Consider the following 72,089-nt stretch of genomic DNA (forward strand, 5'->3'; position numbering starts at 1 on the left):
AGGCTAACTAGCCCTCCTTTCCACCCTTGGAGGAGGGGAGGAGAGGAGAAGACTATTTTAACAAGGCTGAATGTACATTGACACGTACAGTATTTTTTAAATTGTAAAATTATGAAAAAATAACATTTTACATTTTCATGTTTGAAATTATTTTCAGAGTTACACTGAAATAGACATGGAGAATGCAAATGGAATTTTCAGAACAAGACATGCTGGAGAAATACTAAGATGAGGAAGCAGAACAACAGTGGAAAAGAAGCAGTGCATGAGACCATTATATTTTGCTATGGTTCTATTGTATTATGACTTCATTGTTGGTTCTGTTTTGGAGCTTTTACGTTATGCTGCTCAGAAGGAGTAAATAAAAGTTTATTGTATAATGCTAGCCTCCTTGTCTTTAATAAAATCTCAATTCTCGATACAGTAAACCTCTGAGAATCACCATTGCCCTGCCACCAATGTGTTTTTTCCTGTAAGTGCTCTGAGGTTGCTGAAGGGCAACACACAGTAATGTATAAACTCTCAATAAATAAATATATTAGAATCCCGCACAACTTCCCCATTCTAAAAACACCACCTCAAATCAGTCTCAATGAAGCAATCAGGATTAGATTTGGAATCATGAATACTTCAAAGGACCAGAGTGCTCCCAATAGCCATTTCCTGCCTTGTATCTCAAACTGCAACTAAATATTATTTATATTAACACCATGTTTTAAGAGTACTGGAGTGGAAATCTAAAAGGCGTATGTTTATTTAAAATATATCTTGTAATTTACTGTAAATGTTGTGCTTTAAAGAAAAATGACAAATTTTATTCTCTTTGCTAAATCGAACAATATTGTCACCTGGATTGTTGAGTTATTCAAATCCTTGAATTTCCAGGAGATGATTACAAGCGCATTATACATAATAAGAAAGACTGTATGTTAACCTTTTTTATGAAGATTCTTTAACAGGTAACAAATATTCCAATAACCCTTTCAAAACGTATTTATTCACATTTAAGTTCTGACAGTGTGATTTAATAGCTAGCACAGCTATGTGCACAGAGAAACACAAAACCCTTACATTACATATAAAATGAAAGTACCAAGGGAAAGGGAATCATAGTTCTTATTATAAATAATAATGAACTGTGAAAAATGTAAATACATAAATAATGAAACAATGAAAACTAAACTCAGTCTTTGACGTAGGGCCGCATTTTTTCAAATGAAGATGCTAAGGGAATCTAGCCATACACTTCTAGTAATCTCAGGGCACTGGTAAGAAAATGCAGCTATTAATTCAGAGATAGATTATGGAAATGTTTGTTACTTATGACACCCATCCAGAGCCATGAGAAGGCTGTACAAAACCATGCTGTGAAGCTGATCTTTAACCACTGAAGATAAGATCACATCTCAGAAGCTTGTTGTATCCTTCACTGGCTTCCTGTAAAAAAAACTGTATACATTTTAAGACCCCGTGTTCCTGCTATATGGAAAGGGACAGTTTTTATTCCAAAAGCTACGTCCTTGAAATGCTTGCACTACATTTCTTTGTTGAAATAATTGTCCCTAAAACTGATACCCCATTTTGCCAAAAAAAGAGTTGGTGATAGATGTTTTTCTTGCAAGGCTCCCATTTTATGGGTCTCTTCCTTTTTCAATTTGATTAAAGGAACATTAGTCTCCCTTTACAAAAGCTTTTAAAACGTACTTATGTTGTAAGGGATTTGTTAGGCAGTGCTCTGCTTTTGTCTTTCAGTACCTCAGCACAATGAACCCCTCTTTTTTGTATTTAATTATTTTCACAGTTTATGGTCATCCCACTAATTCATCTCCCTTCCATTTATAGAGGTTTAAACAATCCTGCTAGACACCATACCTGGTTTCACAACTGAACATCCATAATATTAAAGGGCATTAGTTGTTGCTATATAAAATGCAGTGTTTTAAATTCATCTTTCTAAAATACAAAGAGATTGGGCTACAATAAGGAGTGGGAGACAGGCACAATGATGGGGTGATGAATCTGGAGACTGTGCATCTATGGAACTGGATTAAACCATTAAGCCACTGATTGTATAATTGGTTGGACAGTAGGAGAATATTCAACAGTGGCCAATCGAGGAGAATAAAAAAAACATTCTCTCCCACAAGAAAGGGCTCAATATACCCTCAAAGGAATACAACTGGGAGAACACTGGCAGTTAGAAAGATGCTGATGGAAATAATAAAGCAATCCCCCTTCCAAAGGACCTGGGGCAATAATAGAGGCGACAGTGAGCGGGGACGGGGTGGGCTGTGACAGACAAGACTAAATTGCACCATCTGGAAAAGTCCCCTACTATACTGGAGTCCGTTTCATTGTCAGTTCCACCACCAGCTGTGAGAGATCAGATGGGCCTCAGCGAGCTGCCTACCCATGAGAGTGCAGGTGAGCAGGAATATCCTGCAGAAGGCACTGGGGCTGATCAAGTACAGACCCCAACGCTTGCCCCAGTGTCAGTCTTGGGGAAGTTCTATAACTGTTTTTGCTTCTGCCTAAATAATGATATTGTCTCGTACCTAACCAGCTTGGGGTTTCTCTCAAAGTTTAAAAACATTGAGCATGAAGGAACATCCTTCAACAGCTTTTCCATATACAAATTATCTATCACTGACACTTGGGATGTATTGTGGATTATAGTGTGCATAACCAAAAGAGTCACCAAATAATCACTTTCCAATCTGGAAGTGCCATCCCACCTTTTTCCCAGGGAAGATTTGGCTTTGATAGGTAAGCTTAAGTCAGCAAAAGTCTTTCAAGCCAAGGAGATTAAGTTAAGTAACCTGCAACTAGAAGATAAGGAAAATTGTTTACTGAGATTGAATCTGCATTTTAAGGGTAACCCTTAAAAAAAGGATCGACATCCTCACCAGTAGAAGTTATACAAAATTTAATAAGGACCCTTGTTCCCCTAGAGTTTAAAGAAAACTTTACGATTTTGGCGCCACCATACTGGCAGTGGTGGCGGCAGAGCAACCGCCGGATTACGAGCGACAAACACAAACTGCCCAAATACAGACATAAAACCAACACCGCCAGGCCAACCCACAGCAAAAGAGTGACTGATCAACAGTCTGTCCCCCCCTATGCCGACACCATTGCGACTGTTATAAGTCAACCTCCAGCACAGTGGAACATGCATGGCGGAAACCATTGGTGGTTCACACTGCAGCGTAACATAAAGGCACTGCCGAAAGTAGCCAATACCACATTGGCTAGGTCAAATATCGCACACCTGACAACCATACAAACACCACGCACACCTGACCACGCCACCATATAACAACCCCCCAACAACAGTCCCTTGTGCCAAATACGAGCAGCCACAGCCACACCTAGGATGAATACACGCCAAACACAGCAAACAAATATCACACAGCACACATTGCACAAATCAATGCCACGGCACACTTGCACACACAGCCAAACACCCCCATATCACCACACACCCCACACGCACAACACATACCCAACCCCACAACATGTCACAGCAGAAGTACCCACGGTTCACCGACAATGAGTTTGCAGGTCATGGTGGACGAGATTATCAGAGTAGAGCCACAGCACATGGATATCCAGGTACAGCAAACATCCATAGCCAAAAAGACGGAGTTATGGCAGATGATCGTCGACAGGGTCAACGCAGTCGGCACATACCCTTGCACAAGGGAGGACATCAGAAGGAGGTGGAACGACCTCAGGGGGAAGGTCCAGTCCATGGCGTCCAAGCAGAGGATAGCCAGTAACAAGACAGGTGATGTGCCCCCACCTCCTCCCCTTCAGTTGACATCCCGGGAGGAGAAGGTCCTGGACATATTGCATCCCGAGGGCCTGACTGGCATCAGTGGAGGGCTCGACTCTGGAAAGTCAGCAATACCCCCCCAAGCACCAACCACCCACGCCCAGCAGGCCTCCCCACCACTCTCCAACCCACTGCAACCCACCTCACTGCCCCCATTCCAAACACCCCATGCCCCTCCTCTACATGCCACACCACCCCACTCCTACCATCCCTACTTACACACCCCTAATGCATGGATGTCAACCACAAGGTGAAGTACCACAGCTCCCACAATCCAATCCAAATCAAATCAATGTCTGCAGTGCAGCAGCTGTCATTGCCATCACTGGGAAGCAAGTTGAACCACTTCATGCATCACAACAGGGACATAAAAACTACTGTCACACATCTAACATCTACTGTATCCATTACACAGGTACCCCTGCCACTGACACCCTGCAGAGGATGCCAGGCCCAGACAGCCCTCCCAGGGTGAAGGCCCCAACAGATGTCTGGATGAGGACGACTTGCCTGGGCCACAGGACAGTCCACCAATGGCACACCCGCCCTGGACACACCGGACGCACCTACCCATGTGGCACCAACACCATAGCAAGACCCTGAAACCCAAACCTGTGCTCCAGGGACCCATCAATCACTGGTGTGCCCCATAGTACAGGGGCCAGAGTCAAGAGCACACACCCCAGACAATGAAGGCCAGTGCTGCTACTGGGAGTGGGCACACTGTGCCAGGGGAACAGACACAGGGGGCCAGGGGTAGTGGGAGGGGAACTATGGGCTAAGGCCCAGGACAACCATACCAACTGACTGCCCAGGAGGGCCTCAACCAAGTTCTGGGTGTATACCAGCACACCCAGGACACAGTGGCCCGGATCTTCGCTACTGTGCAGGAGACCAAGTGGCTGCAGGGGTAATACCATGAGGAGGCCATGCAACAGTGGCAGGCCCACAATACCACCATGGCCTCCATTGTAGGGGTGCTCAAGGACCTGACCACTGTCATGCGTGAGTCCACCACCCACCAGCAGGTCCCTACCACTGGCCACATCCCATCACAGCCCTCCACGTCAGCGGCAGCCAGTGCCATGGAGGCACAACACATACCAATCCAATGGTCCAACCCTCACAGCACCCAGCGCCAGACATGACCCCATACCCACTCCCACCAACAACAATGTAGCAATGCCACCCAATGTCGACTCCCAGGATAGATACTGCACACACATACCTGCATCTCAGCCGAAGTAATGTTGAATCATCTCTGCCCTGAAGTCAGCTGCATCCTCATCATCCTCCTCTTCATCACTCCCTATGTCCCCTTCATCAGTCACTGGCACAGCTACCCTTTCCTATGCATTCAGCAAAGGGATGTGTCGCCACAGGGCCAGATTGTGCAGCATGCAGCAGGCCATAATGATTAGGCACACCTTCTGTGGGTTGTAGAGCAGGGCACCCCCAGAGACATGCAAACAGCAGAACCTGGCCTTCAGCAGGCCGAAGCATCTCCCAATGACTCATCTGGTATGACCTGGGCCTCATTGTAACGGTCCTCTGCAGCTGAGGTAGGATGCGTCACAGGTGTCATGAGCCACGGCAGGTTGGGATAGCCAGAGTCACCTGTGTGCATAGAGGGAAGTGTTATGTCAAGACCGGGAGGGCAATAAGGCAGGGACACAAGGGTGCAGAGAGCTGAGAGGCATACATATGCAGGGGTACATCTCGATGAGGAGTGCCCGGTCCCTCTGGAATGGTGCCATCATGTGTGGGATGCTGCTGTTCTGCAGGAAGTAGGAGTCATGCACAGAGCCTGGGTACCTGGTCGTCACCTGGGAGAGGTGTTGGTCCGCAAGACACACCACCTGCACATTGCCTGAATGAACATTTTTGCGGTTTCTGTGCACCTGTCCATTCCTCCTGGGTGGCATCAGGGCAATGTGGGTGTCATCAACGGCCCCAATCACATGTGTAACGTGAGCCATGTGGTAGAACACAGCCGTGACAGTGGGTAATTCTGCATGTCGGGGGAACCAGATGTAGCTAGACATATGTTTTATCAGGGCACACAGTACATCCCTCAGGACGTTGCTGAACTTAGGCTGCGACATCCCCACTGCGCCGCCCACTGTGACCTTGAAGGAGCCTGAGGCAAGGTAGTGGAGGACTGACAACACCTGCACTGTGGGAGGGATGGCATTGGGATGGCGAATGGCAGGCAACATATCTGGCTCCAACTGGGCCACCAGTTCAATTATGGTCACATAGACATAGGTCTGGATGATGTGATGCTCCTCCAGGGTGGCAAGGATGACTAGGGGCCTGTACGTGGGCGCATTCCTTATAGTTAACCGCCAATCATACTTGGGAACCGGAGAGAGTTGTTTAAATGTTGTGCACCATTGACTGAGCCAATGGTGTTGATGTGGCCTCAGGCTAGCACATATCATCCATGACGCATTTACTTCCACAAATCATCGATTGGTCTGATAAATACATCCATATCATCACCAGGAACTCTTTCGCTTTTTTAAACTTTTCTATAACAACGTAGTCCTCCAGCTCCTAAGGAATGCAGTAATGTTTTAAATTTTCTATCTGCGGACAAAGTTCATCCTCAAATGTAGAAATGCAGTTCAATAAAATACTCCTTCCATTCTTTGCATGGCAAGACGGTCGCCTAATGAAGATAAAAAAGGTTTAAGAGGAGTCAAATTTAAACTCTGACCACTTATACTGTTGTGTTTTCCAAAATAATAACCGTTTTTATAAAATTGTCCAAGTATCTCAGTTGCCAACTGTAGATGAAATTGGTTGTTTTCCTTGTCAAATTATATTCAAACATTGACTTTCCATTCTAGATTATATATTTAGGCACTTATTTAACAGTTAGCAACTTCTGAAATATTTTTAGAGACACCTCAAAAAGAAATTCATTTTATTTTCAATTTCCAATATAATAATATTCTTCTTTCTTTTTTTTTTTTATTAACAATGTATTATTACATTCCTAGGCACACTGTCTCCTCACAATGCGCATGCAGCTCCGTGGATTGCTGGATTGTAACATAAAAAATTGTACATTAGCTTCAATTTCAACAGTTCCAAAATGGCTGCGCGCACTCACCATGCACATTGATGTCACATTAGAATAGTGCTAAGGTCTGGCTTACGTACATGAGTCGCACTAAATTTTCGCTTTAACCTGCGTGGATGCTTGTGTTCCCCCAATTGCACATTCACAATCAGCCTGTGGTCCCTTTTAAACACAAGTTGCACAATGTGGGGTTTTGTGTCAGCAAAGAACATGACATGCATTGTGACAAGTGGATTTAGCTTCATCTTATCATCAGGTTGGGATTCGATGCTGATTCAAGACATTCCACTGCATTTATTTCTCCAGTTGGTGCTTTCCAGTACTTTAGGATGCCTTCTGGGATGGCATCCACAGCCTCTGTTTTTCTGAGAGTAACGTTTAATCTTTTCAAAACTGTTGAAGGGGTTGCAGTTTTCCAAGACAATGTTTTAATTTTTCCATTTTCTAAACAGAAACATGATCAGATTTTGGAGCAAGTTCTTTTCATCATGCAAAAGAGGGGGTGGTGTTAAAAAAAAGAAAGATGTGAATTGGGTAAAACAAGGGTGGTGTATTCGGAACATGTTGTGTCAGGAGGCAGCACTGAAACCATACCCAGTTTTATTGACGTTGTCATTAATACTCTTCCACCCACTGATAAGTGTGGTCTAAAGTCCTTTTTGGGTTTATGCGAATTTTATGCTAGTTTCATCCCTGATTATGCTACTCATGTCAATGCATTGTGGGTTTTATTTAAGGATATAACTTTTGTGTCAAGTGACAAGTGGGAGAAAGGTTTTGAGTGGACTAAAAAACAACTGTGAGTTGTAAGGCGTTGAAACCTTTTGATCCAAGATTGAATTGCTGCATCATGGCGGATGCTAGCAATGTTGGTTTGGGCTCTGTTCTTACACAAGGAAATGGGAATAATGAAGTCACAGTGAGTAATGCTTCTAGAGCACTTAGAGAACATAAAATGAATTTTTCCACTATTGAAAAGAAGTTACTGGCTTGCTAGGGGGCTATATAGAAATTTCACCCTTTCATATAGAGTAAGAAGTTTAGGATCAAGACTGATCATAAGCCCTTAACAGCCACTTTGAGTGGTGAAATAACTAAAGACTACACAGCGAGAACCTCAATATTGTCTATCAAATTGATGCAATATCATTTTGATGTTTCACATATTCAAGGCTTTAACAATGTAAGAGCTGATTACTTATCTAGACTTCCTGCGGTTGGAAAAGATGACGAGCAGGATGGTGGTGATGAGGACAATGAGAGTTGATTGATTGCATCCCTTGATCTTGAAGAGATGGGTACTATTTCCGAGTAAGACTGAAGGGAAGAAGTCAATGATTAAGAAGTGATGAAAGAAGTGCTGAAGTTTGTTGTTCTGGGTTCGCCGGTTGGGACAAATTTGCAGTGTGTGTGTATAAACCGTTTTGGAAGATTAATTCTGAGTTATCTGTAGAGGATGGCATTGTTGTTGAGGTTGAGAAATTTGGATCCTCTAGTTAGCCTGATATGTAGACTTATCAAAACTGCCCATGATATACCTTCACCAAGTGTTGACTTTGACAAATTTGTTGGTTGTCATCAATGGATAGAGAGGTTGATTTAGTGATTAATCAGTGTATGATTTGTGCAGGCACAGGGAAGAGTTTGAAGGTGTGTTCTCCACTGTTACATCCTATAGAATTTCTTGCATGGGGAAAAGTTGGTAATGACTTGGTGAGGCCCTTTAATTCTTTACCTACCCGTCTAGGTGTGTGTGTGGTTCTTGTTGATTTTTTATTCAAACTGGCCAGAGATTAGAACTGAGTCAAAACCTAGAGCTAAAAGTGTGGTGGAATTCCTCAAGGATGTTTTCTTACACAAAGGTTTCCCACAGTTTTTGGTTTCAGACAACAGGGTTCAGTTTGTTGTGTGAACAAGTACAAACATTCCTTAGGTCTGGTGATGTCAAGCATTTGAGAAGTTGACATTTATTACCTTCAAACTAATGGTCTTGTTGAACATATGAAACAGGTTTTGGTTCAATAAGGACAGTTGTCTATTGCTAACAAATGTGTAGTGAATGATGAGGTGCATGCCGTGCTATGGTTTTATCCCACCAGCCACATTCATCTACAACGTTTTCTCCCTTTTAGTTGTTGAGAGGTTGCAAACCTGCTATGAAAGTGTGTCCTGGATCGATGACAAGGTGGGTGAAATTGGGGGAAATTCTAGGTAAAACAGACAGCACAGTTAGAAAAAAAACGTGGTTAATGCTCAATGAAAACAAAAGTCGTATTTTTCAAGAAGAAAAAGGTACAAACAGGAGTTCAAAACAGGAGAAGCTGTACGCATAAAAAATTTAGGTTTTGTGGAGAAGGGTGAGGAAAGGTTTGGGGAACAGGTGATTATTGAAAAGGTATGTGGAAATGCGGTGAGAGTAGTAAGAATTGGTGGAATGTTGCTAGACAAAATATACAAGGCAATGTTAAAGTCAGAGTAACATTTTAGAACCAGCATGCTGAAGCTCAGGAATTATGTGGCTTTCATGGAAGTTGAGATTAATGTATGTTGATTTTGGGACTGATTTAGAGTTTGGCGGACTGATTACTCTGTCACAAACGTGACGGATATCCCATCCGCTGTATTACGGTGTCTACAGGACAGGATATCCTTAAGGTTTGTAATGGTGTAACCCCTCTTCCAAACTCTAAATCAGGAAATCAGGCCCTTTTTGTATATATGTATATATATATATATAGATATATATATATATATAACTATATATAGATATATAGTGCGTCTTGTTCGGCACCCCCGGCGTTCTGGTGCAGTTGAGCACGCCGGACTAGGTGTGAATATATATATATATATATATATATATATAGAGTGTGAATATATATATATCTATATATATATTCACACCTAGTCCGGCGTGCTCAACTGCACCAGAACGCCGGGGGTGCCGAACAAGACGCACGCCACTGCGTCTATAATCCACACTCGCCTCCAAAATCCCCAAGAAGGTGAACGGCACTCCGGGAGCACTGTCAAATGGTTTTATTATTGTTGATGGCGTATAGAGGGCTGCGTTTCGGCGTAAAACCACCTTTGTCAACCTCGCGGTCGCCATATTGACGTTTTACATTTGTACCTCGTATGTGATCACGTGATTCGAAATTCAATCTAAGCATAATAGAAACAGTACAATTGCCGTGCAACAGCCACAAATATTTGATTAATAGTTATCGCATATAACACAAAATTACAGGGCATATCTAATTAATCTGTTAACCACGCAGATATCTAATTAACAAATAATCGCTCAAAAGAGCGAGTCTGGCGATGGACTACTGTTGAACGTAGCATTGAATATAGGCATTCCTTTTATTTCTGAGTCATGAATTACTATAGTATCTAAACAGGACTTGTCCTATGGCAAATAACAGTAATACTCATCAGATAATCGGCACGGCTCTGGGATGTATAATCTTAATACCTTGACCGGGAGCCCTGTAATCCTATCACTCTTCACCATGAGATTGCTTGTATTTTCCACACATGTACACCAACTTTCAGCTGACTCCTATTTTTGGCTGTTGGGTCTAGGAGTTGACCATTAGTTTGTTTTCTGAGGGATAACAAGAAGAGACCACAAGAGCTGCTACTGAGAAAATGTTCATAAAGTTAATCGTACACCATAGCTGCTAGGCATCTGTTTATCTTTATTATGTTGCTATGTGCTCGACAAACCTCTTGAACTTTGATGATTGAACTTGTGCTCGCAGCCTTGGGCTGCAATCTGCTTATCGCTGCCATATTACTTTTTCCAATTACAGTTCAGAGAATTGTCATGCTTAATGAGTAACTGCCAGAACAGGTTTGTACCGGTCGTTGCCACCTCCTGCCAGCTGCATCTGTACCTTCTCCTACCACACGGGTATCCCTGAAATATTCTGAAGGCTGCAGAGGACCTTGAATACGATAGGGGTGGAGTTGTCCTCTGACTAAGCAGTTTTGTGTGTATATAAGGTTGGGTGCCCCAGATTGAAGGGGCAGCCTCCGTAGGATAGTCACTTGACTGTCCTGGGACTCTGTATTAGCTCGAGCTATAATCCATGTAATAAACTTCTCTTTATTCCTCCAGTTGGTGACTCTGTCTGATTTGTGAACTCTCTGCTAAACTGACCCTTAGGACAAGGGTGTCCCTCCACCGCTGGGAAGAAGACCCTGGGTGGGGGTCTAATCTTCCCTGGTTCCTCAGTTGGCGCCCGAACAGGGACCCGAGTCAGGCATCCAGGGGACCGACCAGGTGACGGAGGACTCACAATTGGATTTCCAAGGGAGGCGCCCCACACCAGATTCTGAGCTTCGTTCTCTGTCGTGGGTCTCTGTTTTCCGTGAACTACTGGAGTCCCCTACTGTTGGACTATAACAGAAGTGTCAGGTAAGGACGGGAATTGAAAGATTCCTGTCTAAATATAGGTCTGTGAGTATTGTACGGTTTCTATCGCTCTTTGCAAAGACCGACGTCAGTGGTAAGACTGACCTCATTTGTCATTTAAGTATATAGGAAGCAAAAGGCATATTTGCCACTTATTTGGTGTATTCAAACCACTGATGTAAGAATTTTTTTTTTTTAAATATACTGGAAGAATGCCAGCGTTCAGTTGTTTCAGGAAATTGTGTTGTTGTCTTTGCAGTAGGGACTCCCGCCTGGAGGAAACATGACAGGCTCCTCCGGCCGGGACTACAAATTATGATATATATGTTAAATATGGCATAGGTCCGATTATTTGGTCTGATATATGGAGAAAAAGAACCAAAGGTAGTTCTGATTTACAATGGCCTATTCACAGGACATTTGATAAAGATAAATTAGGCTATTTACAGGAACGTTTGTTTGTGACAAAAAGTAGACCAGGGATGTTTGATTCACTACGGACTTGGCAGAAAGAAGCAGGCCAAAGACGTAGGAAGGCAGAGAAAGAATTACAGAGACATAAGACCAGGTCGGTGACTGAAAAGGTATATGACTCTGACGTAGCTGAACATTAACAGAAAATTTTAGAACATGACCGAAGGCTTCACTTACAAACTGATAAGTGTTACCCTTCCAGGACAGTAGTGGATAAGCCACAAGAGGAAGACCCCCTTTTAAACGATATGTTAGATAAACCCCCGCTATATACTCCACCAATATATCCTACACTACATCCTCAACCTGCACCAGGTAACCCTATTGTGCCACCCCCGGTTGGATCTCAGGCGAGTGCTCTGCCACCCACCACCACCCCTCCTGTCACCAGACCTATAGAGGATACACCCCACCCGACTGTACCCACCCCTCGACTGGCCCCCGTTTGGCCCACCCCTGTCTCCTGTTTAGACACCACACATACCCCCCGCCCCATGACCCCGCGAAAGCGCACCCTGCGCGGACATTTGTTCTCTAATTCACAAGAGGAAGATGTAATTGAAGCAATGACACGGAGGTGGATGACTAATTGGAATGACTATGGGGTCAGGGACATTGTCCACACTATGAAACAATGGGATAGTTTAGTTCAGTTACATGCAGCCACCCTTATTTGCAACATTATAATACAAGAATATGAGGATGATGGTTCTTCAGCTCCTGCGGGACTGGTGGACCTCCGAAAACGCGCCTCTACTGGGCTGGTTTGGTTCTGGTCTACATGATTATGTTGTTACTCTTCTTGTATATAGGGACCGCCTGTGGACATGTAGCCCTTCTATAAGGGCATCCATTTTTCCCATGAGAGAGGTTCCGCCGGTTTGGCGAGAACCGGTGACGGATGACGCTGGCCAAGTTATTACCGCAGGGCATTTTCAACAAATGTGGGTACGCACCCCATGGAAAAGATCTGAAACATATACCCTAAAAGCCGCCTTACCTGACCCCCGTAAGAACCCTGCAGGATATTATAAAGAATTGCAACAAATTCTTGAATCATGTACTATGACGTTGTCCGATATTGACATGTTAATGGCAGCAGTAGTCCCGCAGGAAGTATGGTCAAAAATACGGAGGCACGACCATGCTGAACTAGGGAGCACGTGGGACCAATTGCAAGCAGCAGAAAGAGACAGGATTGGGGGAGCGAAACCAGACCCACTTATATTGGCTCTCCCACTGCGTATTTTGGATTTAATGAAGACCATACTTGCACCACACAGGATAAATTGGGATAAATTGGCCGCCTGTAAACAGAAAAAGGACGAGGGTGTTTCAGACTTTTATACAAGGTTTGAGGGTGTCTTTTCTGATTACAGCGGCCAAGACATGACTACTGAAGGGGGGATAAGACTCTTTGTTGACAAGTTCGTGGACAATTTATTACCAGACATAAAGGGAAAATTGAAATTGTGTGAAAGTACGTGGCCAGTCTCTACTGCCACTGGAATACTGACAATGGCCCAATATTATGAGAACAGGGAGATAGAAGAACAAGAAAAGAACAAGAAAAAAATGAAGGAGTTGAAAACGAAGGTGTTATTTCAGCAGGCCTACCCTCAGCCTCGTCAACAGCAGTCCAGATCAAGGTCACAAGGACCTCCCAATGACAGAAGGCAGTCGCAACGCCCTCCCCGTTCTTCCCTCTCCTACAATCAGTGCGCCTATTGCAAGCAGGAGGGCCACTGGAAGAGTGACTGCCCCAATAAGGACAACTCCACAGGCCGCCCCATGCCCCCACCGCAACAGGACTACAGGCCACGCGGTAGGTCTGGTCTTGCAGACAGATCCCGCCAGCAGGCCCCTTCACGGTCCCACAGTACCCCCCGCCCGAATTATTTTGATACTTCATCCCAGCGTCAATATTTTAATGACGACTATGATGCGTATGAAGGTCAGGGGTCCTCCTTTGACTAGAAAAGCCTTCGACAGAGGGGGGTGGGACCAGTTTCTATTCCTGTTAGGCAGAATGGCCCTCACGTTGAGGTACAATTAGACGGTACTCCACATGATTTTTTGGTAGATACTGGGGCCACCAAAAGTTCTGTTAAACAGGAAGAGGTCCAAGGGGTCTCTCTGTCTGGCAATATTAACGTCTCTATGGGTTTTTCTGGTGTTCCGGTGGCTAACCCCGTCTCCCAGCCGCTGCATGTTGCTATAGGTCCTTACACCATTAGCTCCCCTCTCATTCTTACTTCGGCCTGTAGTGAGAATTTATTGGGTTTGGACTTATTAAAGAAATTGTACGCCACCATTTATTGCTCTCCGGATGGAGTTCATGTCACTCTAGGTCCAAATATTTCCTGTCACAATTTTTGTCAAAACCACTTCCACCTGAACTTCGAGATTTGCCAGACGTTTTATGGGCTACACATAAGGACGATGTTGGATGTTTGGACATACCACCGTATGTCATACGCTTGAAAGCCAATGCCAAATTGCCTCGTCTTCCCCAATACAAATTATCCCAACACATTGAACAACAACTCAAAAATATTGTGACCCAATTGATTGATTTGGGTGTCATTGAAGAAACGCGTGGTAATGATTGTAACAGTCCTGTCCTTCCTGTTCATAAAAAATTATCTGATGGCACTGTGTCTCCAGGACTCCGATTTGTTATTGATTTACGGGCGGTCAATAAGATTGTAATACCCCAGTTCCCTGTTGTTCCTGACATTACGACATTATTAACAATGATACCTGCCTCCGCTACTTGGTTCTCTGTTATCGATCTTAAGAATGCATTCTTTAGCATTCCCATTCATCCAGATAGTAGACACATCTTTGGGTTTTCACTGGGTGGTCGCAGTTTCCGGTTCTGTCGCGCTCCACAAGGCTATACTGAATCACCTAGCATTTTTAGCCAGGCCCTCAAGGGTCAATTAGATGCCCTTGTTTTTCCTTGCTCCTCGACGCTGGTTCAATATGTGGATGACCTTTTAATAGCATCCACTTCAGAATAAAATTGTAAAACAGATACTGTAGCCTTATTGAAACATTTAGCACACCATCACCATAAGGTCTCCCTCTCCAAATTGCAATATTGTAGACAGGAGGTTATATACCTAGGACACCTCCTGTTTAAGGAGGGACGTACGTTAACGGCTGAGAGAATACAAGCTATACGAGACATACCGGTTCCAAGGACACAGAGAGACGTTAGGGCCTTTATAGGTATTACCTCCTTCTGTCGTCAATGGATTCCTAATTATTCTCTTTTGATAAAACCGTTATTGCATCTCACTCACAAAGATTGTCCTGAAAAAATTGAATGGAATGATGATTTTCAGTCTGGTTTTGATGAATTGAAAAAACACTCTGCACATCACCTGTACTGGGTACGCCTGATTATCGTAAAGATTTTCAGTTATATGTGAGTGAGTGAGAGAAATGGATGTTCACTATCAGTGTTAACCCAAGAGCACGGCGGAAAACAACGCCCTGTGCTTATTTTTCGGCCTTACTGGATCCAGTGGCCCGTGCACTCATGAGCTGTCTACGGGCAGTAGCCACTGCAGCGGTCGCAGTGCGCCAGTCGGCCGGGATAGTCATGGATTCACCCCTCACCCTGTTGGTCCCACACACTGTTGACACACTATTAAACAAAACAAAAACACAGCATCTTACTAATGCACGATTAACTACTTATGAACTGACACTTTTAGCTAGTCATATAACATTAAAAAGGTGCAACACGCTCAATCCTGCCACTTTATTGCCAATTACTGAAAAAACTGAAGATTCTTATGATGACATACATGATTGCATTCTCCGGACGGAGGATGAAACAAAAGGGAGAGTGGACTTACAGGACACTCCACTGAGAGACCCTGATGGCATATTATACGTAGATGGCTCATGCATCAAGCTACCCGATGGCACGACCTCTGCAGCCTATGCAGTTACAACAGCTACCACTGTAGTTGAAACAGCTAGAATACCACATAACTCTGCTCAGGCCGCAGAATTAATAGCTCTAACACGAGCCTGTGAGTTAAGTAAAGGACTTAATGTGAATGTTTACACGGACAGTCAGTATGCATTTGGCGTAGCACACAATTTTGGTCGTTTGTGGGTAGAACGAGGATTCCTCACTTCACATGGGACACGTATTCAGCATGGGACCCTTATAACTAACTTACTTTCTGCCCTGGCGTTGCCCAAAACAATGGCTATCATGAAGTGTAGTGCACACAAAAAGGTGACAGATGAAACTGGACAGGGCAACGCCCTTGCCGATCAGACAGCAAAAGATACAGCGTATGCAAAGACAGGACACATGTATGTGGTAGATAGTACAGAGAAGGTTCGTCCCCATGAAATATTTGGGAACACGGTAGAGAGTGTCAGGAAGATACAGGATGAGGCAACTGAACAGGAGAGAAAGGAATGGGAAGAAGGGAAGGCCAAGTTAGATGAAAATACACTGTGCTGGACAGATCTGTCACAGAGGGAAAGATGGATGTTACCCGATGCATTCGTGCTGCCAGTAGTGACTATGGCCCATGGTCCTGCACACGTTAGTGAGAAAAGCATCTGTGATTTGCTTGATCCGGTTTGGTCTAATAAAAATATCAGAAGAGTAGCTGACCAACTGGTTCAATCCTGCATGATTTGTTTACAACATAACATAGGGAAGAGTGCCTCAGTCCCCGCTGGGCATTTTTCCCCACCAACGTATCCCTTTGAAGTACTACAAATGGATTATATTGAGATGGAAAGGTGTAACAACTTGAAATATGTCCTAGTTGTGGTCTGTATGTTTAGTAAGTGGGTAGAAGCTTACCCTACTAAAGATAATACTGCCCTTACCACCGCAAAGGTACTTCTGAAGGAGTTCTTCCCACGGTTTGGGGTCCCAAGGTGTGTCTGGTCAGATAATGGGAGTCATTTTGTAGGGCAGGTGATGAAAAGGGTGTGTGAAGGGTTGGGCCTCCGCCAGAAGTTTCATGCAGCTAACCACCCCCAGTCAGCAGGACTAGTTGAAAAATATAATGGCACACTTAAATTGAAGATGTCAAAAATATGCGCAGAATGTGGAATACGGTGGACGGACGCGTTGCCCCTGGCTTTAATGTCTGTCAGGATGACGCCTCACTCTAGATCAGGGTTGTCACCCCATGAGATAGTGATGGGTAGGCCAGCAAATGTCTGGGGGGTCCCTCGACCTCACAAGTACTCAGAGCCAGAACATCCTGTTTTGATGGACTATTTAAATGAACTCACTAATTCTTTGCGTTCTATTCACCAACAGGTGCGTGAAGCACTTCCATCTGTATCCACTGATCCAGGCCACAAGATACTACCTGAAGACTGGGTCCTCACAAAGAATTTCCAGCGGAAAAAGAGTCTCGAACCTCGATGGAAAGGTCCGCGACAGGTCCTCCTTGCTACTCGAACAGCAGTTAAACTCGAAGGAGCTAAGAATTGGATACATGCATCCCACTGTAAGAAAGTACCCCTACTCGTACCCTCTGATGAAATAAAAAGTGGTGATCACCCGACGACTGAGGACCATTTCAGCAACACTACGCGGAGTGATAAAAAACAGAACGACAGTGTGCTGCAGGAGGTTCCCTCAGATTTTGGTCACACTGAACAAATGTTTCCTGACCATACCATAGTCCACAAGATACGATTTCCGCCCACAAAAATAAGAAAATGAACAATGAACTGATTGCTTGTCCCCTGTATTAAGTCTGACGATAGCTGCAGGGCCGTGATTTTGACTGTCGGGGCAGACCAGAGTGTGTCAATAGGACTGCTGGAATCACCCCACAGTGAAGCAACCACCAGTCACGGGCAGCACCTAGGATGGACTGAACTGCTAGTCGGACAAGCAATAAAGAGAAATGGGTGTTATAGAAGAAGACAAGAGGAAAAAGAAGAAAATAAGTAATTTAAAAAGACTATTAGGCCCATGTATCGCTTGTCTCACCATAACAATACTATTTTTGGTTCTTCTGTCCTGCATTGGGTGGGTAATACATGATTCTGACTCAGAGGTCTCACCAACTACGCCACTGCCTCCAGAACACAGCCATGTTTCCTTACCACCCCATGAGGAGGGACAACGTAAGGAATATGAAAACAATCCCTTCATATCTATGTTACATCAACATCAGCTGGCTGTAAATAGAACAAATTGTTGGATATGTGGCTTGCTACCGAGTTCCGTGCAAAGAAGGTTGCCATATATTGCATTCCCTTTTTCTTTTGATGGCTCCTGCAGCGCCTGGTATGAACTATCAGCCATTTGGGCTACCTCAATGGATGCTACTAATTCCGGACTATTGGTCACCCACCTATACCGGTCATGCTGGCCCACTGGAACGAGACTTTATGGAACAAAGGAAGAAAAGTCAGAATATGCTGACCGACGAAATAGGTCTACTGACATATATTTTTTATCCTTTAATACCACACCCCGGATTGGCCGAAGATTTTTTGTAACACAAGTCAAGGCTCCACTTTGTTTTCAGAAAAGTGGTAATAGAAGTGTAGGTGCCAGTAACTGTAATGCTACAGTAATATTGAATGGAACTAATTGGCCTACCATGATACCATCACGAAACTCGTATTTTGTTTGTGGTAATAATGCCTACACCTCCTTGGTACCCACCTGGACCGGCACGTGTTACATTGCTTGGTTACTACCACCAACTTACACAGCTGGCCCTCAATACCACAGGACTCGGAGAGGGGTAATATCTGCAGAAGATACCTCAGCATTGTTACTCTTCAAAACAGAATGGTTCTTGACATTATCTTGGCAGACCGTGGTGGAGTGTGTACTTTGATCGGATGGAGCTGCTGCATTTATATACCAGGCAATGCCCCTTCAGTGTATAAAGCTATTCAAAGGTTGCATATGATAGCTTCCACAATACACCAAGACAAAGGAACATGGTCCTTGACCGACTGGTTTTGGGGCTTGATTTCCCAATGGGGCTGGAAGATACTAATATTCCTTTTTGTGCTTGCTGCTGTATTCCTCACCTGTTGTCTTTGTGTACAGTGCCTACCTGCTTTGTGCAGTTTCTGTATGGCATCCTTTTCCCCCTGGCCTGTTCGCCCTCCTCAACACACGGCTATGCTGTCCCTTGAGCAGGAGATAAAAGACCTTATGTCCATTAACATAGACACTGAATGACGTTCAAACTTGCCTCACAATGGCAAAAGGAGGGATTGAGAAAATTTACATAAAGTTAATCATACACCATAGCTGCTAGGCATCTGTTTATCTTTATTATGTTGCCATATGCTCGACAAACCTCTTGAACTTTGATGATTGACCTTGTGCTCGCAGCCTTGGGCTGCAATCTGCTTATCGCTGCCATATTACTTCTTCCAATTACAGTTCAGAGTATTGTCGTGCTTAATGAGTAACTGCCAGAACAGGTTTGTACAGGTCGTTGCCACCTCCTGCCAGCTGCATCTGTACCTTCTCCCACCACACGTGTATCCCTGAAATACTCTGAAGGCCGCAGAGGACCTTGAATACGATAGGGGTGGAGTTGTCCTCTGACTAAGCAGTTTTGTGTGTATATAAGGTTGGGTGCCCCAGAGTGAAGGGGCAGCCTCTGTAGGATAGTCACTTGACTGCCCTGGGACTCTGTATTAGCTCGAGCTATAATCCATGTAATAAACTTCTCTTTATTCCTCCAGTTGGTGACTCCATCTGATTTGTGAACTCTCTGCTAAACTGACCCTGAGGACAAGGGTGTCCCTCCACCGCTGGGAAGGAGACCCTGGGTGGGGGTCTAATCTTTCCTGGTTCCTCACTACTTGAATCTTTAATCACCAATAACTCATAATAGGATTACATATACAGAAGAACAAAGTACCTTGTCTTTGCCATTCTGACCCACACTCCAGACCTCCCTGCATATTCTTTCCCAGGCATTCCAATATTACCTAACAGGGCCACCCTACATTCTATAGCTTCTATATCTACAGCACTACAGTGAAACAAACATATTCTGAAACACTAGAGGACATTGATGCGCAGGATAAGCAAGAGCCAAATATATCACCAGAGCATGGAAACTAGTTAAAAGTATATCCTGCTAATGTTACCTAGTCATACCCTTATACATTTAACAGTTCTTGGAGAAAATTTATAGAGCGGGTCATTGTTATTCGTGTCTTATGCATGAACAACACTGAAAATCATTTGGAAGTAGACACTGGATGTTCTACAGGAGATACTAGACTACCCAGCAACCAATAACCTGTAAGCGTTCCAACTCAGGTTGAGATTGACAGATACCATGGAAGCATCAAAGGGAGGCAGAATCCTGATTACTGAAATGTCAATAGCATGGAGGAGAATGATCCACCATTTATGAACTTTTATTTGTTTATGAGTTTAATAAAGACAGAGGAAACATTGTAATTACTTCAGGATGCTAGAGGAAAACACAATCCAGCTCGTTTATTTTCTTTGATGCCGACCCAAATATTAAAATGCTGATCAGAAACATTTTGAGGTCAATGTCTGTAGGTTTGACAGGATTTCATCCCAAAAGGACTTTAGACAATGAATATCTGTTGTGACACATTCAGTTTGTATCAACGATACATGTTACACCTAAACTCTTCTAAAATGTATACAGTATTATCTCAATCTAGTTTTAATTTGTTATATTACTGTCCTTAAACTCTGTTGCCTCTTTACATGTTTTTATTGACAAAGTTACAACCTTGAGGCATTTTATCATCTATAATGCGAACTGAGCTGACACAAACCATATGATCGGACATCCATTTTTGTTAATTACATATTATATGCTGAGCAGTGAATGATCAGATTCTATTTTAATATATAGGTGAAGTTTCATGCTTTTCGGGGGAGCAAGGGGAGATTGGTTTTCTCATATGAAATGATCTGGCCATGCGAGTTCAAACCTATAAGAGCCTGAGTTTTCTCCCTTGAATCGGTGTAGATATTACCTGTCTGTGGGCAGTAATTATTCCTGTGAGTCTTTCTCGTACCTCTATTGCTGATTGTGGTAGTGATGAACATCTTAGAGGCAGACCTTAAAGATTTCAGAAGTAAAATCTCTTTAGCTTTTTCAGAGGATGATCTCTGTGCCAGTAGCCGCATAGACTAATAGGAGTACATTAGTAATGGGCCCTCTGTGCTGTGGATGGTTTCTCTGCCCAAGGGGATGTGTTTGCTTTTGATGTCCCCTTTGCTTACTGGCGCGGTATGCAGTCTAGTATTGGTAAAATGTTAAGACTATCTTGAGTTGCTTTATCTGTTAATGTAGTATCTTATTGTCCAGTTTGTTACTGTGAAGCAGGCCTAAGGCCTTAAGTTCTTCTCTGTGTCTTATAGTTATCTGATCTTATGAGTGGTTCCGCTTTTGTGAGGGATGAATGTGTGAGGATTGCTGCCATTGAGTGCTTCACCGTCTTGTGCTGAGTTGTTAGGGTTTAATTATAAGAGATCAGACATACTTGTTAGGTTTTGCCTCAACAGTGCACATGAGCTGGCCACGAAATCTATTGTTAACAAAGAAAAAAAGCTTAAAACAGGCTAACCAGTGGTTGGCCGCCACATTACTCTTGCTTTCTTGCTTTTGAGTGGTCTGAGCCTCCTGCTCTTTTCTGCTTCCTCCAGGCACTTCCAGTGTGTGTCTCTGCCCTGGAGTTTGGACCTAGTATAGCTTCCTATCTGCGGCCAGTGTCCTTTCACTGGCTGAGCGGTCCTGCAGGTATTTTTCTTTTCTTTTTACATGCACTCTGGAAGAGTGTATGTGTCTGCAGTCTGTCTCCCTTCCCTGTCCCCTCCCTCATGTTGTTTGACAACCCACACGCTCCTCGCTCTGTTTGTTATTTCCCGCGTTATTTCTCGTTTTCGCGTTATTCCCCCTTCCAGCTGTTGCTGCTCTCACCCTCCTCACCAAGCCTTCCTCATGTTGCTTTCCCCTACCCGCTGTTGTCTGTTGTTGCTGCTACCGCTCTCATAGCCCACACCTCCCTCGTGTGGTTTGCCTCTCCCCCATGCTTTTTCAGCATGCAACAAAACAGCAGAGGCTATCGTGCAACATGACTTTAAAAAAGTGCTATGACAGGGTCAACGCTGGTTGTGTCATAGAATTTTTTTTCCTTTAATTTATGTTATCTCTGCTTTATGAGGTTCCATAAAAACTTAAAAACATGGCTTTTCCCTCATTAATGTGGCTGCTTGATTGATCTGACTGAGGGATTGCTGTGATGATGTAGCACTGGGGCAACCGTCTGGGTAGCTGTTCATGTTTACTAAAACTACTCATCTTCATCTGCCCACTCATCTGAGGCTATTTGGTAGCAGGCACACTTGGTGCCAATCATTACTAGCGTGTATTCAAGAGAAAATGGCTGCTGCTTCTCTTCAGATAGAGGTACATCCGGTCCCGATAACTGAGGATCCTTGCCTCATTGTTTAGCATGCGTAGAAGCTATGTATGGTGAGTGTTTTACAACTTTCAAGTGATTGGTGCGGTCCATTAGGATCTTGTACACAAAGTGCACAAGATGGTGGTCCTCCCTCAAGCAGAATGCCTTTGTCCTTTCTGGACAGGCCAGAACGCATCTGCTCCTGCTTAGTTTGCTGTCCCCGAAACCTAGTCTACCTTGTGGAGGGGGCAGGCTGCAAGCTCATTCAATCAATCAATCAATCTGGATTTGTAAAGCATGGCTAATCACCTGTGAGGGTATTCCCTCCGTAAGTATGAATTTACCCTTACTCGAGTGAAACACTCCCACCCCCATCTGCTTGTCTTACTTTTAGTCACCTAGCAATGGTGAATGACTTTGAATGCACATAAGTCTCTTGACTAGTGCAATCTACTTTGACTTGTGATTAATTTGTCCAGAAACCCATACAACTGAATACCAAAGGCAGGTGTGCTTCTCAAGGACATGAAGAAGTGATTGAACAGTGTGAAAGCCAGTCTTCCAGTTAGCGCTAACTTGTCACCATTTCCATCAGAGTAAGATAAATACTGGCACTACCGAATCAGTATTTGGGGTATCGGCTGAAATTAGGTGTTGACACTTTCATCACTTTCTCTCCCTCCATACTGGGTACTAGTTTGGATTTCTATATGAAGCCTGGATTTTGTGGCTTTTGAAGAATACTGCTTCCCCACCTGTAATACAAACTGGATTATGCACACTAGTAGAAGAGTCGGCCAGCTCCCTTGAAATATGTGTATTGTCCAACTGACCGGAGAATCTACGTCACGGATACCTCAATGGGTTGAGAATATATAGGAGTCATGAAACACCTGCAGCCCAACTGGGCAAATGAAACAAAGACCACAGACCAACACCATCTGGGCTATAGAGATGCAGTTGCACCATTGCAACATCAAATGTGTGAGCCTGTACTGTCCCTGATTTGCCTGGTACTCTTCGGACAACTGTACTGGTTCTAGCTAGTGCCAGAGGGGCCAGGATGTTTCACACCTTGGCAAAGTATTTGATTACATGCGTAGTGCGGTATCACACTGATTCTTGAATCATTTTAATCATTGTTCTAAAGGTAAATTGTTTCTCTGGGCTCTCCTTGGCCCATCAGTTGCATTTGATAACGTTGACTATCAGAGTTTGCTTCAACCTGTCTGTTCACAGAAGGGCATTATTCCCAATGTATCTCTGGCTTACCTCATACCTCTGTCGCAGAACACAGTTTGTACAGAAAAAATGTTTTATCTTTCCTCAAATTCTGTTTTCCTAAGAAGCAGGATAGGGGTCAGTTCCCACTCTTATGATGTTTAGACTGTACATCAAGCCATGGGGAGTAGTACTTGGAGAAACAAGGCAGTGCTATCCTCAAATAGGGAACAATACCTTAAAGTGCTGTGGGCTAACTATACCTTACAACTCATTTTCTGCCATAGATGATTATGACTACAAATGTTTCTATGTATCTGAAACCTACACTAACAGAGAATGAGTATTTCTACATAAACACAGTGACCGTCAAGGCAATCCTGAAGAAATTGCTCACTGATATGAACTTAGTTGGGTTCTTCCAAATCTTTGGGCCTCAACTAAATACCTTGATGTTCTAATTGACCCCACTATAACCCCTAAGAATTATGCTAGGAAATAACACAAATAGCCGGTTTCCAGCTTATAGTAGGGCATGAAATCTATTTCTTCCTCCCGCATACAAACCTCTAGACCAAGATCCAGGCCTTTGCCTTTTGAAACACTTCAAGCAACGTATTGTTCACTTGCGTCCTCAATTACATCAATGAAAGCTGTTCTTTACACAGTGGCTAAACTATTCACCAATCAAAGAATGTTACAGCACACCTCCTCTAACTTGAAAAAACCTGGATTGAATCTCTCTTGCTGACGAAATCTGCTTCAAAGTTTGCTGTGTGCTCTAAAAGTCACTCCTCTTCAGTAAACCCAACAATCTTTACTCTAAACTCAATAAGCCCAGTGGTGGATATTCTAATAAGAAAACACACACACCAACAGGCTTTCTCTGCCTATGGGCTGAGATTCTGGAACTACATCCCTTTTCACATCAGAGTTGCTCCTTCTCTAATACAATACAGGAAATGGCACAGAACGCATCTCTCCTCTCTAGCCATTCCCTTTCTAACCTCAGTACAAGTCTGTGTTCCTTAGCTCTTCTTTATTTGCAATCACTTATTACCCTGAGTTCTCATTGTAGGCCTTTAGACCGTCATACATTGGCTATTTATCATGGGGCTATGCACAAATCAAATCAGGATTTACAGGGAGTGCAGAATTATTAGGCAAATGAGTATTTTGACCACATCATCCTCTTTATGCATGTTGTCTTACTCCAAGCTGTATAGGCTCGAAAGCCTACTACCAATTAAGCATATTAGGTGATGTGCATCTCTGTAATGAGAAGGGGTGTGGTCTAATGACATCAACACCCTATATCAGGTGTGCATAATTATTAGGCAACTTCCTTTCCTTTGGCAAAATGGGTCAAAAGAAGGACTTGACAGGCTCAGAAAAGTCAAAAATAGTGAGATATCTTGCAGAGGGATGCAGCACTCTTAAAATTGCAAAGCTTCTGAAGCGTGATCATCGAACAATCAAGCGTTTCATTCAAAATAGTCAACAGGGTCGCAAGAAGCGTGTGGAAAAACCAAGGCGCAAAATAACTGCCCATGAACTGAGAAAAGTCAAGCGTGCAGCTGCCACAATGCCACTTGCCACCAGTTTGGCCATATTTCAGAGCTGCAACATCACAGGAGTGCCCAAAAGCACAAGGTGTGCAATACTCAGAGACATGGCCAAGGTAAGAAAGGCTGAAAGACGACCACCACTGAACAAGACACACAAGCTGAAACGTCAAGACTGGGCCAAGAAATATCTCAAGACTGATTTTTCTAAGGTTTTATGGACTGATGAAATGAGAGTGAGTCTTGATGGGCTAGATGGATGGGCCCGTGGCTGGATTGGTAAAGGGCAGAGAGCTCCAGTCCGACTCAGACGCCAGCAAGGTGGAGGTGGAGTACTGGTTTGGGCTGGTATCATCAAAGATGAGCTTGTGGGGCCTTTTCGGGTTGAGGATGGAGTCAAGCTCAACTCCCAGTCACACGCGTCCAAGTACTCCACAGCGTGGCTGGCAAGAAAGGGTATAAAAGAAGGAAATCTAATGACATGGCCTCCTTGTTCACCTGATCTGAACCCCATTGAGAACCTGTGGTCCATCATCAAATGTGAGATTTACAAGGAGGGAAAACAGTACACCTCTCTGAACAGTGTCTGGGAGGCTGTGGTTGCTGCTGCACGCAATGTTGATGGTGAACAGATCAAAACACTGACAGAATCCATGGATGGCAGGCTTTTGAGTGTCCTTGCAAAGAAAGGTGGCTATATTGGTCACTGATTTGTTTTTGAATGTCAGAAATGTATATTTGTGAATGTTGAGATGTTATATTGGTTTCACTGGTAATAATAAATAATTGAAATGGGTATATATTTTTTTTTGTTAATTTGCCTAATAATTATGCACAGTGATAGTCACCTGCACACACAGATATCCCCCTAACATAGCTAAAACTAAAAACAAACTAAAAACTACTTCAAAAAATATTCAGCTTTGATATTAATGAGTTTTTTGGGTTCATTGAGAACATGGTTGTTGTTCAATAATAAAATTAATCCTCAAAAATACAACTTGCCTAATAATTCTGCACTCCCTGTATAGAGCGCAACTACTCACCTGTAAGGGTCTCAAGGCGCTAGGGGGGTTTGTCCTCTGAGCTTCAGTTGAAGAGCCAGGTTTTAAGGTCCTTCCTGAATTGAGGTAGTGCTTGGGATTGCCTGAGGTGCAGGGGCAGGGTGTTCCAGCTCTTTGCCGTGAGATAGGCAAAGGATCCCCCAGCCAAGGTCTTCTGTATGTGAGGTATGGTGGCTAGTGTTTTGTTGAGTTGAGTGGAGAGGTCTGGTGGGGAAGTAGAAGGGGATGCGGTGGTTGAGGTAGGTGGGTCCTAAGTCGTGGAGGGCCTTGTATGCGTGGACGAGGAGTTTGAAGGTAATTCTTTTCTCGATAGGAAGCCAGTGGAATTCTCTGAGGTGGTTGGAGATGTGTTTGCGGCGTGGAATGTCCAGGATGAGTCTGGTGGAGGTATTTTGGATATGCTGTAATTTCTTCAGGTTCTTCTGGGTGGTGCCGGCATAGAGGGTGTTGCCATAGTTTAGGCTGCTGGTGACCAGGGCATGGGTTATGGTTCTGCAGCAGTCCTTTGGGATCCATTTGTAGATCTTCCGGAGAAGTCAGAGTATGTGAAAACAGGAGTATGCAACAGAGTTGACCTGATGGGTCATGATGAGCGATGAGTCTAAGATGAAGCCAAGGTTGTGTGCGCGGTTTTAGGGGGGGAAGGAGGTGCAGAGGGTGGATGGCCAACAGGAGTCGTCCCAAGCTGATATGATGGGTCCCATGATGAGGATCTTGGTCTTGGCAGAGTTGAGCTTGAGGCAGCTGCCCTTCATCCAGGCGATGACGGCTTCCATCCCATTGTGAAAATTCTTCTTGGTGGTTGTGGGGTTTTCGGTCAGTGAGATGATCAGCTGGGTATTGTCGATGTAGGAGACTATGTTCAACCCGTGGTTCCCTACGATGGATGTCAGCGGGCCATGCAGATGTTGAAGAGTGTGGGGCTCAGGGAGGAGCCCTGTGGAACTTCACAGCTGATCTCCGTAGGTTCTGACAGGTAAGGCGGGAGTCTGACTCTCTGTGTTCTGTCAGACAGGAAGGAGTGTATCCATTGTAAGGCCTTCCTGTGGATGCCAGCGGGTGTGAGACTGCGTCAAAGGCAGCCGATAGGTCCAGTAGGATGAGGGCTGCTGTATGACTGCGGTCGAGGAGCGGGCGGATGTCATCTGTGGCAGCGAGGAGGGCAGTCTCTGTGCTGTGGTTGCTCCTGAAACCTGATTGGGAGATGTCCAGGATGTTGTTGTCCTTGAAGTGCTTACGGAGCAGAGCGTTGATGGCCTTTTTGATGACCTTGACTGGAAAAGGCAGAAGAGAGATGGGGCAGTAATTCTTGAGGTCCAGGGGGGTCGGCCGTGGGTTACTTCAGGAGCGGGCAGATCTCAGCATTCTTCCAGTCCTCTCGGAAGGTGATCTCTCTATGGAACAGTTGAGGGTGTGGCAGAGCTCGGTGTGATGGAGGTGTTGGCTTTGTTGAAAATGTGGTGAGGACAGGGGTCTGTAGCGTCTTTGAAGTGGATGCTGCTCATGATGGTGCAGGTCTCGTCCGTGGTGAGGGTGGTCCAGCAGTGCAGGATCTGTGACGTTTGGTGGGTCAGAGCTGGGGTTTGTTGGATGGCTCAGAGGGTCTTGGGGTCTGAAACTGTTGCATATGTCTTTAATTTTCTGATGGAAGATGTTGGCTAGTCTGTCGCAGAGGTCTTGAGATGGAGGTATGTTGCCCTTTCCAATTGGGGGTTGGCAAACTCTCTGACCACGGCGATAAGTCCTTTGGTGTTGTGAGAGGTGGCCCTGACACGGTCCTGAAGGCTGCTTTCCTGGTGACTCTGATGAGGTGGCGGTGGGATTGGGTGGCAGCTTTGAAGGCCTCAAAGTCTTCCGGGGACTTGCTGTTTCTCCATCAAAGCCCCACTGCCCTTTGGGGCTAATTTAGCACTTTATAAAAATCCCCAATACAATAAATAGAAATATCATTCATTAATTGTCATGATTAGACTCTACCCCTACAATGAATTTCCCAAGAGTAACTGATGATGCCTTTAAGTGCAGTGGGTTGGGTGCCCTGTACCTCATATGTGCCCCAGCCACTGAAAAATCCTGACCAAAACAACTCATTCACATAATAAAATCTAAGGTTTGGGCACCCCTGACTGCGGGGACACACACACTCTGTCCACAGCAGGAACTTAGAATTTGTATTCTTTTGAATTCTGAATTGAGAAAGATTTGGCTCCATCCAGTACTATTTTCTAAGCAGAGTCTTGGGCTCTGTCCAGTGAGCACCAGAACCCTCTTCAGAAACCCTTGAGAGCTAGATTCCCATTGGTCACATTAGTTGTAGTTACCCCACCATCATTTTATTTCACTCAGATACATGTTTTGTTGTTGCCACCCATTTACTCTTCTATAGAAAGATCACAAGATGGAAAGTGTTGCCTTGCCTCTGTACAGCTAGACAGAATACTTAACAGGAACAAAGTGTTCTCTGAATAATTATTGCAAATTGAACTCTGAAATAGGGTCGTGCAAAGTTACAAAGATTTTCCTCCTCAAACTTCTAAACGCTTTTCAAAACTGTTCATGCTTCTCGAGGTCTTAATATCACAATTTTGAGATGGGAATCACCCCTGCATGGCAAATGGGTGTTTCTCCCTACCCAACTGCTTGTTAAACTGGTATTGTGACTTTCATTTTTGCTCAGAAATTACACTAATCTAGCCGAGGCCTATGCTTGTTCCTAGTAATACAAGGTCCAGAAACTGTTCTGTGACTTAAAGTCCAAAGTGAAACTGCTGCAAAGATGCTACTGAGGCCCATATTTATACTTTTTGACGCTAAACTGCGCTAACGCAGTTTAGCGTCAAAAATTTTTGCGCCGTCTAACGCCATTCTGAAGCGCCATGCGGGCGCCGTATTTATGGAATGGCGTTAGCCGGCGCAAGCAGACCGGCGCTGCCTGGTTTGCGTGGAAAAAAACCACGTACACCAGACAGCGCCGGCGTAGGGGGAAAATGGCGTATGGGTGTCTTAAAATGGGGCAAGTCAGGTTACGTCGAAAAAATCGTCGTAACTCGACTTGCGCCATTTTTTTTCGACGCCCATCCCCCATCAACATGACTCCTATCATTGTAAAGATAGGAGTCATGCCCCCTTGCCCAATGACCATGCCCAGGGGACTTATGTCCCCTGGGCATGGTCATTGGGCATAGTGGCATGTAGGGGGGCACAAATAAGGCCCCCCTATGCCACAAAAAAAAATTGAAAAATAACAAAAATTATACTTACCTGAACTTACCTGTACTTCACTGGGATGGGTCCCTCCATCCTTGGGTGTCCTCCTGGGGTGGGCAGGGGTGGCAGGGGGGGTCCCTGGGGGCAGGGGAGGGCACTGTGGGCTCATTTTGAGCCCACTTGTCCCTTAACGCCATCCCTGACCCAGGCGTTAAAAAGCGGCGCAAATGCGCCGTTTTTGGCCACGCCCACTCCCGGGCGTCATTTTTGCCCGGGAGTATAAATACCACGTAAAGGCCTGGGAGTCATTTTTTTAGACGGGAACGCCTCCCTTGCATCTCATTAACGCAAGGAAGGGGTTCACGCTAAAAAATGACGCTCACTCCGGGCACTTTGGCGCCCGAAGCGTCTAACGCCATAGTATAAATATGGCGTTAGTTGGCGTTAGTTTAGCGTCGAATTTGCGTCGAAAAAAACGACGCAAATTCGGCGCAACCAGAGTATAAATACGGCCCTGAGAGCGCCAGCCTGAGCAGCACCCAACAGTCCCATATGACAATGTCACCTGGTAAAGGGCCTCACATGAGAGAGTGAAGCAGACATGCAAACCATGTCCTGCAGTGGTAAAAGGGACAGGTTGATTAAACAATCCATTTACTTTGGCTACTGTGCCTACGACTGGAATCAAAGAGCTGTAGGCACTATATGAATGCCTAGAAAGGTGAGAGGGCACATTTTAAAATCACTTAACTTGGTATTGTAGTTGCAATTGCAATCTTACCTCTGAGCCTCATTGAATTTGGTTATAGTACACTTTGCTGTGATACTGAAGTGCTTTGCTTTTACTAAGACAATCACTGGACTGGAAAATATGATGATTCTGTCAATTGGTTGACTTCTGAGGTCTGAGCTCTTGGCTCTCACACTACCTTCCTGGGAAGTGTTTACCTTCTAGCACTAATTACCCTGAGAGCCTAATGTGTAAAGGGTTATACTTAGTCCAATTTGCAGAACCACATTAGGTTGGACACCAGTCACCTCAACCTCCTATGGTTGAGACTCTTGTAGACCCTTTCACCACTGCCACCCTCCCCCCGAACAAGGTTTGACACACAATTTCTTGTGGGGGGAAGAGGTGTCACAAAAGTAGGTTTGTAAAAACAGTCCGAACGAAACCCCACTACTTGTATCTGGAAAATTCTCTTTTCAGACAAATGTTTACAGGAAAATTATTTCAAAAGAATTTTGCCCACAGGTGAACTTTGGGGAAGTTGACAACTTTGCACACCCTGTGCTTAATTTGAAATAGTGGTTTCCAATGCTCAGGACCAGCACTTAATTTCAACTTGCGCACTTATGACAGTCCGCCACATGGTGGCATTGTTTAATTTAGAGATGAGCACAACAGATGTTTATTATTTCAACTTGCTTTTGAAATGCTTGATAACTGCTACCGAAGCCATTTTTTTAAAACGTTGGGGGCCTGGAATAGTCTGAACTGTAGCACTTACAGGAGTGGGACGGCTAGTAGTTAAGGTGGTACTGGTATTGACCAGGGGAGAAGGAGCAATGGGTGGTGCAAGCTGCAGTGGCCTCCTAGCCAGGGCCCTGGCACCTATTTTTTCATACACTTTGTCAGAAGCATTATATACCGGTTGAAAAATGTAGATAGTGAGGCTAAGCCCTGGGGCAGACCAAAGGTCATCACAGGGGGCGAGGACTGAGAGAATAGACCACAGCCTAGTATCTTCCAAACAAGAAAAATACATCTTCCTGTAAAGCAAACGTTTAGAGCCCACTCTTGTGAGCCTTTTATAGAACATGCTGGGTCGTGGGTAGTGATTATGTGAAACAGAGCATGTGTTATGAAACCTATGCCAGTGCTACCATCCTCCTCAATCAAAAATTATCTAGATTGGCCATGAAAAGTGACTGCTAGCTCTGTACCACGTGTGAGGCGTAACCAGGAATGGTGACTGCTGTTTAGTGCCCTATAGAATATATTTTGCCTCCGTTGGCACTCATCGTAGGAAGAAAAAAGGTTTGTAGCCATTTTGCAGTGATTTACCATCACCAATAGGTGACGCCCTGTGGTTGTTTTTTTTCACCAATAGAAGTATCGGACCCACCGGGTGCTGCTCAGGGATGGGGCCAGGAGAGTGTTGCCTTTTACACACATTTGCAGATAATTCGCTTCATTGTGGCAGAACAGGGTAAACCTGAAATTGGTCCGTAGTTTTCGATATCCCTCTGATATTCCTTCATTCTTTTTAAGAAATTGGGCAATGCAGGTTTTTTAAAAAGCCGTACAAATGGCTATGGGTGATTGATAGCTATGTTCCGCGTCTACGGTCGTAGTAAGAGCAATGTCCATTTAGCCGCTTGGCGAAAGTCATTGGGTGTAAATGCAACTAAATTTGTCCCCAAATATTCCTTCCCGCGCATACCCGCTGCCCTACGCGTCAAAGAAGAAGAATGGGACTTTCTACTTCGTTGCCCCCCTCTGTCCCTTGTGTTGCGCTGCTGGCTACACCCCTAAATGCGTCTTTTAAAATATCCAGAGCACCCTCTCCACACCTGCGCTCCCTCTACGGGTGAAGTGCCTCGCGGCCTGCCTGTCACTCAGTGGGCACCGAGGGGCGCGCGCTGTGTGCAGGATGGAACACGAGCCACGCTCGAGTCGATAATGAGGTTGAATATTTCTTGGTTGTGTCTCACCAGGGACCTCGCGTTAATCAGGCCGCGTGACAAGGGCAACTTCATCTGTCGCTCAGTAATCAGATGTATGGTTGCACCGGTCTGGATCATTCAAGTGAACGAGGTCTTGGGAGATAGTGCAGTGGGTTGAGTAGCCTGTAGGGGACACGTTTGAATCTCCGCAAGGCCGACTCGGATGTTAGTACTTTAAAAAGGGCGTGTGATAAATAACAAGAGTTTGTGGTGTGCGCTATGTTTTATGCAAGTACAGTTGAATTCAGTTCGAATGCGAGTAGTGTTTCTATGATTTCCTCCAAAAAAGGCATCCTAATCTGAGGTCCCTGGTGAGGAAAAAAACGAAGGACTGGGATGCGATCTCGAATAATTCCAGTGGCAGAGATTCATTTTAGCATTCCACCCATCACTTTTTTTGCTTACTTCAGTTCAATGCCGTAACTGTGACGGGTATGCACTGTGCCACTGCAACTAAGTTGCACTGGACCGAAGACCCAAACTAAGGTAAAACCCGACTTAAATTTGTGTTCTGGATCAAAGAGAACCTGGCTTGGCTGTTCGGGCAGGACTGTTCCTAATGGTGCAAAGTCAAGACTGATTTGTATAGGGCTGGGTCAAGTCTGAGGTGGTATAGTTGGGAAAAAAATGCACGGACTGGGATGCGGCCCCCAATAATTAGCAGTGCCTGGGATTAATCAAAGCAATCAACCCATCACTTTTTGTGTGTACTTACATCCTAGTTTCCCAGGCAATCAAGAGTCTTTGCTTTGTGCACAGGAGTAGGACAGATCAGTAGGTTAATGTACTACTCTATAGATTTATAGGTCAAGGTTGAATCACATCTCAGCTGGTCCAGCTTGGTCCTTAGCTGTAGGCAAAGGTTCAATCACACCCCAACAGGTCCAAATAGATCCTCACCTTTCCAAGGTCAATAAAAGCAATCCAATGAGCTTGGTGGTAACAGCACTGCTACACACATATAGTGACAATTTAGTAAATATTATTATTAACTACAAATAATGGTTCCTGTGCCTATCCTGTTCATTCTACTTGTGTCTATCAATTAAGTTCCAGGTTCTCTAGGTCCTTGAATTCACAACACACTGTCGCAGCCTTGCAGAGGTGCGTAAAGCAGACGTCTGCCCTCATGTGGAAGTAGAAATTGCGCTTTCTAATTGGTGTGGGTGATTTGGCCTCCTGCATGTGGGTGTGGGTCTTCTCGATGGATGCAGCTAGCACTCATACTTATGCCTCCTACATGAGTAGTGACCTCCAGTTGCACCCGAACTTACCTTCTTTCACTTACTCAGCCTTGGGGTATTTACTGACCTTTGTTGTTCTCATGTGCAGTGCCTGCCGTCTGTCCCTCTTCCATCAGAGTCCACCATTCTAATGGGCACTTCTACTTCTAGCCCAGTACAGGGATGGAAGTACAGGAAGCAGCCATACTCTGCTTCAGGCCACTTCCTGTACTTCACTAGTAGCCATGGCATCAGGGTGCCGCTTGGCATCAATCCTCCTCAGCCTTAATTCGACTCCACTGCACCCACCCACAAGCATGAGGAACTTGTGGCACAATGTTCACATCCAGGTGGCATAACTATTAGTCAACAGACAATGACACCCATCTCATCTCCCTTTGCAGTACATTCAAAAGTGGACACAGGTGTATGCTTCCATTGAGAAGGTATGGATGGAAGTGTGGTTGCTCCCAACTTCACCCCCTATTGGAGGACTTCTCTCTTTCTGTACTCTGCCACCTTTCCCACCCTCACACCACACACAAGCCTAGTGCAGATAATTCTCTGCAAAGGTTGAATCCCATCCAGGATTGTGCAAGAGTCAAGGGCTGGGTAGTATTGTAAACTAACACCCAAGTCTAGACTCCTAAGTATTATACAGATCTGATGAGATCCTTCATAGGCTGAAATTATTTCTTAACATCAGATGTATGTCAGACTGAGTGTTTTTGGTGTTTCGACAAAGTCTTTTTTCTGGTGCTGACTCAACACAAGTACTACTTGGTGTGGAGGCAGAACTTCATGTATCCACATATTTCTCCTCTTTGTGTGTGCCTTCCCCACTTTTCTGGACATCTCCATAGTCAGGTGAAGCTGGTCCAGCAACTCTTGACCACCTATCTAAGTCTTGGGGAGCTCTGTTGGTCGTGCACCCTGCTTACCCGGCCACCTTCTTTAAAAAAAATTTAAGGTTGTCAGACGAACAGCACTTTCTTCTAATTGTGTGAAGGGAGTTTGTCATGTCTTTGGTCAACATACGTGGCTAATCCCTCGGACTGTAACGCCGCGCTCAGACGCGGCATCTCTTTCTGTCCTCGCGGATGAAACGCGCTACCGATACTCGGAGCGACGTTCCCCACGTTTTTTGACTACACATTCTGGGAAGCATATATTTTGCTCCCGGTTGCGCTACACTTACCTGTAGCCCTTTTTTCTTCTTTTTTGTTGTTGGTGGGTTTGTCTGGTCTTTTTACCTGTCTCTGTCCATGTTGTGTCCATCTTGTCTTCTTCGTGTTTTTGTCCCAGCATGCTCTGTTTTTCTTTTATACTACTTTCTTTTTCCTATACTGGTCTATGGGCTCTTCCCAATTCAAGATGGTGTTCTTTCCTTTTCCTGTGATGTCACTTCCCTTTTCTCAGTATATAAGTCAGTCAGTCTTGTTCCACCTTGCGTTGCAAACACTTCCTTCTGGTTGTGCTGTTCGCGCCTGTTCTTTGTTCCTGATTTTTGCCTTGGGAGATTTTTGCCTGTTCTTTGTTCCTGCTTTTTGCCTTGGGAGATTTTTGCCTATTTTTGTTTCCTGTTGTTTAGTCCTGTTTTTTCCTTGTTTTTCTTCAGGAGTTCCTGTTTGAGGTTTTTTCCCCAGTGCTGGGTTTTTTTCCCTCTGGGACTCCTTCTGAATGGTACAGTCTGCTTTGGCGTAGCCTGTCAAGCGGCACCGTGGCTACTAGAAGGGGTCGCCCTTATCTGGGAGTATCCAGAACCTGTAGAAGACTTGGTGTATTCACCAACCCGGTATCCAGAGGTGAGAAGTCTAGCGCAGTACGTAACAGATTGCAACGCCAAAAGATTCTGCGTTGCGAGATCGCCATGGAAGATCCACAGGGAGAGGCGTCAGAAAATGCTCAAGCCATGTTGCAGACTGTCCAACAACAAGCCCAAGAGTTACAACAGTTACGGGCAGAGAACACTGCGCTACGACAGGTCTTGTCTTCCCGATCAATGGACATACCACCCGTATCTGCCACTACTCCTCGATATTCTGGAGATCCTCTAAAGATGAAGGAATTTTTGGACGCCCTGACGGTTTTCTTTGCCTTTCGTCCACTCCAGTTTTCTTCGGATAAAGCTAAGGTGGGCTATCTGATCAGTGCCTTGTCTGGTCCGGTGCTTGCTTGGGAGACTCCTCTGGTTTCTGCAGAAGACCCAGTCCTGGCTAACTATTCCGCTTTCCTGACTCTTTTCAAACAAATGTTTGAGAGATCTGGGGTAGAAGCAGCAGCTGAAGAAGCCTTATGTGACATTCAGCAGGGTAATCAGGATGTTCTGCAGTATAAAACCCGCTTCAAACAGCTGGCAGCTGAAACCTCCTGGCTGGAACGTACCTTCATAACCCTTTTCCGCGAGGCCTGCATGAAGAAATTAAAGATGAGCTTGTACATTCTTCTCCAGCTTGTTCTTTGAAGGAATTAATGGATCAATCTATGAACATCGAATATAGACTTCGAGAGCGCAAGATGGAGAGACGTAGAACGCGAGCTCCATACCAGTCTGGTACCTTTTGTGCTAGCAGTCGGCGAACAGAAGATATTCCATCCGAAGCCCCTCCAACTCCCCCTGAAGAACCCATGCAGATAGATCTGGTTCGTGGGCCATTAGAAAGGGAGGAACGACGACGAAAGGGACTTTGTCTGTACTGTGGTAAGGCTGGCCACCTGATCCGTAGTTGTCCAGTACGTCCCTCAAGACCTGCGGGAAATGCCAGCTCCCGTCCCCTGTAAGGAGGAAGGAGACGGGAGGAGCTGAAGTACCATCAATATGTTCCTCCAAAGAAAGCATGTCCACCCTGTTTATCCTCTCGGTCAAGTTACAAAGTTCACAAGATCAAGAAGAACACCTTCTGGCACTCCTTGATTGTGGAGCCAGTGGACTCTATCTGGATGAGACCTGGGCTACGAGTAAAGGAATTCCCCGCATTCCGAAAGAGACTCCTGAGCAGGTTCACACGGTGGATCGTTCTCCGTTAACCTCAGGACCTGTGGTGGCCTCAACTCCTAATGTTTGTTTGACATTTGGGGGGCATCAAGAACATGTTGCCTTTGATCTCATAGCCTCACCAAATCACATCATGATTTTGGGAATACCCTGGTTAGCCCGACACAACCCCTATATCAATTGGGAAACAAGAACTATATCCCTAACGTCTTCATTTTGTCAACAGAATTGTTATTCCACTACTTCTTATTGGACTCCCAAAAGGTCCTGTCAGTCAACTAAGGATAACACTAACTCTATCAATATGATCCAGGGAGTTCCAGATTGTTATCAGGAATATATCAGGATTTTTCTGAAACCTAGTAATCCTATTTTGCCGCCTCATCGCAGTTATGACTGTGCTATTCCTTTAATTCCTGAGGAAGTCGTCCCCTTTGGTCGAATGTATTCTCTGACAGACCAAGAAAAGAAGGTGCTAAAGGAATATTTAGACGATAACTTGCACAGCGGTTTGATTACTCCTTTCACGTCCCTGGCTGGGGCTCCTCTCTTCTTCGTCCCAAAGAAGACCAAGGATCTGCATCATTGTGTTGACTTTCGTGAACTCAACAGAATAACGATTAAGGATCGATATCCGCTGCCTTTAATCAGAGATATATTGGATGCCATTCAAGGAGCCAAGATGTTTACCAAATTAGACTTACGGAGTGCCTATCATCTCCTTCGGATCAAGGAAGGAGATGAATGGAAGACAGCTTTCCGTACCCCTTTTGGGCACTATGAGTACCGTGTTATGCCTTTTGGACTGACCAACGCCCCTTCTGTTTTTCAACGATTTATGGATTCGGTGTTCTCTGATGTACTCAATCAATATGTAGTCATTTATTTGGATGATATCTTGATATATTCCCGTGATCCTGAGCAACATATAAATAATGTCCTGCAAGTCCTGGAAAGACTCAAGAAAAAACAATTGTTTTGTAAACCTGAGAAGTGTGAGTTCCATAAATCTGAAGTAAAGTATTTGGGGTTCTGTATTAATCAACACGGAATATCCATGGATCCTGACAAGGTCAGTGCCATATTAGATTGGCCTTCTCCAACATCCATTAAGGAAACGCAATGTTTCCTTGGTTTATCAAACTTTTATCGTCAGTTTATTCAGAACTTTGCCCACCTACAAAGTTTCATAACACAAACAATTAAGAAAGAGAACCTGAAGAAGGGTTTCGTTTGGACCAAGGATGCTGAACGTGCGTTTCAAGAATTGAAGACAGCCTTTTCCCAAGCACCCGTGTTGCGTCATCCTGACAATACCAAGAAATTTATCGTTGAGACTGATGCCTCAGACAGAGCTATTGGGGCAGTTCTGCTACAAAAACAAGGCAACTATGGACTGGAACATCCTATCTTTTATCTGTCTCATATCCTACCAGAGGCTGAGCGCAATTATTCTGTACTGGAACGAGAACTACTCGCGCTCAAAGTAGCTTGTAAAGAATGGAGGCATTTCTTGATGGGTTCCAGAGAGCCTTTTGAAGCCAGGACTGATCATCGTAATTTCCAATGTCTTCGGAGTTTTCAGTGTCGCAATAGTCGTCAGGCTCGATGGGCTTTCTTCTTTAGCCAGTACGATTTCGTGATCACGTACATACCTGGTTCCCAGAATTCAGTGGCAGATGCCTTATCCCGCAGATATCCTGACATAGCCCAGAACTCCTCTCCACCTCTTATTGAGTCTAGCAGAATCATTGGAGCTACTCAATCTTTTCAAGAACGCGTTCAATCCGAGTACCAGTTTCTGTTTGCTTCAGAATGGGATGGAGTGACTCCTTTTTTGCAGAAGAAGGACAACTACTTCTATCATCAACATGCTCTTTTTCTACCTACCAAGAAAGTGCAGACAGAAGCTCTACAAATGTGCCATGATTCTCCTATAGCCGGTCATCGAGGTATCAGGAAGACCCAGGACCTGCTTCAGCGATCTTTTTGGAGGGCCTTCGCTTAAGACAGACACTGAAACCTATGTGTCAGCATGCCCAGTCTGCGCTCAGACTAAGACACCCCGAACTAAGGTGGCAGGTTTATTAAGACCTTTACCGGTTCCTTACGCTCCTTGGTGTACTCTATCCACGGATTTCATATGCTCTCTACCTACTTCCTCTGGTAACCAAGTAATCATGGTGACCGTAGATTCATTCACCAAGATGGCCCATTTCTCAGCCTTGAAGAAACTACTGACGGCCCCAGAAATGAGTCGCATTTTTCTGCAGGATATTTTTCACCTCCATGGTCTTCCTCAAGAGGTCATTTCAGACAGAGAACCTCAATATGTATCACGTTTCTGGAGGGCCTTTTGTTCCTTATTTAACATTGAGATTTCTTTATCCTCTGGTTTCCATCCACAAACTAATGGGCAAACTGAAAGAGTGAATCAAGAACTTCAGCAGTATCTGAGATGTTACTGCAGTGCCACACAAAGCAATTGGTCGGAGTATCTTGCTCTTGCCGAGTTCTCCTATAACAACACAATACATAGTGCGACCAAGACCACACCCTTTTATTGTACCCATGGATTTCATCTGAGAACTTTCACTACTGTTTCCCGAACATCCTCTTCTGTGCCTGCTGTCACTTCTTTTTCACAACAGATCCGTCAAATCCAGGGCCTACTTCACACAACTCTCCTAGCTTCGAAACAAGCAATGAAACGAAAGGCTGATCGTTATCGACAAGCCGCACCTTTGTATCAAGTGGGCCACAAGGTGTGGCTTTCTTCCAGATTCCTACCTTCCCGGTTTTCCACCAATAAGTTCAATCCGCGTTTTTATGGACCTTTTTGGATTTCGCAAGTCCTGAATCCTGTAGTTGTGCGTCTCCGCTTACCTCATACCTGGAGGGTTCATCCTGTTTTTCATGTGTCCCAGTTAAAACTCTTTGTTCCTGATCCATAACATCGCCAGTTCCAGCGTCCGCCTCCTCTTTCTATTAACGGACAGCCTGAGTATGAAGTCCAGGAAATCTGTGACTCCAGAATTTTTCAACGCAAACTACAGTTTTTGGTCCATTGGAAAGGATACCCTCTAAGTGACTGTTCTTGGGAGGATGCTTCCTCCGTCCATGCTCCCCGTTTGGTCCGCCTGTTTTTTGACAGTCATCCTGACAAACCTGGTGCCTCGGGGAGGGGACCTACTGTAACGCCGCGCTCAGACGCGGCGTCTCTTTCTGTCCTCGCGGATGGAACGCGCTACCAATACTCGGAGCGCCGTTCCCCGCGTTTTTTGACTTCACATTCTAGGAAGCATATATTTCGCTCCCCGTCGCGCTACACTTACCTGTAGCCCTTTTTTCTTCTTTTTTTGTTGTTGGTGGGTTTGTCTGGTCTTTTTGCCTGTCTCTGTCCATGTTGTGTCCATCTTGTCTTCTTCGTGTTTTTGTCCCAGCATGCTCTGTTTTTCTTTTATACTACTTTCTTTTTCCTATACTGGTCTATGGGCTCTTCCCAATTCAAGATGGTGTTCTTTCCTTTTCCTGTGATATCACTTCCCTTTTCTCAGTATATAAGTCAGTCAGTCTTGTTCCACCTTGCGTTGCAAACACTTCCTTCTGGTTGTGCTGTTCACTCCTGTTCTTTGTTCCTGCTTTTTGACTTGGGAGATTTTTGCCTGTTCTTTGTTCCTGCTTTTTGCCTTGGGAGATTTTTGCCTATTTTTGTTTCCTGTTGTTTAGTCCTGTTTTTTTCTTGTTTTTCTTCAGGAGTTCCTGTTTGAGGTTTTTTCCCCAGTGTTGGGGTTTTTTCCCTCTGGGACTCCTTCTGGAGGGTACGGTCTGCTTTGGCGTAGCCTGTCAAGCGGCACCGTGGCTACTAGAATGGGTCGCCCTTATCTGGGAGTATCCAGAACCTGTAGAAGACTTGGTGTATTCGCCAACCCGGTATCCAGAGGTGAGAAGTCCAGCGCAGTACGTAACACTGACCCCTTTCTCCTCTGGTGTAGTATTTCTCTCTCTGTTGTTATGCCCTCTGTGCTGTCCCTGGGCACTCTGCTAAGGGACATTGCCTGTATCGAAATCCACAATATTTTCTGGTATCAAAGCAGCCCCACGCTCATCACAATATGCACTTAATTTGCTTTAAATGTGGTTGCACGAAACACATTGTGAAACTAATCGACTGGCCGCACTACCCTCACTATAATATCTGTCCACCAGTCACGACAGTTTACACTGAGTACATTAGCAAAGTAAATAAATGGGTTTGAAATATTGTTTTAAATTGAACGCAGTTGGGGTAGGATCTCAGTGCCAAGGGGAAAGTTTTCAAGAAGGTGGGTCCAGCAAAAAGAGCCACAACAGCTTTGGAGGATGGGCGATTTGTTGCACCTCCAAGAGCAGTGAAGATGATTATGTGTTTTATGGTTGATATTTTATTTGACGTTCGGTCTTAAACACATTTGTGAAAGCTGCCAGGGGTCACGAATTCTGTTACAAAATTGACAGGGAACGCATGCTGGCCTCTCGAAATAGAGTAGAGGTTTATACTTTACACCGGTCTGGTCACCAGACTCTAGTCTTTTTGAGGGGTAGGCTGAGATGGAGGCGATTGCAACAGCTCAGCGTAGCGTTGATGATGGTGCATAGACTCTTCTTACTTAGAGTGGAGATGAAAGGAAAGGTTTTGTTTAGGATTTGTAGTAGGTAATTGCAGGTCTTCATCACTTTATCTGGTTGTTTATCCAATGTCAGAGACTTGTCAAACATGACTGCCATCTCTCCCTGTTCAGTTTACCTGTAGAATTTTGACTGTGAAAAGTGAGGCAATATAAGCAATGCTTTTATCTTCTATGGTAGTGGTTTTAGACTCAGATGTATTTAGTGCGGTTGTAACATTATTGCAATTAGACAGCTATGGGTCATCCGAGATACAGTGTGTGAAACGCTCTTGAGGTAGTGTAGGCCTAGTGTGTCACTCACACAATTGGAAAAGAATGTCTAGGAGGTGGAAATAGAAGAACGAGGCCACAGACCGGAGAAGGTACACAAAGGGATAATCCGGTGAGAACCCCAAAAACAGAAGCTTTTCTCAAGTTCTCCTATTCACATCTGTTAGGAACAAAGAAGGTGAAGCGGGCCAATCAAACCATCATTAATTTAAAACAAATATCAGTTAAAAATACAACATGGACCTCTTTCAGGAAAAATCAAAGGAAATGTGCAATACAGGACAAATAAAAACCATGTGATTGATGATAAAACATTACACAAATCTTAATAATTTATGGCAGCTGTTTACAACTAATGCTCAATTAAGGTTCATTTTTAAAAACCAGTGTATTAAACTACTACAAATGTACGAGTAATCGAAATCATCGATAACAAGCATTTACTGTTTGGGCTGGAAAAAAGAAAATCCACCACTGCCTGTCCGGTTCCTCTTTCCCGCGAAAAACAGCGGTTTTATAAATGTTGGCATGCTAAAGCAACGCCGGGCATTGAAAGGGGCCACAGTCTTTTAACTTCCCTTTCCGTCAGAGACAGTGTGTGTTTGTCCATCGTTAGCATTCTCTGTTTTTGTGAAATGGACAATCAGATGTCACCTTCTCATCTCCTTCTGTTGGCCTAAGTGTGACCTGAAGTCTCTGGCCTGTACGCACGGTTTATTCCACACTCCGAGTGCCTTCTTCCTCAAGGGTACACCAGCAGTGTACAGAACTGTGACCTACAAGGACGACCTCGGGATTTGACTCCCTAAAAGGACACTCATAGGGCTTTCCTCTGCCATAGCCTGGCATCAGAGACCCCATCCCTTCATCCCCAAGATAAAGGAACAGAACGCCAATGGTGTAAGGCAGAAGGACGCCGCCCCCCCCCCCCCCCACCCAGAATGTGTGTGTGTTAGGGGTTGGGGGGAGAGGGGGGGCGGATGTGCTCCGCAGGCGCTGGAGGGGGTGGTCGAGCTGTTAAACAGAACTCGTCCACCTATCATGAAATTATAACACGTAGGTATGGTCACATTTGGGGGAAAAAACAACCTAAAATAGTTCTCCTGCTTACCACGAAGTTAAACACATTCCCCATGCAATAAGAGGCAAGGGAACTGAATAGCATCCAGCTATATGAATATTCCATAACATAGCATACTCTTACATTGTAGTGAGACTCATAAAATTGCAGATGATAACATCATGGGAGCATCGGAAATGTCTGCTGTTCCGAATACACGCTCAGTATTATGGCCTCGATTCATAAAGGCATTTGTGTCTCCAAACATGCGTTTACAGATAAAAATTGCATCATTTTCCCCCGCCTGGAATTTACAAAAGGAATCCTGCAAGGCGTGAGTGTGCTTACTACTGTGTGTTTCTCCACCAGAAGCACAGAGAAAAGCACACTAGTAGCCCCCGTGCAAGGGATCAAAAGTGAGTGGAATAAGGTCCGAGTAGTCTTGCAGGTTTGTGAATATCCTAAACCTTATGGGCAATCACAAACTTTAATCGGACGCTTTTCCACCCTGACAATGGCTGGAATGCACCTTGTGGATAGTGTAATGGAGTCCCTATTCATGTACACACCTTACAGCCCTTTGGGAAGGAGACTTGTTCCTTAAGGCCTAAGTGACATGCCTCGTTACTCTACAGATGTCTATGTAGAGACTCTTGCAAGTGCTGCTTACAAAGTATCCATGTAAGATTGTTGTACTATACCCACTTGTTCTCTATGTGCTCTCACTGTCTGTAGTGATATGTTCTCTTTCCACACCCTACTCCTCTCTGCAAACTGATCCTTTTGGGATACAGGCTGTCTATGCATGTGATATCTGCATGGGATATTAGCACACACCTGGCCAAAAAGGCAGTGGAGGGCTGTGCAGAGTCAAAGTGCCTTTGGGGTGATAACTGTAAAGTCATGTGGTAATGGAGGTTTACCTTCCTGCATTTGTGCTCCCCTTAAACAAATATTCAGATATTTACTTTACTTTCTTAATACTTTGGCTATCTGATTTTCTTACAAGCATAGAGGTCAATGATGAATTATTGTAGCAGAAGCCAAAATATTGCAGTTGATCCCGGATGTTTGGGTTCCGAAGTAAATATGAATCCCAGAAACCATCTCTCATGTGCACTTAAAGCAGATTCCCCATTTTTCAGGACCTTACTTGAGAAACTGGCAGTCCAAAATCCTCATTCGAGGATTATTCAAGGATTCTCAGAATGTTGCCACACACTGCTCAGTGGGGGGTCACAAACTCTTCAATGGCATTGATGGCCATCAGATGTTTGGACCAAAGGCCAACATTTTATAGTATAATAGCAGCATAATACAGTGATTGCCAAAGACACAAAACAACCTTTATTTAAAAACTCTGCCAACTATTATCGTGCAAATAGCATAAAGGGAAACTAAGATATCATACAGAGGAATATACAAAGGCCTAGCAATTAAAGGTAGATGTCATAGTGAAACAGGCATTATACAGTGACGCGCAAATACATAAAACTTGACTTTTATTTAAAAACTCCACAACTACTACCGTGTAAATAACATAAAGTCAATGGGAAACAGAGATACCATAGGAAGGCCTATACGAATGTACGAAGGCCTAGCAATTGAGGGTAGATGACTTAGTGAACTAGTCATGGAATGTCACCTAAAGACAAAAATCCCACAGTACAGGCTGGCAGGCAACAACTCCTACACCACCGCTGCTTACAGCAAGGCAAGAGGATCTACTGTGGTATTTCCAATTAGATAGATATACATCTGACCACAGAAGTGTTGTGTTGCCATTTTATAGAAGCCCAGACTGGACAACATAAACGTGACTGCTTTTTGTAAGGCCAGGTTACGCGACCAGCTCTCTGAGATGAGTTCTTTAGACGGAAGTCACTTGTTGTCGCACAATACAATGAGTGCTGGATTGTCCTGGAAACTATTTCCTTTTGTACATATCCTGGGGCCGGCTGGTGTATGTGCGCACAAAGCTGTTGTGGTTGTAATCCACAACCACGAACTAACTCACTGATTTTCTATGCAACAAGTCTTTCCTGGAGGCTATCTATCAAACGGGTGTGTCACTGTTCACTCTCCTTATGCCCTGGTACATGTGATCATAAACAGTTGTGCAGTTCCACCTCAGGATTGGTCAAGAGTTATCTTTCTGTATGTTACAGTGTGTTTCCTAAGCCTAGGACACCGTGACCTCACTCACTGTCATCTTTATGCAACTGAGTCGTTGGCATGCATTTCACAGGTCTATGGGGGGTGACTGCTGTGATTCTTTAGGGAATGAGAGTTCCTTGCGAAGTTCTACCTTCATAATCGCGTTGACTTATTATCTTCTCTTATTTTGACAGAGTTTGTCATTAAGTTTTTGACATTAAACTTCCCATACCAAGTAAAGTCTTCGGGTGATTGCAATGCTTGGAAACCTCGTTAAAGGTGAAGCAGGAGAGGTTTCATAACTTCCGGCCAGCACTGAGGGTTCGGAGCAGCTGAGCACGCACATTCTGCTAAGCACTTTAGGATTCAATGCACTATATGTGCACATGACCAGACATTTTGAAATGGATCTCTGAAGAGCCCCGACAATGGGAATATGAATCTGATTATCCCTATGTAAACGCTCGGATGCATCCTTCCGTCACATTTTTATGTGCTCAGAGAGATAACATGGGCAGTTCCATGCAGCAAACCAGGGAGACATGGATTGCCTCCAGTGGGGGCTCAACGGTGGAAACAAGCCCTCTTTTAGAGGTCTCCTCTCCGACTGAACAGCTTGAGGTTTTTCCTCTCCCACCCGTGCACCTTCAATACTCGGATGCCTGCGCTTCCAGGTATACTAGAACCGAATCATATGCATGCACTACCTCAAAGCATGGATCATGGAGAGAAGGGGGAGCGTGGAAGAGAACGGAGGGCGGCAGTGAGAAGAGTCTTGGCGGGAGAGCGAGTTGAAATTAGAGGCGCCCATTGCACAGTCACACCAGGGACAGAAGGATGGACTCAGGAAGAAAAGTGAGCTGGAGCAGGCAGTGACTTGGGAATCTGGCGCGGGCACACTTAGAGAAGTGAAAGGAAGCAGGAGGCTGTGCTCTCCCCATCTCCAAACAGAGCGTCCTCACAGAGAGCAGGCCCTCGCACTCCAGCTAAATGTACACTTGCCCATTATGCTCAGCCACAGTAGAACATAAGGATGCACAGAGAGAATGCTGAAGGTTGCCACATACACACGACCTTGTTTCACTAGGAGCTACCAGCGTCAGTGAGCACAACTGCAGAGGGGTCTAAGATGCCGAAGCACAGGTGCTGAGAGTGCCCTCCCTATCCATGGCTGCTTAGCCAATATATGTAACACTGGTCCCACAGAGAGCATTGAATAAGTAGGGTTAGAAATGGGGTCTCTAGTTGGCAGTGGTTTGCACCCTGTCCAAGTAGGGTCCCTCTCTCTGGTCAGAGTAAGGGAGTCACATGGCTAAGATAACCCCTGCACACCCCCTTGTAGCTTGACACAAGCAGTCAGGCTTGTCTCAGAGGTAATGTGTAAAGTATTTGTGTGTGCAAAAAGTACTCCATACCAGTGTAGAAAAATAGCCAACATTTATCTGAGTAAAACAAGACCAAAATGACAAAGATCCAACATACACAAGTGAAGAGACAAATTTTCAAAGATTAAATCTTAGTATAGTGCTTAAAAATAATAGCTCCAACAGGGGCTACCAAAGCAGCTTGACGGAGTCGCTTCTAACAGTCCAGCACCACCCGCGAGGGAGCGCAGCCAACTACGGAGTTGTGTAGACCTCAGTTACAGTACCTTGGAAAACGATGAGGAAACAAAGATGTTGCACAGAGTTGGGGAGGTGAGGCGTCGCTGGAGCCGGTGTGATGTCGGTTCTTTACTGCCAACGGGGAGTTGAGGCATTGCTTCCTTACTTCTAGGCAGGGGAGGCGAGGCGTTGGTTCCTTATGGTTGCAGAGGAGATGATGCAGCGTTGGTGGCCAGGCGTCAGTTCCTTACAACAAGGCGGGGTTGATGAATCCAGCAGGTCACGATGTGAGGCGTCAAAGTGTTGTGATCACACCACAAGGCCACAGGTGCTGCGGCGGAGTAGGTTTGTCACAGACATCAGTGGCACAGCACTTGGAACTCACACTGTGGTGGGACTTCGCAGGTGCTGCGGTGACATTGGGCCTGTATTGCAGGTCACAGTCGTTGCACTCTGCGGCGACCACAGATCCCGTGAGGCAGCAGCATTGACTCAAAAAGCAGTGTTAGTTTTGAAGTCGCTCTCGGGTCGATGTGCTTACTTTCTTCTTGGTTGCACCAGAGCTTATTTCTAAGGGCCCAGGAACTGGGTTTGGCACCACTTGGCAAGACAGGACTCTCAGCAAGAGAGCCCAGGCACTGGTAGGTAACGTCTTTGATCCCCTTAGACTTTTTAAAAAGGGGGGAAGCTCAGTTCAAGCCCTTGGAGAACCATGGGAAGCAGGATGTAGAAAGCCAAGTTCAGTCCTTTCACTCCCAGGACAGAAGCAGCAAGCCAGCACAAACAATGCAACAGGCAGAGTGGCAGTCCCTCCTACAGCATCCAGCTCTTCTTTTTGGCAGAATGTCCTCAGTCCAGAAGGATTCCAACTTTGCGGGGTCAGAGGTCCAGTACTCATACCTATTCCGGTCTTTGAAGTAGTGAAACATCAAAGAGAAATATTTAGTGCATAAGACCCTGCCTTTCCCTACCCTGGCCCCAGACGCACTCCAGGGGGTTGGAGACTGCTTTGTGTGAGATCAGGCACAGCCCTCTTCAGGTGCAGGTGTCAGCGTCTTCCACCACTCTAGCTCAGGAAGACCCACCAGCCTGGTGATGGGTCATCAGGATATGCAGCTCCCTTTGTGGGACTGTCTAGAGTGAAGGCACAAACAATCCAGCTATCATCCTGACCCAGACATGTACTCCACAAACAAGCAGAGGTGCAGAATGGCTAAGCAAGAAAATGCCCACTTTCTAAAAGTGTCATTTTCAAACTTACAATTCAAAAACCAACCTCACCAAAAGTTCTATTTTCTAAATTGTGAGTTCAGAGACCCCACACTCCATATCTCTTTATGTTCCCAATGGGAAATTATACTTAAAAGATATTTCAAAGCAATCCCTGTGTTACCCTATGGGAGAGGCAGTCCTTGCAATAGTGAAAAATGAATTTCAGAGCATTTCACTGTCAGGACATGTAAAACACACTAGTTTGTGTCATACCTTTTAAATACACTGCATCCTGTCCATGGGGCTTCCTTGGGCCTAGCGTAGGGGTGCCTTACTTGTAGTAAATGAGAAGGGTTGGGCCTGGCAAGTGGGTGCACTTGCCAGGTCGAAATGGCAATTTAAAACTGCCCACACGGACACCACAGTGGCTGGTGTGAGACATGTTTACAGGGCTACTCATGTGGGTGGTGCACTCAGTGCTGCAGGCCCACTAGTAGCATTTGTTGTACAGGCCCTGGGAACACATAGTGCATTTTACTAGGGACATACTAGCAAATCAAATATGCCAATCATGGAGAAACCTATCACCAATACATTTTAGACAGAGAGCGTATGCACTTTAGTAATGTTTGGCATACCCAGAGTCCTAAAGCCAACAAAAACAGGTCAGAAAAATTAGGAGGAAGAAAGCAAAAGCTTTAGGAATAGCCCTGCAAAACGGGCCAGGTCCAACACAACCCCCTTCCAGCCTAAAGCCAGGGTAGACCAATCAATACCTTGATAGACTTCCCTGATTAGGATGATAGAACATGGACCCTGGTCCGCAACAGCAGGGGCACATTCCAGTTCTACACCTTTCTGAACCAAGTTGGATTCCTCCGTCCGTGATCTCAGGCCCCACTAAGCTAACCCATGGGGAAGCCTTTTCCTCACCTGTGGAACCCATCTGTGCAGCACCTAACCATTCTCTGCTCAGAGATGTATCACAGTAGGCAGAGAGTACCACCATGGCCAACGTAGTGGTGTGGCCCATTCCACCCTCGGATTGTGACTCCTGTCTCCAACCCAAGGGCAACTCTGTCCACAAGGACAGCAACCCACAAAGGCCACCGACAGCTGTCAGGGGTGAGAGCCAGCCCTCAGCCCTTCCAGGGCTCTCTAACCTCTGTGGTTCCTCAGACTGAAACCCTTTGTCCACTCTCCCTCCCAACAGTTCAGGGGTGGTCTCCAGAGACTGGTCCTCCATCCCAGGGTCTGTACCCTTAGGCCAAACAGCAGTCAGGGGCGACTCTCAGGGGTGTGGAATTTAATAAAATATCTACTTGTCCATGGGACAGGTTGCTTCATAAATCTACTAGTCCTGTAAACAAAATCTACTTGCCCCTTTGGTGGCACGTAGTGCAGTGCCAAATTATGGCAGCAATGTCATTATGTAAGAGCTCTGATAATAGCCTCTCTGATTATACCAGGGCTGGTACTATAGTAGGGCTTAAATACTAGCAATTTCAAGGCCCACAATAGCAATTTCCTAATTTTGCCACCTTTCCGCAGATCTACATACTAGGCTGGAGGGTGCAGCAACCAATAGTTCCAGGGCTGGAATGCTTTTTAGTCTGGGCAAACCTATTAAAATGCATGTTTAAGGATTTTCACCAGCTCTTCTCTAATCTTTTTCCATACCAAGAAAGGTTGGAAATTTACTCCTGACAAAGGCAGAAGTAGAAGTTCTTCCAGGGTTGAGGAAAAAAGTGGTTCGAGGGAAAGTGAACTTGTTAAAGCTCCATAGATTTTCACATGAGCAAATCTACACATCCATATTTGCTCGTTTTAGAACAGTTCACAAATATGTTCTAGGAGTACTACTTCTGTAAGTTCTTGTGACTTCATGAAAGCCACTATTACAAAGTCATACCATTTGTGCACTTGTGTGACTTTAACATGCATACAATGCATAATTGCGCCACTTTGTAACTCCTTGTGACACATTATACCTGCGCCAGGTATAATGTATGAAAGGTGGCGTTCCCACACCGGGATACACAACAAAATGTCACAGTAAAATTTACAAGATTTCACTGAGCCATTTTCTTCTGTCATTTTTAATGCCTGCTCAGGGCAGGCATTAAAATGACACTCCCATAATGACCTATGGGCCTCCCTGTGCTTTGTTTGGCTAGCCATAATTTATGGCGCTAATCCAGCAAAGCGCTACTATAGTTCCATAAATTATGACGCTATTGTGCTAACATGCGCCATGAACTTGGCTTGGTGCGTTGTATAGTAAGTACATCGCTGCCATGGTAACGTTAGGGGGGGTGCAGGGCGACGCAAGAAAAGTGAAGCATCAGAGCTGCTGAGCCACTTTCTTGTAAATATGCCCCTTAGTTTTTATTAAAATTCTATTTCTCTCTTTATCCATCTGTGAGATGGCTTTACTGTGAGTGATAGCATTCTGCTCTTCCACGGGGAGCATATTGGCTTAAAAAGTAGTTTTGTTCAGTGCCAGGAACTACTGTGACACTGTGTGCTTTTTTAGTTTTTTTTTTTTCTTTTTTCTTTTTTTTTAAACTTTTGCCAATTTTTGTTACAATGGTGAGGGCCTGGCAGCTCCCATAATAATAAAGTGTTAAAAAAGCCAGGTCAAAGCAAGACACGCATTGACAAAAACAAAAAACTGACCACCAATGTCGGATCGGTTGGCTTTGCCAGGGCTTATTTATTTTCATGTTTACCATAATCTTGTTGAAAATGTGTTAAACTGATTTTCCATTATGAATATTTTTTGGAAGTACTAGGATGCATCAACACAGTTTACTAAACGATGCTTCAAAGAAATAGTACCTAAAAGTTCACATTAATTTAGCAAAACATTTTTTTCTTTCTTGCATTTTTTCTGAACATTTTATTTTCAAAGCAAAGAATCATCAGTCTTGCTTTCCAGCTTCTGCAAACATCTGCATCTAATCAGAGAGAATTCAGGGAGTATTATACGTAGCCTCGTATTGTTAAACTTTTCAAACGTGTGTACACACATTTTTTGTTTACTGGAACCACTATCAATAGTGCAGTGTGGCCTTCAAACGTTTATTTAGATTATCACTCTAATAATAAAGGCTTTGCATTAATAAACCATAAATACAAGTTCGAACAGAATTAACATTTCCCTTCCCTGTAAATTGGTAAGGGGTTGAGTCTACTTGCCTCAAGGACAAAATAAACATGAAAACTTGTTGCCTTTGACCACAGACAATATGTTGTGGGCGTCGGGCAATGGGAATTCCACACCCCTGGAATCCACCTACTCCCCTTCTCGGGACTCTATACCCACCTTTTGGAAGTGATACCCCTAGAATCCAGAGCTGTCAGAGCACTTGTGGCAGCCATCCTGCACATTTCTCCCATCAGTTCAGGAGTGCTATCATGCAACTGGTCCCCCAACACACAGTATGTACCCTTAGGCTGTACATGTGCATGGCAAGCTAGGACATCCAGGGGAGTACAACCACACCACCATGAAGAGAAACACATTTTGCATGTGTTAAGTGGGAGTTTGCCTGGCGCAGGTCTCCCAACCCCTGTCCATCTGACAGAGCATCAAGCCCTCCAAAGCCAAAAGTGGCATCACCAGGGTCATTCCTGGGGTACTCTGACCTCAGAGCTGTCAACCCCTGACCCACTGGCCCTGCCACTAGGGACTGTCTCTCCCTCTCACCCCTCCATCTGAGCTTCTGAACCCTTCTCTCTGGAGTGGTGCTGCCAGATACCAGAACAGGTGGGATGCTTGTGACAGGTGCTCCCCAAGTTTTCCTGACACTATGGAACTCTCATCAGTGGATGGCTGCCTGTGCCCCTTCAGAGCAATCCAAGTACTGGGGCTGAAGATAGGGCAACCTGGGCCTATGCCCACTGTCACCCCTTCTGCTACTCCTGGAAAGGTCTTGGGACCCTTCCCTCCCTCTCCCACTACACTGGGACCTGTCCAGGCCACTGCATTCCTCTCCTCACTCTGATGTGGAAAACATGAGCCATCCTCTTTGGGATTACTACCCAATGTCATCGCAGACACTCTGGCACTCACCCAGAGGTCTGCCTCCAATGCAAGCTCCCTGGGGTCAGAGAACTCCCACTCCACCAATTGTTGGCGTAGCTCTGGAAAACTGTGACTGAACATATGCTCTCCAGCAATCAAATAGTACAGCTTAGCACATATGTTAATCATCCAACTCTTCATCCACCCATCCAGTGCCTTGAAAAAATACCCCACATCATCCCCCATCTGGTGAGACAGTATCTGATTGCCCTTCAAACTCAACCTACTATCCTGTAGGGTGACTCTATACTCCCTTACCAGGGCTTCCTCTGTGGGGGTACACCTCTTCCTGGCACTCCTATAGCCAGTAGTGTGTCCCTCCCATCACCAGGAATATAACTCTCTGTGCCAGTTTCCCAATCCTCCTCACAGACCCTGCGCACCTCTGGAGCTACCTCATATGCCTGAGTCCACTGGTGTATGTCACCCCGTCCCCTTGAAAAAACGAAATCCCTGTGTATGTGGACCTTTTCTTCATCACTGGATATGGGACTTTCACTGCCACCATCTGAGCTGAACCCATCCTTCCTGGCTTCTAGCACCAGCAGACTAAGCTCCTGAGCTAAAGGAGCTTTCTTCTCAAGGGCCAGTCTTATTTCATTCTCTCTCTTGCTTTAACCTGAGCTTTAATAGCTCCAACTCAAGCTTCCTGGTTCTCTGCCTATTCTCCAGCTCCTCTGGAGACAGAACTGGAGAGGAAACACTGCTTCCAACTCAGGAGGGAGCTCTTCCTCCATTCCGGCTGGCCCCCGCCTCACAGTCGATGATGCTTCCTCTAGCCATTCCAGGTGCAGACTTTGTTCCTCCTCCACATCAGTCTCATCCTTTGTGTGCTCACCAGCCTCCTTGGCTGCCAGGCAGGCCCTCAGCACCTTTTGCAGCTTCCTAGTGAAGCCCTTAAAAAACATTTGAACTTCCTGCAGAACTTTTTGAGCTGAGGCAACGTATATATTTCCAACCTCTCCTGCTCAAACACCAAATCTGTAGCTACAGCTGATGGCTCACCAGACTGAGACATGATTGTGGCCAAAACTCAAGAATTGCAAAAACAGAAAGGAAAAAACAGTATGCTGGTACATAGTGGTCTGTGATATGGAAGTAGTGTACAACAATCACTGTATGTCAAGAACAAATACAAGTCCTATCCTCATCACTGATCACCAGTGCCAGAAATGGGGTGTCTAGTTGGCAGTGGTTTACACTCTGTCCAAGTAGGGACCATCACTCTAGTCAGGGTAAGGGAGCTACACATAAGATAACCCTTGCTGATCTCCCTGGTAGTTTGGCATGAGCAGTCAGGCTTTTCTCAGAGACAATGTGTAAAGTATTTGCGCACACATACACACAAAGTAACACAGTGAAAACACCACAAAAGTACTCCACATCAGTTTAGTAAAATAGCTAATATTTATCTGAGTAAAACAAGACCAAACCAGCAAAGATCCAACATGCACAAATAAAGATACACATTTTCAAAGATTAAATCTTAGTATAGTACTTAGAAACACAATTGCTCCAACTGGGGCTATCAAAACAGCTTGACAAGAGTACACCCCAGTTACAGTACCTTGGAAAATGATGAGGAACCAAAGACGTTGCTCAGAGTCGGAGAGGCGAGACATTGCTGAAACCAGTGTGGCGTTGGTTCCTTGCTACCACTGGGGAGGTGAGGCATTGCTTCCCTACTGCTAGGCAGGGGAGGTGAGGCATTGGTTTCTTACGGTTGCAGAGGAGGTGATGCAGCATTGGCGGTGAGGCAGCGGTTCCTTACGACAAGGTGGGGGGCGTTGATGAATCCAGCAGGTCAAGACGCAAGGCGTCGACTTGGCAGTGTCATGATCACGCCACGGGGCCAGTGGTGCTGTGGCAGAGTCATAGTGAGGTGTCACTGACAACAGTGACACAGCACTCATGCTGTGGCAGGACTTCAAAGGAGTGCAGCAGTGTCGAGCCTGTGTTGCAGGTCGCAGTCGCTGCACTCAGCAGGGACCACGGCTCTGATGCATTCAGCAGCACACAGGTTCCAAAGTCGCTTTGGAGTCGATGTGCTTAGTTTCTTTTTAGTTGCACCAGAGCTCACTTCCAAGGGCCCGGGCCTTGATTTGGCACTACTTGGCCAGTCAGGACTCTCAGCAAGAGAGCCCAGGCACTGGCTGGAGAAGTCCTTGGTGGCCCTGGGACTTCTTAACAGAAGCAGGCTCAGCTCAAGCCCTTGGAGAACCTTAAAAAACAGGACCTAGAAACCCAAGTCCAGTCCTTTCACTCCCAGGACAGAAGCAGCGGGCTAGCACAAAAAAGCAACAGGCAGAGAGCAGTCCCTCCTACAGCACCCAGCTCTTCTCCCTGGCAGAATGTACTTAGTCCAGGAGGATTCTTACTATGTGGGGTCAGAGGTCCAGTACTTATACCCATTCCTGTCTTTGAAGTAGGGAAACTTCAAAGAGAAATCTTAGTAGTGCACAAGACCCTGCCTTTCCCTGCCCTGGCCCCAGACACACTCCAGGTGGTTGGAGACTGCTCTGTGTGAGGACAGTTATAGCCCTATTTAAGTGCAGATGTCAGCTCATTCCACAACTCTACCTCAGGAAGATCCATCTGCCTGGTGATGGGCCATCAGGATATGCATGGCACACCTCAGCTCCCTTTGTGTGACTGTCTTGAGTGAATACACAAACAGCCCAACTGTCATCCTGGCCCAGACATGTATTCCACAGACATCCAGAGGCACAGAATGGTTAAGCATGAAAAATGCCAATTTTCTAAAAGTGGCATTTTCAGACTTACAATTCAAAACCCAACCTCACCAAAAGTCCTTTTTTTAAATTGTCAGTTCAGAGACCCCAAACTCCAAATCTTTACCTGCTCCCAATGGGAAATTACACTTAAACGATATTTCAAGGAAATCCCCATGTTACTCTATAGGAGCTACAGTCCTTGCAATAGTGAAAAATGACTTTAGCAGTATTTAGCTATCAGGACATGTAAAACACACCAGTACATGCCCTAACTTTTAAACACACTGCGCTCTGCCCGTAGGACTGCCTTGGGCCTACCTTAGGGGTGTCTAACATGTAGTAAAAGGGAAGGTTTTGGCCTAGCAAGTGGGTGCACTTGCCAGGTCGAAATGGCAATTTAAAACTGCCCACACAGACACCGCAGTGGCAGATACCAGAACAGAGCTACTGTTTACAGAGCTACTCATGTGGGTGGTGCAATCAGTGCTGCAGTCCCACTAGTAGCATTTGATTTACAGGCCCCGGGCACACACAGTGCACTTTTCTAGGGACTTACCATCAAATCAAATATGCTAATTGTTGGAAATTGCCCTTTTTGCAGGGTTATCCCCAAACTTTTTGCCTTCTTCCTCCTATTTTTTCAGGTTTGTTTTTGCTGGTTTATTGTCTCTGCGCACTTTACCACTGCTAATCAGTGCTAAAGTGCAACTGCACCCTATAGAAATTGTACTGTTGATTGATTTATCCATGATTGGCATATTTGATTTACTGGTAAGTCCCTAGTAAAGTGCACTAGAGGAGCCCAGGGCCTATAAATCAAATACTACTAGTGGGCCTGCAGCACTGGTTGTGCCACCCACATAAGTAGCTCTGTAATCATGTCTCAGACCTGCCACTGCAGTGTCTGTGTGTGCAGTTTTGACTGTAACTTCGACTTGGCAAGTGCACCCACTTGCCAGGCCTAAACCTTCCCTTTTCTTACATGTAAGCCACCCCTAAGGTAGGCCCTAGGTAGCCCCAAGGGCAGGGTGCAGTTTATGGTTAAGGTAGGACATATAGGGGGTCATTCCGACCCTGCGGGAGCACCGCCAACAGGCTGGCGGTGCCCCGCAGGGCATTCTGACCGCGGCGGTTTGGCCGCGGTCAGAAGAGGAAAACCGGCGGTCTCCCGCAGGTTTTCCGCTGCCCTGGGAATCCCCCATGGCGGCGCAGCTTGCTGCGCCGCCATGGGGGATTCCGACCTCCTCACCGCCATCCTGTTCCTGGCGGCTCCGACCGCCAGGAACAGGATGGCGGTGAGGGGTGTCGTGGGGCCCCTGGGGGCCCCTGCAGTGCCCATGCCAATGGCACTGCAGGGGCCCCCGTAAGAGAGCCCCACTTTGTATTTCAGTGTCTGCTTTGCAGACACTGAAATACGCGACGGGTGCCACTGCACCCGTCACACATACCCACTCCGCCGGCTCCATTCGGAGCCGGCTTCCTCGTGGGGAGGGGTTTCCCGCTGGGCTGGCGGGCGGCCTTCTGGCGGTCGCCCGCCAGCCCAGCGGGAAAGCCATATGGCGGCTCCCTCCAGGCGGGCGGCTCCCGCCGCCCGCGGGGGTCAGAATGACCCCCATAGTAATGTGTTTTATATGTCCTGACAGTGAAATATTGCTAAATTCGTTTTTCACTGTTGCAAGGCCTGTCCCTCTCATAGGTTAACATGGGGGCTACTTTTAAATCTAATTAAAGTGTAGATTCCCTTTGGGAGCGGATGGACATGTGGAGTTTGAGGTCTCTGAGCTCACAATTTAAAAATACATCTTTTAGTAAAGTTGATTTTAAGATTGTGCGTTTGAAAATGCCACTTTTAGAAAGTAGGCATTTTCTTGCTTAATCCATTCTGTGACTCTGCCTGTTTGTGGATTCCCTGTCTGGGTCAGTTTGACAGTTGGGCTGTTCACACCTCTCCTCTAGACAGTGACACAAAGGGGGCTGGGGTGTAGCCTGCATATCTTAATTAGCCATCTGTGCTGGAAGGGAGGGGAGGAGTGGTCACTCACACCTGAAAGGACTGTGCCTGCCCTCACACAATGCCGTCTCCGACCCCCTGGTGAGTGTCTGGGGCCTGGCCTGGACAAGGAAGGATCTTGCAAACACTTGAGACTTTGCTTTGAAGTTTGCAAACTTCAAAGGCAGAACTGGGTATAAGAAGCAGACCCAAAACCCCAGACTTTTAGAATCTTTCTGGAATCAAGAGGAACCTCTGCCCAGGAGAAGAGCTGAAGGAGAAATACTGTCCCTTTGCTGTGCTGCTTTGCTGGACTGGCCTGCAGTTGCTGCTTCTGCCTGAAAAGAGGGCAAAAGGTGAACTTTGCTGTGTGTCCTGCTTGAGAAAATTCTCCAAGGGCTTGGAGTAGAGCTTGCCTCCTGTTGGAAGTCTCAGGGACACCAAAGGCTTCAGTTTCCTCGACCTGCAGCCCTGGGAACTGTGTGTTTTGTGCTGTTCAAGAGGAGAACCCACCGCGACGCCGCCAACGACGGTGCTGGCCTGCACCGTGACCTGCCGATGCCACACAGAGTCGCATTGCCCTGCTTCACACCACGACCCTGGTCTTCCCGATGCCGTCATCGGACCACTTCACTGAGCCGCTGCTCGCACCACAACCTGTGGGCCCTGCACTCCGGCATCACCTGCTCACACCGCAGCCTGGGCATCCCCGACGACGGCGCTATTGCTGACACCGGTGCAGCTGCCTGCACCGTGGCCTGTGGACACAGCTAGTGAGGTACACGAAGCACCGTCCTGTCCTGCGCCGCAGCCCCGGTCCACCGGCGCCAGTACCATCGACTCCTGTGTCGTCACCATGCATCCTGCCTGCACCGTGGCCTGTGGACACCACTCGTGAGGGTCACGAAGCACCGTCCCGTCCCGCACCGCTGGCTTGGGCCTACTGACGACAGCGCTTCAGCAACGACGACGACATTGCCTGCACCGTGACCTGTGGACACCGCACGTCGCACCGCCCAGCTTCACACCGCAGCCCTGGTTTCACCGATGTTGCTGGACGCCGTCACCGAGCCACTGCCTGCACCGTGACCTGTGGTCACCGAACGTTGCATCATCCCACTTCGCACCGCAGCCCGACGCCATACACGCCAATGCACCTGACTTCATCAGCCTGGAGTTCGATCTGCAACAAGTGTGACCTCAAGAGCCCGGCGAATCCTGCACCGACTCCGGACCCGACACCGCGACGTCAGTGATGCCGCCCTGCGGAGCTCACCGCGAGGATCACGACGCCCTGCAAATCCGAGGTACTGTTTGCGGGTCTTCCCGACACCGTAGCTGGCCCGCAACGCTGCGGCCGGCCTGAACTGTTGGTTTTGTTGATCATGACGTCGTGATAGCCCCTGGTGGAGCTATTGACTTCAAGGAACTTTAGTTTTGAGTAAATCCTGCATAAATCATATTTGTCTTACTGTATGTTGGATTCTTAACGTATTTGATCTTGTTTTATATAGATAAATATTGGCTATTTTTCTAAAACTGGTGTGGTGTCCTTTTGTAGTGTTTTCACTTATTACTGTGTGTTATGTGCAAATGCTTTACACATTGCTTCTGAGATAAGCCTGACTGCTCGTGCCAAGCTACCAAGGGGGTGAGCAGGGGTTATCTGAGCGGGTATCTCCCTTATCCTAACTAGAGAGAGGGTCCCTACTTGGACAGGGTGCAAACCGACTGCCAACTAGAGACCCCATTTCTAACACTAATCATGGAGAAACCAATCACCAATACATTTTAGGTAGACAGCATATGCATTTTAGCAATAGTTAGCAGTGGTAAAGTGCCCAGAGTCCTAAAGGCAACAAAAACAGGCCAGAAAAATTAGGAGGCAGAAAGTAATCTGTTTGTGGATAACCCTGCAAAAAGGGCCAGGTCCAACAAGTAGGTGATGCAGGATGCTTACGTCTACCCATTTATTTCTGGATTTCAAGGTAACAGCAGAGGTGTGCCATCTACATCTGCAGCCCTGGAGAGGATTCTACTCACCAGTCGGTCTTGTCAACTTGTATCAGAGCTCACTGTCATAAAAAGTGAAGGAGTAACTCCCTGGGTAATAAACTTACATCATTGGTTTTTAGAGAAGGAAGTTACCTCAGGAGCAGAGCCCACTTTGCACGGGAACATCTTCATAATGTATTATGATGCTGGGTAACTGGTAAAAGTAGCCCGACCCTTCTTCCTATGATACTACGCACTGTGTAGACAGATGCACCACCCAGTCCCATGTTGCACTTTTCAGTCTTAAGATGTGCATCGCCACCAAGTGCACTCTTCAAGTACAATGAAGTGTGGAGTTTATACTTTGCTGTGTTTGCACCTGCAATAGAGTGCAAGGCTCTGCTAGACCCAGGCGTCACTCAAAGTGTACCTCCATCAAATAGAAGGGGTGACTGTTGTCCTCTAATTAGGCTTTGGCGAGGCTAGTGGTTGGTAAAGGCTAATTGGTTATGTGGTGGCATCTACCACTCCTCCTTGTTGGGGTAGTCAGTAATAGTCTCGTGTAACTCTATTTAGCCTCTCACAACAGAAGCTCTTCATTTAAAAAGATACTGTGTTTTGTACGGTGCCGTATTCTCACAGATAGGGATGTTTCTGAATTAATAAGTTTCCTTTCCAGGGTTTGCATCTCTACTTTGGGTTGGCGTCATTTGCTTTTTGGTGCACACTACTAAGTACACTAGCCAGAGGTGGACTGCCCCTGTACAGGAGTCTGCTTTAGTGGGAATTGTGTTTGGCAAGTGCTGTGGAGGTGCTGGTCTTGTTCCTATCAATTGTAAGATTTTTTCTTTGTTTAACCTGCTGACTTTCTCTGGTCTACGTTTAGCAGACAAGATGTATTTTGTTTATTTGGGTGCTTCAGTGAGGAAAAGGGTAGTAAATTGTTTTTCAACCCACTGAAAAAGCCGCACCACATTTGGCTGACCGGAGGAGTCACGCTGAGATTAGTGAGAGGTCACAACAAAGTTGTGCGTCACTGGTTGTTTCTGTCCAAGTTGCACCGTGGCTGATTGACCTTTGACATAGCTGTGCTGGCACTAGTTGTTGTTCGTTTGTTTGTTTTGTGACGTTTTTGGATTATTTGAGTGAGAATATTAGATGCTGTGATGAAAAAGCCCAAAGCTCGTAATGTACCTGCTACAGAGAGACAGAAGACTCCTCCAGAGTGCTCGTTTGTGTATGAAATGTTGATGGATGCTGGGCTGCATAGTTTTACCTGGATTTGTGATTGCCATGAATATACCTCTAGTGACAAGGACTTTTGACATAAGAAAGCTAGACTTTCCCATACAGACAATGAATGAAAAGAAGCCACTACCTAGACCAAGACAGCTTGAGGCAAAGAATAAATGGAATCGGATGGCCACCGAGAAAGAGGGAAAATAAATGAAGAAGCAGTAGAAGGGTTCTTGGAAGCTTTGGTTGGAAAATAGGTGGGATAACCAGGAAAGATGCTGGAGAAGGGCTTTAGTAGATGGTGTGAAATTTTTCTCTGCACTAGTTACTGGAATAAAAGACCAGAAGAAAGCTGATCAGAGTGATGGAGAGCAACAAAATGTAGAACAATATTCAGATGAGGAGGATAACTTTTTAAACAATCTTTGGAATTCTAGACCTCCGCGGTACACACAGACAGAAGGGTTTCTACTTTGGTACCTGATATGGATGCATCGAGTGAACCAAGTACGAGTGTACTGGGAATGACAGCACTTGTAGTGACAGGGGTAAGTACAACAGTGAGTGCAAGTGACCGAGCTAAGAATACAATAATAGCTTTGATGAGTACTAGTGGAGATACTACTGCTGTCCATATTCCTGTTTCTATTGCTGTGTCTGCTACTGGCCCTGCTGAGCCTTCAAAAGAAATTAAAATTGGATTATTAAAGATTGAATTTGGAAAAACCTTAAAGGAAACAGTTTATTTAAAAAGACTAATGTCGTGACACAGGTGAAATGAGATACCTGATCAGAGAAGCAAGATTTGAGAATATAGCATATGATAAACTTAAAGAATTAGATAATATGAGGTGAATATCAACAGAATGAGAATATTTATGCGATATGCAGTGACTGTTCTGAAGCAGAAAATGATTAAATAGGAATTGCATGTATGAAGCAGAATTAAAGAAGCAGTAGAAATCAGACAATGGGTTCTGATTCACATTTTGTGCCTTTCAAGAAGGCTGGAACGCACGGAGTGCGTCCAATGCAAGGAGTTAGAATAGGAAATTAGATGGTGCAGACAAAGAGTCATGGTAGAGAACATGTGAATATTTTGGAGTCATTGCTGAAGAAGAGCACTGTTTGTAATTTCTGCGGTAAAACTGGGCACTGGAAAAGTAGGAGTAGGTGGAATCCAGATTGAATCCAGAATGAGTTTACCCCAGATGCAGAGAAATGCAAATCAGACAAGGACAATTTGTTGCATCGGTCCAACCAACTTCTGTGCAGAATGTACAAAATCTACGGCAATTCCATGCGAATGGGCCTGTAGCTCCAGAGATGCAACAAAACATAAGAAACAGGATGCCTTATAATCCAGGGTACCAACAACATCCATTGATTGTGAATAATGAATAATGAATTTCCTCAGTTTTCACCAAAGACAAATTCACAATGCTGATGGTGCCCAGGGGAGTGCTGGCAGGGGTGGGCGGGTAGGGTGAGGGGTGTTTGGGCCCTTGAAACATACCAGAATGGTCCTTATGTAGATGAGGAGGTTGGCGTAAAGATGTCTGCCTTTGAAGTAGATGTCATAATTCCCTGTCTTTCCAAGAACCGTGAAAGTGCCAAGTCATTTAGAAGGCCACTTTCCTCCACCAGATCTCCGAGCCCACCAACAACATCCCTGCCAGGACCAGCCAAACCAACATGACTCCTGCACACATGGACCCCCCTCGCGATGAATAATACCCACTCCATCATCTGCAGAATCCACTCGGGAGCCCACACCGACCCCTGCCCACACTACATCTTCAAGAAGGCCAGCATCTCGATTGTGGCTGAATTATGCAAGACCATCAACTGCTCCCTAGAGTTAGCAATGTACCCTGAATACTGGAAGCATGCTGAGATTCGCCCACTTCTGGAAAAACCCACAGCTGACCCGATGGACCTCAAGAACTACCACCCCATTAGACTGCTACCCTTTCCAGCTAAAGTCACTTAGAAAGCAATCAACACACAGCTACGCTAACACATTGAGAACAGCAACATCCTGGACATCTCCCAATCAGGATTCAGAAGCAACCACAGTACCAAAACCGCCCTGCTCGCAGCCATAGATGACATCCGCTCCCTCCTCAACCACGGACAAACAGCAGCCCTCATCCTGCTGGACCTCTCAGCCACCTTCGATACAGTGTTCCACCATACCTATGTGCCAGACTCCATGCGGCAGGCATACACGGCAAGGCCCTTCGATGGGTACACTTCTTCCCAACAGGCAGAACACAGAAAGTCAGGCTCCCGCCCCACCTATCAGAACTCACTGAAATTAGCTGTGGAGTGTCCCAAGGATCATCGTTGAGCCCCACCCTGTTCAACGTCTACATGATACCACTCACCCCCATCGTCAGGAACTACGGCATGAGAATTGTCTCCTACGCTGATGCCACCCAGCTGATCCTCTCCCTAACTGAGAACCCCTCGATAGCCATGAAGAATTTCAGAGACGGGATGGAAGCAGTCACCATCTGGATGAGGGAGAGCTGTCTAAAGTTGAATTCCAACAAAACTGAGATCCTCATCTTGGGACCATCCCTGTCAGCTTGGGACGACTCATGGTGGCCCTCTACACTCAGCAGGCCCTCCACCCCTACAGACCACGCTAGAAACCTCTGAGTCATCCTCGATTCAACGCTCACCATGACCAGGAAGGCCAACTCCCTTGTCTCCAAGTGCTACCACACCCTCCAACTCCTCCGAATGATCTTCAGATGGATACCAACAGACTGCCAGAAACCGTGACAAACGCCCTAATCACAAGCAGACTTGACTATGGCAACACACTCTATGCTGGAACTTCCAAGAAGAACATAAGCAAGCTGCAACACTTTTAGAACGCCGTCGCCAGACTCATCCTAGACATCCCCCACCAAGAACACATCACAGCACACCTGAAGAATCTCCACTGGCTCACCATCGAGAAGAGGATCAACTTCAAACTCCTCATAAACGCCTACAGAGCCCTCCAAAGCAGCGGATCCATCTATCTTAACCACCACATCAGCTGGTACTCCTCTTCCAGATCTCTCAGCTTGTCCCAATCATCGCTTGACAAAATACCCCACATAAAGAAGTCCTCAGCTGGAGGAAGATCATTCTCATACCTGGCAGCTAAAGATTGGAACACCTTACCACCACACCTTAGACAGCCGCCATCGCTGCCTCAGTTCAAGAAGGACCTCAAGACCTGGCTCTTCAACTGATCTGATCGGACTCTCCCTAGCGCCTTGAGAACCTATGGGTGAGTAGTGCACTCTAGAAATAATTGATTGATTGACATAAACAAAACTATTGATGTGAGATCAGTGTGGAACAAGTGCCTTGTTATCTCAATTTGAAGGTTAAATAAAGAACAACAGTCTGAACTGTTGTATTTTCATTTTATATGTATAAAGGAATGCACCTTTAACTAGCATGTTGAAGCTTCTTGGTTGAATCAAACATTTCAAAGGTAACATTGCAAATTCCAACTCAGATAAGCTGCAGTATATAAAGACTGCTACTTGACCACCTGTCAGAAGAGGTCCTTCACCCAGATTAACATGAGCAAGATACTGCCAGACCAGTAGACGATGTGGCTTGCCAGGGATGCTTCCGCCGTATCACACTTTCTACTGAAAGCGGATTGAAAGCCTGAGCCCAGGAGGAGTTGATACTGATGCCTAACGCATTTGTCCTTCGCAGGGAACATAAACTCCTTGCCTTCTGATAATCACAGCGTTTACTCTAAATAAGGTATGCAGTGCGCTCATCCTTCCTGAGAAAATCTAGCTACAAGTTATTCTACTTTCCAGGCTCGCCTAGCTTAGCGCATAGAAGTAGGTTTTAGGGTGACATTTTAACCATGTTAGAAATGTTCATTTTATTCTCACTCACAACATGCATTTGTGCTATTTTCATTGTATTTTGTGTGGTTCTTTTAGACTTATAAATCAACAAGGTGCACCTGTTGGAAAAAAACATATATTTTTCTTATGGCATCTTGTGTGTGTATGATTGAAGAGAAGGAAAAAGATTTGTTTCTGATTACTAGGGTGTCCCTGAGACTACTTATAACCTAAAAGCATTGACCTCACATCATCTATGTTTTGGGTGGAGTCTGGTGGGGCTACACAAATCTATCTTTCATATTGAGTGTTGGTGCATTGAACTGAATTCCCTAGTTTCACCTGTGGATTGGGAAGCATACCTTGTACAGCCAAGCCAGATACTTTGTTTATCCAACATTGGTGCCCAACATAGGACCTGGATGTTTTGGGAACCCCTCAAGTAGCTTCTTTTTGATATGGACACATTTCCTTCAGAAGTGTGCTAACTTGCAGCCTCTAAGCACAATGAAGAAGTTGTAATCCTTCCTGGAATTTCTTAACTTAGGACATACTTACTTGCCACGTACTCTGAGGGGGTGAAGCCCTTGTATGACTTGATTTCTCGGACGTTTTCAGCAGAGTTAGTGAGTAGCCGCACTGCTATCTCGTGTGCTTTACAAACAGACATGCTCGAGACATAATATTTACAAACTAGGCACAGTAAGACCAACCTAGTAATTAGAGTCCTTCCAAGTCACTCCAGTTTTACATATGTGATCTACAATGAGGGACAAACTGTTACTATGGCATACAAATCTCACTTGTATTCTCTAGCTGAAGCACATTTTGCTTCCATTAAGAAAATTCTTGCAGCTGTACAAATGGCTATTTTTAAGGGTCACCGCCCTTGGCACAGGAAAAACTCATTGTGATTTCTCCTCTATCAGCACTGGAGGCAGTCAGTAAAGCCAGTATTCCTAATGTTCACACCCTACACCCGGGTGGGTGCAGGGGGCCTCTTCTGTAAGTACAGTGGATGTAGAAATTCAGTATGATCCCGCTCTTCATACACAAGCTTTTCTGCTGTATAAGCAACACATTCCTCCTTTTCGCAACACCTTACCCATTAAGTCTTAGCAGAGCGTATTCTACACAGATGGCTATGCTCAATCAGCAGTAGGAATGAAATTCAAGCACTCCACAGCCTGCACAGCAGTGTAAAGTGTAGTGTAAGATGGTGAATTTTGTCCAACGTGCACACACACTAAGTGCCCAATTACGACTTTGGTGATCCATGGACCGCCGTGGTGGCAGCAGTCTGAATGCTGTCAGCTTGACGGTCGTACCATTGTAAAACAATGCATGCAGTTCCATAGACCAAAGGCAGCCATGGTCCCGCCAGCACCACCAGGTAGTGCAGACCGCCGCAGTGGCCAGATAGCACAATCTGCATGTCGGAGGACGGACCGCCACTGTTCCCCATCGGTCAGATTACAATAATGCTTTCCGCTGATGTGTGTGTGGTGGTCCAACCACCACGTCTTAGCTGGCAGAAGGAGAGGGATCCAAGTATATCATGTGTGTCCCAGCTCAGATTCGTAAACAAAGCATGACAATCCCATTCCCATAACGCTCCCTTTGGTCACATCACTCACACTGCACCCCTACATTTGTCAAAACCAGACATGTCTGCACATCCCAGATGCAGGGACAGTTATGAGGACATAACATTGCCTCACACAATAGCAAATTCACATCACATACAAATAGAAGTGACACCGGCACATTCATCACAAGCCATGGCCGGTCATGATATTGAGGACACATATGTATGGATGTGACATGAACCCAAACACCCCTTCTCTGAAACATACCTCTAACGGGCTCAAACATATCATACACATTGCAGAGATATCTAAGCTAAATGGGATGCATACTCTTCAGGGAGACCAGTACACAATGTGATGAATACATGCAGAAGAGGGATGGTGGCCTGGGATACATGTCACTCTGCGAATGTCTCAAACACTATTTGCACAGGTACTGAAGCCTTGTGTATCTCAGGGATAAACAACAGTGCTAAAACATGCCATACCCATGTGCCAAATGTGGAAGTGCAAGTCAAGAAAGCAAATATAACAGCAACAACATGGGTCACACATGTGTATGAACTAGCTGGAAGATACACACATGAAAATGGGCACATGGCCATTCAAAGGTAGAGGAAGGCAGTGAAATTGAACACTCTCCATGTATGGACTAACAAAACTTCAGCTCACGCACGATACCAATGTGCAACATACATTAGGGGGAGAAATGTAACACAGGAGATGTTGACAGTGGTCAAGCCAACATTAAATACATAGCAGAACAATCACCACACAATGCAATAGCACCCTAATTGGATTACCTCTCACACGTCCATCCATTGAACATTTCCTAATGTCCTGGGTGACTCCAGCACTGCTTCCAAAGTCAGATGGTGACAAACACAGCAAATGGATCAGCAATCAGGGTGAAACAAACACAACTGTAGGCATACATCACTAATTACTTAGGAACAGCAAAAAGGTAGAAAGGGAATGGCAGGACAAATGTGTAACAAACAAAACAACTCTGCTTTATTAAGCATAACTCCAGAGGAGTAAATGCCAATGACCAGTCCTAAAGTCCATAAATCGATTGCACAACACTGTGCACAACACCTTGACCCACTGAACACTGCCATAGGAACCTCCTCAGGAAGGGGCATCAAGTGGCCATGCCAGGGACCTCAATTATCACACTTGGGTGTGGTAGGCTTGGGTTTGGGAGGGGGCTTGGACTGGTGGGTGGTGGTCTTCGCTTTAGGAGGGGTGGAATTAATCTTGAGAGTGGGAGGGGCATGGCTGGTTCCAGGGGTGGTGGCGGCAGGTGTGATAGGGGAGGACTTAGAAGTGGTAGGGATGGCTTGGGATTTGGGTGGGGTCTTCTTGGTCTTAGGACAAGGTGGTTTTGGCAGGGGAAAGGGCAAGAGAAACAGGGATCTCTTTGGGAAAATGGGTAGGGACATCAGAAGGAGTTAGGGGCTTGGAGGTTGAGGGAGTGGTTGTGTCTGATGTGTGTGTTGTTGGTGCTGCTGTGTGGATGTCTGATGTATGTTTGGGTTTGGGGTGTCTGTTTGATGTGTGATTGTGTTTCTGTTTCTTGGGGTTGTGAGGTGGAGGGGATGGGAATGATGTCTGTGCCTGTGGGGTGGTGTCTGGGTTGTGTGCTGTGTGGGTCTGCGTCACTGGGAGTGGTGTTTGGGGGAATGTTGCGTGGGGTGTTGTGTGTGTGGCTGTTGACTGCTTGCATGCTGGTGTGTTCTGTCTTGTTTGTAGGGTCTTGTAGAGGCTGTTGAGGGTGTGCGTGCAGGCGTGTGTGCTTGGGAGAGGTATGGGAACAGGTAAATTTGATGGGAAAGAGGCAGGTAGTGGGGGATAGGAAGGTGGGGGGCGGAAGGCTGCCATCAGTGTGGAGGTCAGAGACTGAAGAGATTTCTGTAGGCCAGGTATCAAACCACCTGTTGAAGCTGGTTGTCCTGCACCTGGATGGCATTCAGCATGGCAGTCTGACCCACAGAGATAATTCTTAGGAGGTCAATCGCCTCCTCACCGAGGGCAGCAGGGGCAACGTGGGCAGGGGAAGGTGCCTGGTGCAAAGAAGATGCCCACCCTCTAGGGTGTGTGGGCATGACCAACTGTGTGGGGAGCAACAGGTAGGGTGGAGATGGACTTGGGGGTGGCAGACAAGGATGGTACAGATGCCGGTCCTAAGTCTTCCGCCACCACTAGTGAGTGGCTACTGGAGGACAAAACCAAAGACAGAGAGGTAGATCCATTCTCCTCCATGGCATTCCCCTCACCCTCTGGATCCCTCTGTGTTGGATGTATCTTGACCAGAGTTACCATGGCCAGCTGCTTCCCCACGGGTCTCTGCCCTGTCTCCTCTGTTTGGCTGCGATGGTGCTGAAATTACAAAGACAAATAGGGTCAGTCATGTGCCTGATCACACTTGAACAACAGCTGTGATCAACAAACAGTACCATAATGTACAGTAGCTCCCAGCCACAAGCTCCACAAAAGTGTCAACAACATTTTCATCACCAACGAATGCATGCTAAATTAACTATAAACAGTTGCCCAAGGAGAATCAGAATCATAGACATCTCAAATTGCATGAGTGCAGGGGACAGGTCCCCAGCACCAGTGAAGGCTGGGGCACTTTCCCCTGCCTGGCCCTGCATGATTGCTCCAAAAGGCAGCATACAGCAGCTGAAGTGGTGGAGAGGTTCATGGCAGCAGTGTCAGGAATCAAGTGAGTGATTTTGCCAAACCTGGTGAAAATGTACACGGTCATCACGGCCGACGGACACAGCCATTGGGCTGCGACTGTCACAGTCAAGATTAGCCTACGGCTGTGTCCGCCGCAGTTGTAATGGCCCACAGCTTAGTCGACTTCCGCCGTCGCCGCCGGGTGGTTCCTAATGTCCAATGTAGAGGGTCAGGCATTTTGGCAGTATTAACTACAGTGTTGGGGACTTATAAATGCGTCAGAACATCTTTAGAGGTACCAGAATCTCTCAACATGTGTGCAGCAGCCTCTTTATGTAGATCCACAGACCCAATCATGAGTGTATTGTGTTCCTGGTCACAGACGGCTAAAAACGCGTGTACCTGGTTCGGCGCCGATGATGGTATTTTTGGCAGTTGGAACAGACCGTCAAATTTAGAGGGACACATGAGGAGCAGATAGTTGGGTGATGTCCAAATCCATGTTGTACATACATGTGAAGAGAGCCATGGGGGTCACATTTGGACCTTGAGTAGTACACAATTTGGATGTGTAATGGGTGTAATTTTATTCCAGTCATTCCTGCATTGTCACATGGACTTTTGTTGTAATGTCATGTTTGTTTGTGTGTACACATTTACTAATGCTCCAATTAATCTGATGTCACAAATAGGTACCCTGTGAGAGGGAGGAGTCGACAAGCTCCAGTCTACTGTCCACTGGCAGACCTTCAAACCATGGAAGAACACCACGTAATAATACTCTTCAGTCTGAATCAGCAAACTATTGTGGATTTATGTCATCAGTTGGAGCCCGATATAATGCCTGCAAACAGTAATCTAACATCCATACCACCCATTGTGAGACTCATGGCAGTATTACACTTCCAGGCCACAGGGTCCTTCTAGCATACAGTGGCCATATCTGGTGGTATTGCCCAACATATGTTCAGTCTTGTGCTAAGAGATGTCTTATCTGCAATGATGAAGTGCATTCACAGCTGTATCAGATTCCCCGACGTGAGGATTTAGCCAATGTGAAGACTGACTTCTATGGTTTTGCTCGCATCTCACAAATGGTGGGAGCCACTGATGGCACACATGTTGCCTTGGTGTCACCGGAGGCCAGTGAACAAGTCTATCACAACTGGCAAAACTTCCACTCTATCAACGTGCAAGATGTCTGGAGGATCTCTACATCTCAAACGTATCCGTTTTCCTGGATCAGCACATGAGTCCCATATAATGCGGTACAGCACCATACCCCAGCCAATGTCACAACTGCAACCAGAGGAGCCTGGCTGGTTGGTAAGTCTTATCTGTCCTCACTGTGTGTGAGCAATGTCAGGTGCTGCAATCATGGAGTGAGTGACTCGTTGTCGCATATGTCTTATCCTAAACAGGAGACTCAACATATCCAAACCATCCTTGGTTATTGACACCGCCGAGTAATCCAACTATGTCAGGGGAAGTCCACTTCAATGAGGTCCATGGAAGAACACGGCGGGCAGTGGAGCAGGATTTTGGGCTCCTGAAGGCCAGATTTGTTTTCTGGACAGGACTGGTGGAGCCCTCTTCTACTCACCCGGGAATATGTGTCAGATCACTGTGACATGCTGCATGCTCCACAACATCACCATCTGAAGGAACATTCCTTACATCCCAGAGGAGGGGGAGAGGACTGAAATGCCAAATGAAGATGACAGAGGTGAAGAGGAAGAAGCTGATTTGCGACAAGATCTCATCGACAACATCTTCTCACGAGTGTAAGTATGTCATGTCTGACTATACAATGTACTGTAGTTGTGATAATGTGTTTAGTAAATATTTTGTAAATAGTTAGGGAGCTGATAATCAGCCAAAGGCTGTTTCACGAAATAGCTTTTGAAACATCCCCAATGTGATAATTTTGCTTTGTTTGTGCAAGAATGATTGCATTGTACTTTGTTTTGCAGATGCTTGGTATGTGACTTGTGTCATATGTATGGTTTCATGCTTTTAATCCTTGTTTTGTTCTTTGTTCAGGTACCTTCACTATGACATCTTTATGTGGGCATTTCAGTGTTGTGACATTGGCTGGTATGTGATGCTGTTCTGACATATGAAGTGGACATGGATTGTTCCAGGGAATGTAGGTCACAGATTTAGGGTGCCAAGACAGCTTTCACAGTGGTAGAATGGAAGTTTAGAAGATTCAATTGGACTTGTTTCTTGTCATGTGGTGGCCTTGATGCATCATATGTGTCATTATGTAGTCAGAAAATATGTAGTCATAGGCAAATATCATGTTCGTGTCCCTCACATTGGTTAAACACCCTTTTAGTATAACCTGTATGTAGCTGTTGATGTGTATCATCATTGTAGACCAAAGTGCATGGCTAAATCACTGGCATTTGTTTGTGTCATACCACAAGATGCATAAGCAGTGGATTGTAATGAATCTGTGACCAGGATCTGCTGTACTGCAATCTGTCTGAGTCTTGCATGATATGATGTTGGGTTATTTTGATGTGGGAGGTGACGTGGCTCCAGCTGATTACATCAGCCACTATAATGTTTCCCTAGTCTACAGGACAATGTCTGACACATCTGACACATCCCTTCCTTCCATAGTCTGGAGGGCTGTACCCAGTATGATTCAATCATTTATGATTTGCTATGTTTCAGACACATTGACAGCCTATGTGCTGAACAATGTAATAACATTTCTTCCTTGACAAGACACTTGTGTATGTGTTTGTGTGGAATGGTTGTAATCCTGAGCTGAACACTGTGTACATGCAACATGTCCCATCTTGAACAAGTACATTGGATCATTATCTTATGGTTCACGTGGTCTGAAATATCTACATGGTAAAATGAGAAATTAAAAACAGCAGACACTAAGTTAGCAACAGGTGAATTTATTGGGAAGCTACAACTAACAGAAAATACTTGTGACATGAATTAACAAACATTGAAATGTGAAGGGGTCAGTCATGGCGAATGAAATTATTGGAGAAGATGCCTTTGCCAGTCAAACTGATGCCTTTTGAAGAAACAACTATCTACATGAATGGCTCTGGAGCATGATGAAAAACCCTCTGAGGCAAACCCAAAGTCACAATGCACGATAAATTACTTCACACTTATCATTGGTTCCATGACAGATACTTGATCTCACCTTGGCCTGCGTCTGGACTACTCTAGATGCATTTCTGTTAAACATATACCTCTCAACAATGATTATGGATCTACTACTAATGAATGGACACTACATTCCAAAAAGAGCAAGTGCACAACCTGTGGTTTGTGAACTACAGTTGCATCTTTCATCTCATAGAGCTGAAATAAATCTCTACGCTGCAAACATCATAGCTTATCCTGAGGACATAGCTTGGGAAAAGATTCCATGTCAGATAATAGTACTCTCTGAGACACTGCAATCATTTTATGTTTTGAAAGTTTCAATAAATTATATCATAATTCCTTGTACTATTCCAGATGACTGGGATACAAAGTTTGTAAAACGAATGTCTGATTTATGGCACATACAACTTTGAATAATGAAGATCATTATTTAAATTTGGTTCATTATATAGATGTATTGGTATCATCACTATGCACATTATTACACACATAGAACTAGCTATCCTAAAGAACGATATCATTATCCACAATGGGAACATTGTGAAACCTCACCTCCTAATAGTCACCCAGATTTCTTAAAGAAATTTCCCAAAGAGACGAAGGTCACATCCCTGAGCTTTCTATTTTTCAAGAAATACAACAGGACTTCAGAAGAATCTGATTTCTACCAACAAGTTCATTTACTCCAATAAATTTCCTCAGAACCTGTCCATCCAAGGTTATGAGTACTGGAAAGAAAATATTGATAGGGAATGTATTTGGAGAACAAACGTTTGACAGATTCAAGGTAAAGAGGCCTTATTTATAGCACGCATGATACTTAAAGAAATGATTTTCTTTAACAAAACCATTCAGCAGACTACCTGTCTGGGATTTAGTACTATGAAAGACTTAAAAAAAAACTTTCAATACCAAAAGTTAAACACTGTTCATTAACTGGCAGTCACAAATGAATATGTCAAATTCTGATGTAAATTAAATGATCCAGAATGGAATCTATAATTCCACCAAGTTTCCTCCAGACGGTTTAGCCATAAGACCCTATGATTCCAATACCTTCATGCGTTGTTCTCTTTCCATCACCCATGGTTCTAAAGCTGATAGATCTGACCCAATACAAGACAAATACCTGTAATAAGTACTTCATATAGTGTAGGAAATTAGTGCCAATGCTGGTTAGCACAATTCAGTCTTCCAGCTGTAAAACAGAATGTAACATCAAAAACGACACTTAGAAATGTTATGTCATTTATAATGAGTGGAACACATACTTAAAACAAAAGAAGCTGCAGAATGAGTTAAGCAAATAGATCAGGAAAATATGCAATCTTTAAAGGTATTGACAATGGCAGGCACACACTCTCTAAGAGTGTGCTCGCTAAATCACATCCAGTCCTCAGCCATATACCTCCTTAAAGGGGACTCAGGTCTGTTATAATATGGTCAATCTCAGTTAAAAGCTGTTATACAAATAAACAGAGCATTACAAAC

Source organism: Pleurodeles waltl, chromosome 6 (assembly GCF_031143425.1).
Source record: "Pleurodeles waltl isolate 20211129_DDA chromosome 6, aPleWal1.hap1.20221129, whole genome shotgun sequence".
Lineage (NCBI taxonomy): Eukaryota > Metazoa > Chordata > Amphibia > Caudata > Salamandridae > Pleurodeles > Pleurodeles waltl.